The 61,127-nt window shown below is 38.6% G+C and overlaps 1 protein-coding gene across 12 annotated transcripts; it reads left to right on the forward strand.

Annotated features, from left to right (window-relative positions):
* The first annotated feature begins 6,814 nt into the window (after positions 1-6,814).
* On the forward strand, positions 6,815-49,325 carry LOC127660145 (inositol 1,4,5-triphosphate receptor associated 1-like). Of its 12 annotated transcripts, none has more exons than XM_052150290.1 (24): positions 6,815-6,885; positions 17,683-17,769; positions 19,107-19,260; positions 21,048-21,527; positions 23,510-23,730; positions 25,068-25,174; positions 25,453-25,517; positions 26,581-26,754; positions 27,437-27,511; positions 27,610-27,665; positions 27,954-28,010; positions 30,972-31,445; positions 31,641-31,719; positions 33,521-33,644; positions 33,779-33,809; positions 37,777-37,917; positions 39,584-39,715; positions 42,180-42,333; positions 42,441-42,490; positions 44,375-44,485; positions 44,650-44,717; positions 47,277-47,396; positions 48,237-48,356; positions 48,446-49,324. In XM_052150290.1, exons 5-24 carry the CDS (start codon positions 23,659-23,661, stop codon positions 48,684-48,686), a joined length of 2,451 nt encoding a protein of 816 aa, XP_052006250.1. In that variant the 5' UTR covers positions 6,815-6,885; positions 17,683-17,769; positions 19,107-19,260; positions 21,048-21,527; positions 23,510-23,658; the 3' UTR covers positions 48,687-49,324. The 12 variants fall into 12 exon arrangements, with proteins under 12 accessions (XP_052006250.1, XP_052006243.1, XP_052006228.1 ...); XM_052150283.1 differs by having other exon boundaries at positions 19,186-19,260; XM_052150268.1 differs by lacking the exon at positions 6,815-6,885 and adding an exon at positions 12,143-12,310.
* The last annotated feature ends 11,802 nt before the right edge of the window (positions 49,326-61,127 follow it).

Raw genomic sequence — 61,127 nt, forward strand, 5'->3', positions numbered from 1 at the left:
GTTTTTACATCCAATAACATGGCTCTGTGTGATTGTGCTGACATAAGTGGCTTTTCAGAGGAAGAACTCCTATATATAACTTTTGAAGAATGTGATACCACTGGCAAAGGTACAATTTTCTCTTTCTGTAGTTCTAAATATGCAAATGCAGATTGAATGCACATCATATACATCTCTTTTATGCCTACAGGAGAAGTGCAGGCATCCAGTATGGTGCAGTAGCTCCAGGCCATGACTCTCCAAAGTTCTGGCCAGGAAAAGCTGACGAATCTGTGTCACATGCTGTTGCCAGAGAACCGTTCCTCCCTGTCAGCAGAGATACGTTCCATGCCACCATGAGAGAGTGGATCGCACAGTGTTGCCAATATGGGTGAGAGAAACAAGGGCCCCTATATTTCAGATACTGTTCTTATACTTTAAAAATAATAACAATTATTTCAAATTTCAGAATCATTAAAAAAAAATTATTTCAACACTAGACATAAGGTCAGGCACTTCACTGAAGGTCATAGGTTTGATTCCCAGGGAACACACAGATACAGCTTGAATCCAGAGTTGCTGTAGATTAGAGTAAACGTGTCTGCTAAATGCATAAATGTTAATGTTATAAAACAATATATAGGGTTAGTTTACTTGTTAAAACCCTTGCTGTGTATTACTTTTTGAAAGGGGAGATTTTATAAAGTGCAATAAACATTGCCTTTCAGAGGTCCATCAGGATCCGCCTTAAAAAAACATATAACTGGTAAGTTGCATTAATATAAACCTGGTTTCCATATAACTATTTTAATGCAAATTTTACATTTGTTCTTAAAAACAAATTTCACCCAAAAATGAAAGTTCTCTCATTATTTATTCACTCCCATGCCATCCTAGATCTGTATGACTTCCTTTCTTCTGAAGAACATAAACAAAGATTTTTAAAAGAATATATCAGCTCTGTAGGTCCATACCATGCAAGTGAATGGTGACCAAAACTTTGAAGCTCCACAATACATATTATAGCCCTGATGCCTGATTACCCTCAATCTGGGTCAGTTCATGGACTATACTTGGGTGTGAGTAGTTCGTCGTTCGCTGTCTAAGTGGCGGATGAGGAACTCAGCAATTCCACACCACCCATCACGCCAGAACCCACAGTCATGACCACCATGTCAGAGTCCACCATCAAGGTTCCCAAGCCAGAGTTCCCCATCATGGTCGCCGAGCCAGCGCCACCTTCTCCCCAGGATCCCGAGTTTGCTCCATGCCATGTCACAGCCAAGATTCATTCTGATCCATGCCATGTCCCAGGCCTGCCACGGCCAACGCCCACGGCCAACGAGCCAGCGTTGCAAGTCTCGTCCATCCCAGTGCCAGCGTGGCAAGCTTTGTCCATCCCAGAGCCAGCTCTCACTGGGCTATTAGAGCTGGAGTTGGTTCCTGCCCTTGTGCCCATCCTAAGTTCTCCTGATCAGCCGGTTCCCCCCAAGTCACCAGCCCGACCATCACCCCCTGTGACATCCCAGATAAGGTGAACTTCCGACATTCCAACTCTGCCTAGACCCTCAAAGCCCTGGACTCCACTTTTCAATCCCTCGATTTCACCTCGGCTCTACATTCCCTCAGCTCCACCTCGGTCCTCCAGTCTATCAGCTTTAAATGGTAAATGGTACTTATATAGTGCTTTTTTAACCTTAGCAGTATTCAAAACACTTTACACTGCGTCTCATTCATCCATTCACACACATTCACACACCAATGACGGCAGAGCTGCCATGCAAGACGCTAGCCTGCCATTGGGAGCAACTTGGGGTTCAGTGTCTTGCCCAAGGACACTTCGGCATGTGGAGTCATGTGGGCTGTGAATCAAACCGCCAACCCTGCGATCAGTGGCCAACCTGCTCTACTACCAGAGCCACTGCCGCCCCTTTACCAGGATTCCTCATTCCTCCAGCTTGGTCTGTCGGTCACCTGGCTCCGCCTTGGCTGTCCAATCCTCCGGCTGTGTCTTGGCTCTCCGATCCTTCTGCTTCACCGGGAACCTCCATTCTTACAGCTCCACCTTGGTCCTCAGCCCCACCAGCTCCGCCTCAGTTTTGTGTTCATGTATTTTATTTTGGAAGTTTTGTTCCTGTTTTGTTGTGATGTAATTTCCTGTTCCCTCATGTGATCCTGTCATGTGTTTCCCCTGTTCGTGTGTCTTGTTTTCTTTGGTTCATTGTTGAATTATCTTGTTTCTTTAGTCTTGTTATCTCATTTACAGTTCAATCTGTTGATTGGTTGTCTTGTTACCCTCGTCCATGTATTTAAGCCCTCATGTTTGCCATTGTCTTTTGTCAGGAATTGTTTGGTATAATGTTGTTTAAGCTAAGTCAAGTCACGTCAAGTCGTTTATGTTTGTTTTGTTTGCACGTTTTTGGATTTCTCTCTTCATGTAATTAAACACTGCGCTTGGGTTCTTCACATCATCATCATCATCATCATCGTCTGCCTGTCATTGCAGCATAAGTTACAATAAGGCTGTTAATTGGTTCAGAAATTATTTTGTAGATTGAACTCAGTGTGTCTATGCAGAGGGCCATAAATCTGTTTTTCTTGAGATAACTAAAGGTATCCCTCAGGGTTCCATTTTGGGATCTATTTTGTTTCCCATTTATATAAATTAATTTTGGTAACGACATTCAAGCAAAATTACACCTGTATGCAGATGACACTGTAATTTATACATATGCTCCCTCCATGGTGCAGGCAGTGCAAGAGCTTCAGACTGCATTTCAGTCATTACAAACTTCTCTGCTGAGTTTAAAATTGGTTTTGATTGCAAACAGTTTTGGTTTTCTCAAAAGCTTGTTTAAAGCTGTTTGATGATGTTAGAATTCTAATGTCCGATGGTAAATCCATTGAAAGGGTGTGTTCGTACAAGTATTTGGGTATATGGATAGACGACAAGCTTTTATTTAATGTACATATTGCTAATCTAGTTAGGAAGCTCAAAGTAAAGATTGGCTTTTATTAAGTTACAACGCCTTGATTCAGTGTACCATGCATCTCTATGTTTCATTACAAATGCAAAGTCTCTTACTCACCATTGTATTCTTTATGATTTAGTGGGTTGGACAGCATTGGTATATCTTTATCTGTGAAGCTATACTAGGTAAACTTCCAGCCTACCTCTGTACCTGTCTTGTCTCAGCATTGGTAATTATCAACTGTGCTCTTCCAAGTGGTTGCTTTTAAATGTACCTCGGGTTGTGATAGATCTGGGAAAAACTGCATTTCCCTACTATGCTCCTTGGACATGTTTGGAAAGATCTAACATTAAACTTATTTATATCCACTGATGAATTTAAGGGCATCATAAAAATATGGTGAAGGAGGCATGTGACTGTTTTTCATGAGAGACCACTGTGTTTAAATAGCTGTACATGTTGATGTTTACAGGTTACATTTTAATATGTTGTGAGTTTGTATGGCTTATACCTTGGCCAGGTCTCTCTTTTTAAAGAGACTTCCTGGTAAAATAAAGGTAAAATAAAAAATAAATAAAATAATAGAAAGCAGTTTTGCTCCATTTTTATCAGTGAAAGGTATTGTTTGATTACCTCGTAATGCATGTCATCTTCATTTAACTTTTAACTTCACCTAAAAAGGAAAATTTGTTCATAATGTACTCACTCTTGTGTCATTCTGTCATTTTACTTGCCTTGCTATGTGGAACACAAAAGGAGATGTTTTAACAAATGACCTGGTCTATTTTTTCAATACAATGGCGGTGAATTTTGCCTCAATTTAACCTCATGCAACTCCGCGTACACATGCGTGGACATTGTGTTTTGGCTTTGCTATATGCAACGCATTATGTAAATGAATTTAAACCGACTGATCTCAGTTCAGCAGACTCTGTGCTGTCAGTAAATGATAAACTTTCGACGTTTCGAGTTATGTGACAAAAATCATGGCGCAGACCACAGCAGAGTTTTTCTTTGGGAGAAATGCCAACATAACTACATCTGGTAAGAAACCTAATTAAGTTTTTACATTGAAACCTGTTTGAAGATTAGAGTCTCTAGTTTAATCTGACATGCCATTTTTTAAATTTGAGCGATTTTAGTGAAATGCGACGCTGCTAAACACAATGTACACAAATGTGTACTTCAGTGCATTTTTTCCTTAGAAATCCTATATTAACTGTGCATTATTACATAGTGGATCAATGGGCTCATTCAAAAGATGAAAAAATGTATCTTTTAAAGGCTTTATATGGAGTTAGGATGAAAATAAGGTGCATTTCGAACTGTTCTGAGACCAGTGCAGGCAGACAGCACACTGGAGGTTAAATCATTCACTAAATAGGGAGCAAGGGAGCAACCTATAGCTCTCTATGCAGCATAGAGCATTCACTAAGTTCAGTTCAGTTTCAGGCTGCAGATGATGTTTGGTATAGTATTTCAATAGTAATAATTTTATACGTAAATTCAGAATTTATAATTTTATTTTAACATTGTTGGCATTGATTGGATGATGCTGGCCATTACTTTGAATCAGAATTATTTATGTACATTTCTGATGTAATGTCTGTAATGTCTCAAAAACATGAATAACCAACACTCCTGGAAATATAATAGGCCATTTGATTTAAAAAACATTCTATAGCTTGGTATTAAATATATATATACAGACCACATTGTTCATTAAAACATGCCCTTTTGTGTTTTGCATTAGAAGAAAAAAAAAGTCATACTAATTTTCAATGACATGAGGGTGAATAAATTATAACCACATTTTAATTTTTTGGAACTATTCCCTTAAATAGTAAAAATAGTTTTAAGGATTATTAAGATTATTAGTGTATTGTGTACACAATGGCATCTGCTCGTACTGTAACTGTGAATGAGTTCTTAATGTTTTAACATGTGCAGTGTTTGTGTATGGTTGTCCAATGGTGTAATGTTCTTCCTGCAGTGTCTATAGGGAGCTCTGTGGCTTTGGCCCAAGTGCAGCTGCTTCTTTTGCTGCTTGCAGTTTTAGGAAATAGAGATGCTCAGTTCACACGAAAGGAGCTTAAAAGGACACTTAATCCAAAAATGTAAATTCTGCATCATTTACTTGCAATTCATGGCATTCCAAAGCAGTATGACTTTCTTTCAATTGTATAACACAAAATAAGATATCTTGCAGAATGTCATAGCTGCTTTGTCTCTGATCATGGAATGACCATGGCAGTGAATGGTGACCTGGGGTAAAGCAGCCTGGACTGCCTAGAATTTGAGTTTGGAACATGAGTGTGAGTAAATGATGGGTAAACTTTGGGTAAACTATCCCTTAAATCATGATGAAGGAAATGCTGGAGTTAGTTTTTTTTTGTTTGTGTACGTGTGCATATTTGATACAAACAAAGTTTTTCCAGCTTATCTTATGCCCTTGTACTCTGTGCTAATTTCCCGATGCTAAATAGTGTTCATTTGTTTATCAAATAAGTAGTCCACAGTGAAGTGAAACAGACATGCAATAATATGACTGAACATGCTGGTCGCCTCTAATTTACTTTTTATGGCTTATCTTGATAACCATTTCATTGTGATAGCATCAGTAGGTATATAAGGTTTCTGAAACCTTATATCATTGATGATGAGAGATGGCTTTTTAAAATACATTTCATAGTGCACTACCAAACATGACATTAGTTAACAGATCATCACTGTATATAACAGATTTGCATTTGCACTACGTATATATATATATATATATTCATTTGTTTTTATCTTGTTGCTGTATTGTATTGTTGTGCACCGGAAGCCACTAATTCTGATTAGTTAACAGTAATGAAACTTTGATCTGTACATTTTTATATTTATATTCATATTTGTACCGCTGAAATGCCCATCAATCACATATAAATTAACATTATTGTAAAGTGTTTACAACATTTTACAATAAGGTTCTATTTGTTAACATTAGTTAACAACATGAGTTAACGTGCACTAACAATGAACAATACTTTTACATTTATTAATCTTGGTTCATGTTCATTTAAAGATACATTAATACCTTTTTAAAATTAAAAGTTTGATATGTTAATATTAGTCAATGCACTGAACTAGTATGAACTAATAATAAAAAAAATTTATAAACTAACATGAACAAAAATTAACATTCTGTAAAACATTGTTCATTGTAAGTTCATGATGACTAATGCATTAACTAATGTCAAAAAATTAAACCTTATTGTAAAGTGTTACCATTATTATTACTTTTCATGTTTCTCTCTCAATGGGTGTTTTGTGGATTTATAACTTGCAAATATTGCTGTATGTAGTGTGTGCACACAATTGAACAAGATCCTACAGAAGAAAACTTTTATGGGTTGAAAGGTTTATGCAAAGCATTTATTTGATTATTTCACCTTACAGAAAAGCCTGCTCCCATAAGAGCACATTTGCATTTGAGCAAGCATTTAGGTCTTGTGGTCTGTTTAAAACCATTTTGTAATCATTGATGAAAGTTTCTCTTTTTGAAAACAGGCAATGTAGTATTATGTTCGATTTCTTTATATTCAGCTTTGCCTCTCAAAATTACTTTGTCTAGGTCAGGTACCTTAGTTTGCCTCATGTAATGGTTGCCAGGTTTTTGTTGCCCTTAGATATGGAGGCAGAGTTGGAGAATGAGAGAGAAAGGGAGGAAGATCACAGTCTAAAGGAAGTATTGAAAACTCATTACTGTCAATCAAGTGCTACGCCTCCTACGGTGCATCATGCATTAGATGGCCAACAGTTTTATGTGCATTTAAAACTTGTGTATTTGCATGTCAGACCAGAGACTTGCAAATAAGCCTGGATGTCTATGTGATGCTTTCAAACAGGTAGCTCGCTTCTGTGCGCGAGAGCAGAGGACTACAGCAACAAGGTAAAAGGAAATATGCTACTTTATTAGTTGTAATGTTTTTTAATTATTATTATTATTGTCTATATCAACTGTCTATTTTGTATTTTTTTTACTATTAATATAAAAAGAATTTCACAGTACCTCAAAAACACATTACATGTCTCTTTGAGTATTGGTGCTTACTCCGTTACCTGCTACAGTGGTCCCAAAAGTATATACACTATGTTACACTTAAAAATATGTGAATATCATTGCAGTAGATTCCCTAGCGACCACTCATAGCAATGCACTAAAAACACTGCGAACACTTTAGCATCTGCATAGCAATGTCTTCAGAACATCCTAGCATCAAGTTTTGCATCGCTCAAATTTTCTTCAGAAAATGTCAAAATCTAGTAATGTTTATGTTTTGGTGACATTGTTAAACATGATTAAATGTACTTTATTGTGGCATAATTTATGCACGTTTTCGGTTGCTTAAAATGTGCTTCATGTTGTAACAGCTAAATTAAATGGCTTTAATCAAGGCAAAAATAGTATATAATCAAACTAACTATCTTAGGTTATGCTAATAAAAGTAATTTTTAAGGGTCAGATCAGGTAGAAATAGATCCTTAAAGTAATAGTTCACCCAAAAATGAAATGAAATTCGGCCATCATTTACTCACCATCATATTTTTCAAACCCACATCACTTTCTTTCTTCTGTGCAACACAAATGGGGATAGTTAGCCTAAGTAACCATTTAATTTCACTGTATGAAAAAAAGATGCTAAGAGAAGTAGATGGTAACTGATGCTATAGCGCCTCCCATTGTGCCTAACATCTCCTTTTGTGTTTACCTGAACAAAGTCAGATGTGTTTGGAACAATATGAGGGTGGCTGGATAATGACAGAATTGGGTAAACAACCCCTTTAAGGTAACAGCTGCATAGTTTTACTTTTTATACTGTAGTCAAAGCACTGAGCCTTAACATAGTGGTTGGTTTAACATGGCTAGTTGGATGCCAACCAGAATTTGCATATTTAGACAGCTATGAAAAACATCATCACTTCCTCTATATTGTCATGTTCCCTTTCGATTCAGTGCACTCGACATTGCTGTAAGCACTATGGAGAGTGTCCTTCTCCACGACCTTACTGAAACCCTTATATGATCACGCAAGTCCTCTGATTGGCAATGGTCTCTGAGCCCCACCCCTTCAGGCACGCAGTTAGCCTATATAAGCAGGCTTACTGAGAGACTTACCGCTCCCTTGTGTTCTGAAATATTTCATGTTATTACTGTCCTTACAGTTCCATAATAGCAAAATCTGAACATTATTCCAAACTTTTGTCCGCCAGTGTACATACAATATAGAGCCGCTTGCGTGATATGTGTCTTTTTAAAGATGTCGTTCCGCAAGTGTTCCCTATGGGAAAGCACATCCTGCCACCTGATGAGCATGAGAGATGTGTTCACTGCCTGGGCCCACTCACAAGTAGATCTCATGGAGGCAGACTGCCCTCACTGCAAGAGCATGAATCTCCGGACGTTGCGCTCTAGGATTGACCTCGTTCTGAGGGAAGATTCTGCCTCTCATGCCCTCCCACTGCCTCTTCTGTGTTAGGTCCAGAGGGACCACATGAGGAGGTCTGGCGGGGCAGTGAAGTTGAGCTGGAAGAATTAGAGGAGGACCTCATGCTGGCGCCCTGCGTGCCCCCCGCACTTCCAATCTAACGTCCTCATCTGTGCAATATCCACGTGATGAGCTCCAGCCCTCTATTGGAGTGCACGTAATGTTTGGTGGCTCTGATGATGGGAATGATGCTGTGTTACTCACAGCTTCAGGTGAGTGGCCATGGAGGATGTTGCCACCCCTTCCCCCAGCGAGGGTGAATAATGTGCACATGCCACAAACAAGGAGCTACTTTGCATCCTTGCGAGGGCCATGTCAACTGACATCTGCCTTGCCTGGAAGAGCAGTGGGCCAAGCTGCTTCAGCACTCCACAGCATGTGCTCCAGATTTTTCAAGCTAAGCTCCTCAAACATATGGATGAGCAAGGCCCCAATCCAGAAGAGTGCCACACTGCAATAGATTTGGCACTGTGATCCATGAAAGCTACCGCTCAGACCATCGGCAAAGCAATGAGCAACCTGGTGGATCTGGACCGGCATATTTGGCTAACTCTCACAGAGGTGCTTGATGCAGAGAAAGCCTCCCGCCTTGAGACCCAGGTGTGGCTTGATGGTCTCTTTGGCAACACTGTGAAAGGCTTTTCAGAACGCTTCATCGCACTGCAAAAGCAGCCTCAAGCGATGAAACACTTTCTGTCAAAGAGAAGTAGCGCTTCCCCTTTCCCGGCATGCTTCCAATCTAATTCCAGTCAGTACCTGGCAAATAATCCATCTCTCTCTGCCACAGCACAGCAAAAGCTACTTCTGAGCCATCTGTGAAGCCACGCAAACTGTGGCCCAAGTGTAAGCAACCGCTGTCTCAGGGCGAAAAATGTGCTGATGGAAAAACCTTGGCCAGACAGCAGAAATGTTCCTGACATGCCCAGCTCTGTGAAGAGGAGCCCAGAGCTTGCTGTCATTTACAGCCCAGTGCCGAAGAAGGCTTGATTCGAGGCACACAGTGTTTCTCCCCTCTTCCCCAATAATGTTAATCAGGAACCTGAATCTCAGAAAAAGGGCCATTTCCTCAACACGTATCATCCGCCCCACAATTTATGCTCAACCTCTTCCCTATGTGGCGCTCTATCTCCTATAGCGAGTGAATCAATAAGCCAGCTGTCCCGCTGCATGAACGCATGGTAAGCCCTCACTGGCTTATCAGACTGGGTGTTAAAAACGATCAAGCATGGTTATATGATTCAGTTTGTATGCCAGCCATCTCGCTTCACTGGTGTTGCAATCTGTGGTTGCCATCATACCGTTAGGTCTGTTACACGAGACCTCTCCACTGGCTAAAGCGACATGCTCCATATCACGGCTGGAGCCTTGGGTGCATGCGCATCACGTTGACTTTCTGCTGCCTGGCTGCTCTAGCATCATGGACAATACCGGCATTCTACCAACATGGTGTTATGCTGGGTCAAATTTCAGAAGAAAATTGGTGAACACAGATGCACCCAACACAGGTTGGGGCACGGTGTGCGATGGACACCCAACGTTTGGCACCTGGACAGGTCTTTCTAGCTTTGAGAGATTTTTATTCTGACATTTTGAATTACCACGTTATGATTCATTTTGACAACACAACAGTATCGGCATACATAAATCGCCAGGATCGCCACAATTAATGAGCATGACAGAATGCCTCCTCCATTGGATCAGGTTTTCAGAGATGATAGAAATATTAGACGGACCTCCATGGGAAACACCGCTGAGGAGAGACCTTCTCTCTGAAACACAAGGCACAATTTGGCATCCCCAGCCAGAGCTGTGGAACCTACATATGTGTCCCCTGAACGGAGCACATCGGACAAGCCAGAATTGGCTCAGTTGGTGATGAACACTATTTTACAGGCTAGAGCACCATTCACAAGACGCTTCTATGCACTTAAATGGGCGTGTTTTCAAATTGGTGCTCTTCATGTGGTAAAGACCCGGTGAACCATCACATTGCTGAGATTTTGACATTGCTTCAAGAGCGGCTGGACACTGGTCTTACACTGTCAACGCTCAAGGTTTATGTAGCGACTATTTCAGCATGCCATGCCCTGGTGTCCTTACAGGACATATGTTTGGCAGAAGGAAGGTCCTCACAAAACAAATTTGTGAGATTTTATTACCTGGACGTGGCATCCATCTCCTCACAAGTCCTCTCTGTATAGAGCGCTTCTTACATTCAATTGGGTGAGCCCAATTCCATATTGTGGGTGGGCTACCGACTGTAATCAACACAGCCACCTAATTGTATGCTGTTGAAATTGTGTCTGAGCACCCATTTATATAGGCCACCCCTGCATGCCTGAAGGGGTGGGGCTCAGACACCATTGCCAATCAGAGGATTGGCGTGATTGTGCAGTATAAAGGTTTCAGCAAGTTCGTGAAGAAGGACACTCTCCATAGTGCTCACAGCAATGTCTCGTTCCCTTCATCTCAGGGAACCAAGGTTACATGTGTAACTGGAGATGTTTTTCTGTGGAAGTGCACTTGTGGCATTTCATTTATATTACACATCAAAAAGTAATTTTCTTCATCAGTATTTGAAAGAACATTTTAGAAGCAAAACTGCATAAGACATTAAGACTTGTTTTCAGAGAATATATTTTGAATTAAATTAATATTCCAGGTTACAATATGTGTGTCAATGCCAATCACTACGAATATTAATTTTGACTTGTCCCTTGTTTTGTTTTTTTTTTTTTTTTATGGAAAAATCCAGGTTAAAGTTAAGTGAATGGAGCTAATCCATAAAATACTCACCGTTTAAAAAGTAAAGCCACAAGACGTAAACAATATGCATGTTAATATGATTTTAGTGTGATAAACTCACTAACATTTTCTGTGTTAAGTTAAATGCAATTTTAAAACTTAATTGACTTGACAACTGTATCCCCTAAAATGACTGTAAAAACGATGATGTAAACAACTTTACAGCTCAAATAATACACATGTTTGAACAGAAGAATTTATGTTAATGCTTTTATGACATTATAAGCTTCACATTTCTGCCTTTAAACCCTCCAAACATTTGCCCCATTCACCTCCATTGTAAGTACCTCACTGTAACCTTGATTTTTGCTAAATTTATATTTTGAAAAGTCAAAATACATTTTTGTGGTAATGAACATTATCCCACAAATGCTGTTGATTAAGCTGTATTGAACCCAGAACACAAAATGTTGTTTTAAGCATAAATCTAACAGCATTTTAGTGAGATTCATGCTTAACACAAGTAAAGAAATAAAACAATTTGCCAATAAAGGTAAGAAACAAACTTTTCAAAGTAAATTAATTTGTTTGCAGTGCAGAGGAAATAATGTTAATTAGCCTACTGTCATTAACCAGATACATGAATTTAAATCGGTTCACTGTTTGGCCATACAATTTTAGTACCCATCTAAATCAGAAAGAGGCAGAGGTCCAAACATGCAGGCTAAGCTGGACACATTCATGCCTGTGCTGCAGCTCACTGGAGCATCAGGCAAAAATAGCGCGCGCGCACACACACACACACACACACACACACACACACACACACACACACACACACACACACACACACAGCAATAGCAGCCGGAGAACCGCAAGAAGCCATCTCCTTAAATGGTCAAAGCTCCCAGAAGTCACAGAGAGGCTGGTGCGAGGGGAAAAAAAGACAGGGAGAGGAAAATAGAGAATGCTAAAGATTGTGGGTCTTTGACGAAACATAACAACAACAAAAATACAAAAGGGAGCTTTGATGGAAGTTGTGGGCTGTTGATTGAGCATCATTCATCCTTGTTGGCCAATCAGGTAGAGTTTGAGCAGGTTTTCTTCTTTGCATGGATTGAGATGTTCTCATGAGACCAAGAACTCGCAGCAGAGTCAAGTACTTTAAGGGATTTACACGAAATGGTGTCCAGGGAGGGGTGACGTAGGTTTCGAGTATGAAATGTGTTGACTTTTCGAAATCATGCAGTTTGAAAACTCACAGGAATGTATTCGAGTCAGGAATAAATCACAGTTAGATGTTGTTGTGAAGCGGTTTTCTCACAAACGATTGTGATAATGAAGTAGCCTTTAGTAGTCCATGCTTTTCTGTAAAGTATAAAAATAACCAGCTGCCTTGACCTAGTTGACCTTTATGGCTGGTGTGATTTTAATGATGCTCACCTGTTCCATAAATGTTCCCGCGAATTCCTGCTACAATTCCCCCCAAAGTATTTAGCCACACTTAATGTAGGAATGTCAAAGCACTAGATAGCAAATACTAAACTAGGTGGCATTTATTTTAAAGATAGTTAGCCCAGTTTAGCAGGGTGCGCAAGAGACAGACACAGTAGGTGTGGCGTCAAGCCTCGGAGAGGCATTTATTGGAAACAATAATAAATGTACACATTTCCAAAAGGGTAATAGTGTCCAAGGGGGAATTGTGTTCATAATACAGGGGGAATCTGGCATGCTCGCGTTGAACTGGCTCGAGGGAGTGTCCAAAGGATAGCCCAGACACGGGCTGGGTCAGTCAGCCGCTCACGCTCCCCTCGAAGGTCCAGAGCGCGAGGAGCGGCGGCATCACTGTCTTCACAGGCCCGCGGCAAGCGCGAGGGGAAGGCGGCCAGGCATCTAGCCCGTCTGCGGCGACTCATCAACGGGTCCGGCGACACACCATCCCGTCCTGCTCCGAACCCTCCCAGTCCTGGTCATGAGAGGACGCCGTGTGTGCCCATATGGAGATTTGAAGCCGACTCCCCGAGAAGAGGTGCGCTCTGCGTTTTAGTGATGAAGCATTATTCACATCAGGTGTGCTTCATTCACCGTTGACTTAACAAAGCTTATTAATTAGGCACCTCTTCTCCGCCCAACCTGGCTGAAGGGCGGCCCTAAGAGGCGGGGCCACGATGACGAGCCGGAGGGGCGGATCATTCCGCCAAACCCCAGCACACTTTGCAGGCAAAACATTTCACTAAAATAAGTTTTTAGGTTTTAAATGTTAATAAATATACTATTATACAAAATTAGGACAAAACAGGATTTGGATACGTTTTGTATATAAAATATTAACATTTCCATATTTTATGTGATTAACTGCATCTGTAGTTACTCTGTTAGGACACCTGTGTGAACTTGAAGAGAACTGACTTGCATCTACAAAAAAAAAAACAACAAAAAAAACTTTGAAACCAGTTGGTTGGAAGTAATTGCAAAAAAATGGCTCAGAAAAGGTTAGTTCTGAGAAAGATAACATTGTTTGTTTGCAGTTGCCAATTGGTTTGATATTGTGTCATCTAACGCAGTGACATTCATACGTTTTAAAGTGTGGTTTAAGGATTCAAATACAGTTTGGGGTTGTGACATCTTTTACAGTAAATAAATAACAACCACTTCCTTGGTGTGTCACACAACCTAACTTAAAAAAAAAATCTGGCACACTGTATCTGTCTTACATAACAAATAAAGGAAGGATGGGGGGTCGGGAGGCCCGAGCATTCACTTTCTCATGAAGCTGCGTCAGAGGTTTTGCCATGAGGTAACACTGTGAAATAATTGGAGACCCAGAGGGACCTTGCACCAATATGACATTCAGTCCTCTCCAGATTTATATAGACTTGAGCTCTTCTTAGTAATGGCAGCCAAAGGCCACCTAAAAATTGCTCTGGTCAATGAGATGACCATCCACATTGACCAGAAAGAGAGCAAGAAAGAGGGGGAGTATCGAACGAGAAAAATCACAAGCATAGACTCATTGCCAGCAAGAAATTATCAGGGTGATTGGATTGCACTGCAATATTCATTCATGTGTCATGCTCAGCGGGGGAACGTGCTGCAGAACTCCTGCTGTCTGGCCTCCCTGCTGCTGAAATCAAGTCATTTGCAGAGCATCTCATGAACATTATGTGACTTTGGTGACAATTTTGTAAAAGGATTATTACGTGGCTTACACTCCTTACACATGTAGCGGTAATTCTGAGGTGAAATGTCCAAAAAGTGGTGGTAAAATCGAGTAGCATTTTCTCCCAAACATTTGAGGTTTTAAGGCTAATGGTTTCGTTTAAATTAACAAAACATACCTCCCCTACCCTAAACCTAAACTTAACTGATAGTGCATAAAAAGCAAATGTGAGATGAAAAACACAAGTGCTGAAACGAACACATAATTCTTTGCTGCTTCTACGACACTTTCGACTCGCATGTCGACTTGCATGCACTTCAGGACTCGGATCTCGGTCCTTTATATCGCAAGTGCAACATTCTATCAGTTGAGCTGCTCGAACAAGCTTGTAAATGTAGTTAACTGAATGCAAATGTTAAAATGCATCACCTTACAAGTCATGCGCTATAGTAAATGTGTTTTGATGCCATTTGACTCGGGCCTGAGGTCCGAGTGTTTGCTGTGTGCATTTTCCATTTCCCTTTTTGATCTCTAACTAGTAGCACCTAATCAAAATTTCAATAATAATAATAATAAAAAGAATAATACTAAAGCAAATAGTTGTTCTAAAATTGATGTCCACATATATGTACAGCAGAACTAAGTTGTGAAATTTTAAATAACACCAAGCTATAAAAAGTCAGATTTTTTTAAATCAAATTGTTTATTATGTTTTCAGGATTGTTGGTTGTTCATGTTTTTCAGATGTAACCGATATTAAATCAGAAATTAGCATATTTCATTCGTATTTAAAGGAATGGCCAGCATCATCCAATCACTGCCAACCATGTTAAAATTAAATTATACATTATAAATTCTGAATCTATGTACTTATTACTATTTGTCCCATGTCTTTGGAGTGGTCCAAACATCATCTGCAGCCTGAAACTGAACTGAACTGAGTGAATGCTCTATGCTGCATAGAGAGCTATAGGATGTTCCCTTGCTCTCTGTTTAATGAACAAGTTAACCTCCAGTGTGGTGTCTGTCTGCACTAGTGCACTGGTCTCAGAACAGTTCAAAATGCACCTTATTTTCATCCTAACTCAATATAAAGCCTCTGAATGCAACATTTGTAGTCTTTTGGATGAGCCCTATTTTTTTCAACGTGATAACAATGCACAGTAAATATAGTATTTCTATGGGGAAAAAATGTCCTAAAGTACACATTAGTGTACATTGTGTTTAGCAGTGTGGCGGTTCGCGATAACTCGCTCAAATTTAAAAAATGGCATATCAGATGAAACAATAGACTCTGAACATGTACATTGAAATTTGAGTGAAAAGATGAATGTTTTCAATGTAAAAACTTCATTAGATTTCAAACCAGGTGTAGTTTTGTTGGCATTTCTCCCAAAGACAATCTCTGCTGTGATCAGCTTCATGTTGTTTGATCACATGACTCACAGCACACTTCACTGTGCATTGAAAGTTTAACCGTTTACTCACAGCCCATAGTCTTCTAAACTGAGATCGGTTGGTTTAAATTAATTTAAATTATGCATTGCATATAGCGAAGCCAAAATACAACATGCATCCATGTGTATCCACCCAAAGTTTGCTCAAAAATAGTATAGCACTGTGCAAGGAAAAGTGTAAAAATTAAGTGTTTATGAGCTGAAAATCTGCCCTTTTGCTTGTGATTTATGCAAGGAAATAAAAGTCCTTGTTGTTTTAGCCTTCTAGTGTTAATTTCAATGGGCCACATAGAAATCTTTTAGCAAAAATGTACGGATCGTAACGTGATTCTATGAGCCCGGGTAGCATCTGCAGGAAAAAAAGATCACAAATGAAATCTTGCAATTGGTTCTTCTACACAGTAATGAGGAAATGGGAGAGCAGTTGGAGACTTTTGCTGAAGTCTGATTCTATTTAGATTTGTCATATTCCCTGTTGTCTTTTGTTTTTGTACTTTTATGTTGAAATTCTTGTTTAGTTCCTGTTTCCTGTTAGTTTTGTAGTTTTATTCCTTGATTGGTTCTCCCTGATTATTTCTCATGCCCTGATTGTTTCCCCAGGTGTTCCTCGTTTCCTTGTTTGTTCCCTTGTGTATTTAAGCCCTTGGTTTCCCTGTTTCCTGTGTCAGTTCTTGCATGTATGAATGTGCTGTGCCGGGTTCCTTTTGCGGTTCCTTTTGCGGTTCCTTTTGCGGTTCCTTTTGCGGTTCCTTTTGCGGTTCCTTTTGCGGTTCCTTTTGCGGTTCCTTTTGCGGTTCCTTTTGCGGTTCCTTTTGCGGTTCCTTTTGCGGTTCCTTTTGCTCTGAGATAACTTGTTTGTTTTTCAGTTTAATAAAGCTGCGTTTAGATCCTCATTCCTTGCCTGCCTCGTCACAAGATTTTTCACCTGAGATCAAGAACCCCGTCATTTCAAATGTTTCATCTCCAGATTTTTAGGAGAGATCTCAACAATGTCTCAAGCTGTGCTCAAATTTGCTAATATACCTAAGTCTGCAATCAAACGTCAGCGATTTCAATATAAACATTTCTCATCAAATGTTATAGCTCTGTAGTCTTACTGTATGTACAGCAGTTGTCTCATTTGATTCTAGTTTATTTCTTCTCAGGAATTTTTGTGAGAAACATCTGAGACAATGTTGATGCTTAACTGACATATCAGAGATCTCCATGAGACATATGTAAGGTTACTAGTGTAATTAACGAACAGGAGACTTTAACCTCATGCTGTCTAGGAGAAACAATTAAGATATTAAAGAGACCTCATTTGTGATTTTCTTTTCTACTGCTGCACTATTGGCATTGTTTTTACAACATTGATGGGCTATGAAACTCAATTCATGTTAACACTTCCCATACGTGTCTTTTAACAGAATATGCTACTAATCCCATAACTTAAAAAGGAAATAATGTCTGGGTGTTTTTATATCATTGTCCCTAGTGATAGCCTCAGTGTGTTTCACAAAACATGACTCAAACAAGCCAATTAAATTCATGCAAATATAAAGAGCTGTTAGATGATGCACTGAGATTTGACAAGTCTTGTGTAGAAGGTCGAGGAGATTGTTTTGATACTGTGTCTTTAACATCATTATCTCTTCCGCTCAGCCAATAGGAACTCTTTCAGTCAAAGGGAAATCCTTTCGATATCATCACTTTTAAATGTCAGATTATTTGAGTGTTGACCTTTTCTGATGAGATATCAAACCTACAATAACACAAAGACATATTGGTCTTTCCAGGGCTTTATCTACTCTTAAAATCATCTTTAAAGATGTGTGTGTTGTGTATTTTTCTTTAAGGTCAGCAAAAACTCATTGATGAAACCTTCTTAGGTCCAGATTCTGGTTCACCATCATTGTTCAGCTGAATCGTGCTGGTATCTGCAGGTAATATCTAAATTATATCTTTAAATAATGTTCTCATCTTAAATCCATTTAAAGAAATTAAATACAAGTTAAATACAATTTCAAGTCAAAATAAAATGAAAGTTGATCCTATTTACTTTCATAACCCTCATTCCTGGTCTCATTGTGCATGATTTTATCAATGCATGTTATTTCAAAGATTTTGTTTTTTTATCTTTGAAATTTCTTGATCAAAATTGAACAAATTTCTCTGAAGTGCCTTTCCTTTTCAACTGATGTCACAGGCTGCATGAGGGTTAATCAACTGCCAAATAGATATTTGTTTGGCATTGTTTAACTTACTGTTGTAAGTCATGCAGTCTTTCATAAATCTTGCAAATTGTTAACGCAGTAATGTAATACTGGTTAATGTATGGCGAAGGTAATGGTAGTTCTATCAGGAAGACTCGCAGACTTGAGTAAAGTTTTAGATAACATTTATTTGATGAATATGAAATATGAAATGTCTCTCTTTGACGTAAGCCCCGTCTGGTGGTCCGAAGAAGTTGTACTTGGAACCGTCATATCCTGCCGGAGATAGGAGGCAGGGGTGAGGAGCCTACCCCGGTGCAGGACGGGACTCAACCTGTGGTGGTGGGGTGGTGGAGGTTGCCGTGTTAGCACACTGAAACAGCAATGTGATAGATTGTGAGCAGACTTATAAAGCAATTTATACATGTGATTGGCCAGGAGTTACCTAGCTAATGGTGCGATGATGTACAGCTGCTAGTCTTTCAGCTAGAACTACGCTGCGCTTACACTTATAGCAAATAATTATAGATTTAAAAAAGTGTTACCATTGGAATGAAAACTATGAGCCAGTGTCGTTTCGAGAGGGGCAAACTCACATTCAGGTTTGGGTCCATTGTGGTATTATTCAGTTTATCCATAATAACATGTAAGCATGAGACAGTTGGGATGGAATTGCTTATCAACTTTGTCTGTAAGCTATTTCCAATCTTTAAGCTCATGTCATGACAACTTTTACTGTTCAAAGTACAAAAAGTTTTAGCTGATGAATTAATGTAGCTATAGGCCTATGTGCTTTAACAAAAAAATCTAAACTGCATGTGTCCGCCTCTATACCTATTTGGAAAAGCTGAGTGCTAGGCCTGTTGTAAGTTTATTACGTAACCACATTTTTTGTTCTTTTGCACAATTTAAGGAACACTTCAACCTTTAGTTGCATTTAACCCAGAATATTCTTTTATTAAATACTTTCCTGATATCTATTTTTCATCCAAATAAGCGTCTTTTTGTGAGTTCAGTTGCAATGAGAGAGACATATCTTTTTTTTTTAATTGGTTCCTCTTCATTAGACCCTCCACCAGTTGGGCTGATTAGCCATCAGACTCTTGTTTTGAACTGTATTGAGAGTAAGTCTGCCACCCCTCACAGACCCGTACCGGAGCCTTTTCTCGGCCCAGCCTGTGAGCAGTTCACACCACATCACACATAGGAGAATGTAGAGGGGTAAGTGTTTACATTCTTTGCCTTCTTACAGGACAAGGCTTGTGTGTGTTTATGTTAAATCCTCACACAAAGACGATCCAGCATGAGGTGAGACTGTGCAGAATCTCCACAGTTTATATTGTCATCCAGCATGTCCCTTATAAATCACATTGACTCAGAAATGGTACATGTAAAAACCCTTTTAATGTGCACTGAAAGTCCCACCTGTCAAATTTGAACAAGGACACATTTTTCTTGGGTAATGCAATAGGAAATGTCTTTCCGCTATAACAGACTAATACTAATTGTATATATATATGCTACACATTCATAATTGGTGCTTGCAAAATACCCATAGGCTTATATTGAAGGAGGGACCCAAGCCATATCTAGGGACTTTATGGTGGGCTCTTTTGATTTGTCAGTAAGCAATAACCTAGCAACCTCCTAGCTACCACTCAGAACACCCTAGCATTGGGGCAGTTACTTTTGCATGTGCAAGTTCAACTCACATTTATTTGGAAAATGTACACACTGGCGGCCATAAGTTTGGAATTAGGTACAGATTTTGCTGTTTCAGAAGGAAATTGGTACTTTAATTCACCAAAGTGGCATTCAGCTGATCCCAAAATGTCAGACATTACTGATGTAAAGAAACAGCACCATCATTATTTGAAAAATAAAAGTCATTTTTGATCAAATCTACACATTCCTCATTTCCAGCAGCCATCACACCAACACCTTATCCTTGAGTAATCATGCTTAATTGCTAATTTATTACTAGAAAATCACTTGCCAAAATCAAACAGTGATGAAAGCTAGTTGGTTTGTTAAATGAAGCTTAACTTTTTGTTTAATGTCAATATTATGTCAAAAATGGCAAAAAGTACAGCTTTCTCTAGAAACTCGTCAGTCAATCATCGTTGTGAGGAATGAAGGCTATACAATACTTGAAATTGGCAAAAAACTGAAGATTTCAAACGTGTACACTACAGTCTTCAAAGACAAAGGACAACTGGCTCTAACAAGGACAGAAAGAGATGTGGAAGGCCAGATGTACAACTAAACAAGAGGATAAGTACATCAGAGTCTCTAGTTTGAGAAATAGACGCCTCACATGTCCTCAGCTGACAGCTTCATTGAATTCTACCCGCTCAACACCAGTTTCATGTACAACAGTAAAGAGAAGACTCAGGGGTGCCGGCCTTATGGGAAAAATTGCAAAGAAAAAGCCACTTTTGAAACAGAAAATAAGAAAAGAAAAGCCTCCTGCCCGAGAGTGGGCAAAGAAACATTGGACAACAGATAACTGGAAATGAGTGTTATGGATCTTAACCCTATTAAGGTTTTGTGGGATCAGCTAGACTGTACGGTGCGTGAGAAGTGCCCGACAAGACAGCCACATCTATGGCAAGTGCTACAGGACGCGTGGGGTGGGCACCTGAGTATCTGGCCAAACTGATAGCTAGAATGTCAAGGATCTGCAAAGCTGTCATTGTTGCACGTGGAGGATTTTTTTGATGAGAACTCTTTGAAGTAGTTTAAGAAGTTAGTAATTTTTCATGTTATTAATGTCCTGACTGTACATTGTGATCAGTTGAATGCCACTTTGGTGAATAAAAGTTCCAATTTCTTCCCATAAGATCAGAATCTGTACATTATTACAGAATTTTGGCTGCCAGTGTACATCTATTTGTATTGTATTGATATGCAGTATTTTAATTATTGTGTTGTATTGTTCTGTTTTACAGTATGGTAGATTCTCTCAAGTGACGCTTTGTGTAAACTTCCCATTTTTTTCCATTTAGGTCAGATCTGTCAACAAGCAATGAGAGCTTCTTATCAAAGTCAAATGGCAGTGGAAGGACCTTAGCTGCAAACGAGGAAACTTTTAGGAGAAGTCCAAATAAAGAGGACACCAGGCATCCAGAACCTGGGAAACAAAACACTATAGGACAAACAGAAAGTTCTGTAAAGAGCCAAAGCAGGAATTTGGAGTATATTGGAAGGACTGAGACCTTAAAACTTTTGTATGAAGAACGGCCCTTCACATCAGAGAGCGGTTGGGATAACCATGCATCCGATTAATCAGCGGGAAGCCAAGTAGAATCAGAGGATACTGGGAAAGTGTCAAGAGTCAGGTTGCAGTGGGAGGAGTCAAGAGGAATCTGAGCACAGTGGAAAGAGTCAAACAGGGACAGGGAACAGAGAGAATCCAGAGGAACCAAAAACAAGTAACTCAGATACACCAAAGTGTCCAAGCCTCTGATCTCTCCAACACTCCAAGGGTGAGTTATGTCCATGATCAAACAGTTTTTTGAACCATGTCATTGTGTATGATAGTGATTCCCTGTTCACAAAGATCTCATCTGGAATATATGGTATTTGTTGATGAAATAATAATTTACTCCTGATTAATGCTATTGAAAAACTCTAATAACTACTCAAATAAAAACAGACCTGAGACCAATGCCATCACGTGGTGTCCCTGTGTACATGCCTAAGCCACACCAAAAGGTCCACCAACTGCCATTCTCCATACGTTATGTGTTATTGATGGGCCGATAGCGGTCACAGAACACTCTCAACGGCAGACGATCGCCACTTCTGCACATGCCCCAACTGTACAACTTTATACAGTTGAAACAGCACCATTATGATTTGATTAATTAATGATGCACACATATTTTTAAATGCAGGTGAATGGCAGCGATTGCTCATTAGAGGTCTTTGAATGGTAACAAAGTCTTGTCTAAAAGTTTAAAAAGTTTGATGTTTATGTATTGGTGGAAGTTCCAGAACGGATAAAATCACTATGAGTGGTTGCTAGACAGTTGTTACAGTGTTTTAGATGATTCCTAGTTAGTTACTAAGCAGTTGCCAATATGTTCTGAGTGGTCACTAAGGGGTTAGAATTGGTTGCTAGGGTGTTTTGGGTGGCTGCTAGACAGATAGGATGGATATGGATGGATGTTTTACAGTTTTGATACTTTGTTGTTCACTATGGAAAAACCATATATCTGATCAGTTCAAAAAATAAATCATACTAAGTTTATGTATTGGTGGAAGTTCCAGAACGGATAAAATCGCTATGAGTGGTTGCTAGACAGTTGTTACAGTGTTTTAGATGATTCATAGTTAGTTACTAAGCAGTTGCCAATATGTTCTGAGTGATCACTAAGGGGTTAGAATTGGTTGCTATACAGTTGCTAGGGTGTTTTGGGTGGCTGCTAGACAGATAGGATGGATATGGATGGATGTTTTACAGTTTTGATACTTTGTTGTTCACTGAAAAAAAACATATGTCTGATCAGTTCAAAAAATAAATCATACTAAGTCAGAACAGCCTGAAAGACTTTTACCGAGGCCCAAAAATTTGTCAATATTTGGTATTTTTTGTATTTTTCTGTGAGGCTGATTTAGTTTCTTAAAGGAATAGTTTCATGCCAGATGTTCATGTCCTTCTTTCTTCTGCAGAACACAAAGATGTTTAGAAGAATATCTCAGCTATGTCGGTCCATACAATGCAAGTGAAAGGTGGGCAGAACTTTGAAGCTCCAAAAAGAATATAAAGCATGAAAGTAATCTCCAGTGGTTTAATCTATGTCTTCTTAATCAATGCAATCACTTTGGGTGAGAAACAGGTCAATATTTAAATCCTTATTTTACTATAAATCTACACTATCACTTCAGATCAATCAGAATGTGGAGAATTATAAGAAAGCATTACTTTATACTATTGCTCTATTTTTCACCCACACCTATCATATCGCTTCTGAAGATATGGATTTAACCACTGGTGTCTTATGGATTACCTTTATGCTGCCTTTATATACTTTTTGGACTTTCAAGGTTCTTGCTACCATTCACTTGACTTTTATGGACCTACAGAGCTGAGATATTCTTCTTAAAACCTTCATTTGTGTTCTGCACATATGGGATGGCATGAGGGTGAGTAAATGATGAGAGAATTAACATTTTTATGTGAACCATCCCTTTTTAGCAATGACAGGCTGAGAGTCACCTGCTTTCATGTTAGGGCCCATCTGAGAAATATAAATGACCAATCAAAGTTCGTTTTGTTTATACGTTCCATCTGTATTTTTACCATGTACCATTCAAAACCATGATATGAATATAGTATATCATTTAGCACCATGGTATTACCATCTGTGGACCATGGTACCACCACAGCATATTTGTAAGGGACTGCACAATTTCCATATACATGTACTAGACTGTATGTTATGTGTGTTTGTTCTCTATACAGGACCAAGAGGACACTTCTGATACATGCCAATCCATAGATTCACAGGGTGAACATACTTCTCTAAAGAAAGCTCATAGTGTTGCAACAACAATAGTCTGTCAGCCCTTTAATCTTCCCCCACACGCTCTCTGCCCCCTCTCACCCCTGCCATGCCCACCCTACCTGAGGAAGAGGAGGACTCTCCAGAAGAGCTCGAGAGTACGTCCAGCTCACCCTCCACTGTGAGTCAATCTATATCTTTTAGATTGGGCAAAGGTCCAGTTTTACTTTAAGAAATGTATAACAAGAGTAATTTGACACTCTAAAGCTGTGTGGTATAACATTTTTTGTCTTTATGTCTTGTCGTAGACTCACCCTGACTGATGCATGCATGTTCTCCAATACATTCTGAGGTGGAGTTTTGCGATAGGCAAACCAAATTCGAATTGGGGCTGTGTGTTGTTTACCAAACACCAATTTACCAATTAATTCACCAATTGTTTGATCTTTTTCCATTGGACAAAATTCCGATCTAGCTTTTTAGAAGTTTTTATAGGAATTTAAGATTCGGATATCATCCAAACCAATTTTTTATGGCAAATTTTAGAATATGAATACATATATGTATATATGTATATATATATATATATATATATATATATATATATATATATATACACACACTGATCAGCCACAACATTAAAACCACCTGCCTAATATTGTGTAGGTCCCCCTCATGCCACCAAAACTGCACCAACCCGCATCTCAGAGTAGCTTTCTGAGATATTATTCCTTCTCACCACAATTTTACGGAGCGGTTATCTGAGTTACCGTAGACTTTGTCAGTTCGAACCAGTCTGGCCATTCTCCGTTGACTTCTCTCATCTATTTCTGTCCACAGATCTGCCATTCTCTGGATGTTTTTTGTTTTTGTCACCATTCTGAGTAAATTCTAGAGAATGTTCTTTGTTGAAAATGCCAGGAGATCAACAGTTACAGAAATACTCAAACCAGCCCGTCTGGCACCAACAATCATCCATGCGATTATCTAATCAGCCAATCATGTGGCAGCAGTGCAGAGCATAAAATCACACAGATATGGGTCAGGAACTTCAGTTAGTGTTCACATCAACCATCAAAATGGGGGAAAAAATGTGATCTCAAACCACTCCATGATTGTTGGTGCCAGGTGGGCTGATTTGTGTATTTCTGTAACTGCTGATCTCCTGGGATTTTCAAGCACAACAATCTCTAGAATTTACTCAGAATGGTGCCAAAAACAAAAAAAAGTTCTGCTCTTAACTGCTTTTAAGTTTACTAATATGTGTTTCTTATGTACACTATACACTCATAGTTACAGAAAACATCTAAGTTTACAGTGAGTCCAAAAAAAGGGGTGGGGAAACAGATGAGCACATATTTCTGAATTAACTGAACATGGACATTTAGCAAAGTATTTGAGCTCTGCTGAATAAACAACATGTGATGCAAAATTAAAAGCCTAAGCCTCAGTACTCTCCAAGAATGTGGCCCAAATATTGCAGCTAACCAGTGAAGCAAACTTGTGTTTCTTTTACAGTATGCACCAGTTGAAAGCAAGGTGGTAACTGTAACCATGACTCCACCAGCCATTGTACTTCAAAGACAAGTCAGCAAGCAGGAGCCCTGTCCTCTAGATAAATCAAGGTGTCTGAGATCCATTGAAGTACATTCCAAACAAATAGCAAACTTTTAAATGAGTCCTTAAAATTAAATTGATTATAAATTCAAGATTTATACGATTTATAATAAAGTTAATTATTAAATGAACAGTTCACCCAAAAATAAGGATTCATTTACTCACCCTGATGTTGTTTAAAATCCGTATGACTGTGTTTCTTTTCACTTTCAGTTTAGCCGAATGTTAATCTGTTCAATTATGTTGAGAATGTTTCCTTATAATGTTTGTTTTTAATGTGTGTCAGACCACATAGCCCCAGACATCGCCTCTCCCGAAACTCTGCATCCTTGAATCCAATCACCACATTGGGTATGTTCAACTACATCCTTAAATGTTTCCACATACTGTTTTGAAATACAGTGGGTCCAGAAGTATGAGACCACTAGTGGAAATATGAGTAAATGTATTTGTGACAGGGCGGAGGGTGGGGCGGGGCCGGGCCGGGTCGTGATGCTACACACCCAGCCCCTAATCAGGCTAATTAGCCCTCGAGTGGGATAAAGGCCGACTGGAGACGGCAGTGCGACAGAGAGAGAGATTTACGGGCAGCTGCCCGACCCCTGTGTGTGTGTTTGTCTTTTGGTTTATTATTAAATATTATTTATATTATCAAGCCGGTTCTCACCTCCTCCTTCCCCTTTTATCCCTTTACAGTATTCCACTACGGTTACAATTTAAATAGTTTGTCATCAGAATACAGTTACTTTCAGAAAGTATTTTGATTACTGAAGATATTACTTTGCATTTTATTGTCATTTGTTTCATTTTATATTTGGTCTAATTAGTTGGAAAAGATTTATGCTTATAAATGAAGCGATCTGAGGAGAGTTTGAACAACAGGTATAGTGAAACACTTTCCTTATGATTCGTGACATTCATATGAGCAGACAGAGTGCCTTTTATATTGTTATGACTGAAAAGGAGGCGCCTTTGATGATCTATAGCAACAACAAAAAAATTATTCAGCTAGAAGAATAAAGGATGCTTATATGAGAAATACTAACCAATGTAGCCTGTAGCATCATATAGAAAGCTACAAATAATAGATTTGTATTATCAGAATCCACAAACGATCGAAGATGTTGTTGTGTAAACTATGTGGAAGTTTGGAACATCAGAAATAGTTGCCATGTGAAGATTAAGCATTATGTCAAGGTAAAATGAAATTTCCAGCCATTAGATGCATTTGTTACCAGTCGCAATTATATTTTATAAGGAATTCTGTCTTTTTTTCCCCTCTAGTGAGACTTTCTTCCAGCTAAAAAAAAACAAATAAATCCTTAAAATAAATGTACTTGAGAAGCTTAAGGGGGTTGTGGTGGGATTGCCGTATATTACAACCGTGCTTAGTTTGTGTGTGTTTGTGTTTAAGATAATGAGGGACACATGATCGATCTGGTCAAGGATCAACTTCCTGAGCTGCAGTTATCTGTAGAGGACCGTCAGATGAATCTAGAGCTTCTAGAGGAGGCCAAGAAAGTCAGCGATCGCTTCCTGCAACGTAGGGGCAGGCGATCCACCTGCAGTCTTACTGAGTCTCCTACAGGTACAACAGCAATCCTACTATCTGCTATCTATCTAAGACTAGTTCAACTAGACCTATCTTTAGCAAACATCACTGTTGCTATCACTTATTATTATTATGTATCTGCCCAAAACTTTGTCGCATAACTTAAGCACTTTGGAAGTTTGTACTATAAACATGAATGATACCTGAAATCATGTGGCTTTTTGAGTAGAGATGTGTTATTACTGTTCTAAGAAAACAGACTTCTCCCAGGGGACAGACAAAGAGGCCCATAAACTTGCATTAAAAGAGAAAACCAAGCTATCTAGGGAACAATATCATAGAAGGAAGGGCTCTTAAGCAACACTCTAGCAGACACCCAGAACAACCTAGAAATAACCTAGCAACGCTATACCAACCAAATTGTATTTATGTATTAACAACCAAGAAACATTTCTTGTAGCGATAAATGTTATTGTTTTTGGTGGGATCTTGAAATGTTTATTTCAGAAGCAGCTTGTTGTTTAAGCACTTGCAACTTCCTTGCTTATCAGACTGTAACATCGTGTCAATGTCTTCCTGTATACTACACGCACACTACAGCATACTGACCTGAGCGTATTCACAGCTTGTTGTTAGAGATAAAGAGAAGAGATATCCAACGTTCTAAACAGTGATGTTTTATACATGTCCAAAAATGGATAACAATGCATTTCGGTAGCAGCCCTCACGCCGAACCCAACGCCATGCTCCTCCCCCATCCCATCCAGAAGCAGTTCACTCTCTGCACTGCTAGGTACAGTACCATGCTGTCTGATTTCAGTCACAAGTTTGCCTGCAGAGTTTTTATTATTATTATTTTTACTGAATGGTTTTACTGTTTTGGTCCACCAGGTCCTGAGGTCACCACAACTCCTCCTGCAAGTCCCAAATTCCCCCACACAACTCAGGTGAGTGACATTAAATAATATATCTGGTTGGCTGGTCTTAGCTGGTCTCCCAGCTTGAACAGGCTGGTCAGGCCAGCTTGTTTTAGAGGGGTTTTGGGCACTTTTTAGCTGGTCTGGCTGGAGACCAACTAGACCAGCTTGCCAGAGTGGGAGACCATCTTAAACCAGCTAAGACCAGCAAACCATCTTAAGCGGGCAGTACAGTTTATACAAACTCTACAATATGCTGCATGAAAAATATGAAAAAGAGAATTAGTGGAAATAAATTTTGTTTGTGTATGTGGTTAGCGTTTGGAGGTGCCTTCAACCCATGACCATGGGGACACAAGTAAACTAGAACAGCAGGTTTGTATAACAGCCCTTAAAATACCTTTTTCCTTTGTTTCTCATTTCGATCCTTCCTCTTCCAAGCACTAAAGCCAAAAGCAATGAATGGCCATACATTGCAGTGATTTCACAGATGATTCTTGGGCACAATGTGTAGCAGAATGACTAAAACACCCTTAAATGTGGAAAGATAAATGTAACATATGGGCTTGAGTTGCTTATTGCTTTTATAAAGCAGCGATAACAGCAATATGATAAAAGACAACAATGAACAGTTACATTTATTCATCAACATAATCAAAATAGTAGCTAATAATAACCGAAGTTCAGCCATGCAACTCTATGTGGCGAAAGCTGACAGGTTCTTAGACTTGTTATCTGTTGCAGTCGACTCACATGTGACATGTTAAGCCAATCAGCTCGCATGGTGTAAGCTGATTGGTCCTCTGACTTGTTATCAGGTAGCCAATCAACTTGCGTCTCACTCTCTTTCTCTAACATTTTAATGGCTCAGTTTTGCACATAAGCTGGTTTCTCTGCAGTGCACTGCGATAGCTTTTTCTCTGAAACCCACTTCCACCCCAGCTTATGCATGCCTAGATCTTCTATCTGAACTGTTTGCAATGTTTATTTGTACAGCAGCATGTAAAACATTTTCGATGCAGCATGTCTTGTATTGTGTCTAATTGTGCAACAGCATGTCCACATGCTAACTCGGTATGCATGTGTAATTTCTAGCTGTAGCAAGTCTCTGTACTTGCTCTACAGCAGCAGCAGCAGCATAGCAGATCTAGTCCGCCAAGACCACTATCAATATGTCTTCCCCACATTCACATGCTAATTCTGTCTTGACTGAAATATAGTTCTTTAGTTTAACTAGGTTTTTTACAGTTGCCAAGCAACTTAGTAATGTGCTGCATTAATATGGAATTTAATTAATGTGCAATCACAGGCATGTGCGATCACAAGTGCGTGCGTCAGCTTTTATAATGCCTTCAAACAGATCTGTCTGTATTTAAGGGGCATTCTCTGCCATTAAAAACAGCTGAAAGAGTCTCTTTGTGTTGCTGGTTTGAAGTAGGTGATGTATCAGATCACAGATGCACAACTAATAAAAATGCACATTTTTGATATCTGGAATTTGGTTGGAAATTGCCTCTTGTGGCAGTGTTCATTTCAGAGATCTGTAATGTGGTTGTAACTAGTAAGAATGCCCTTAAGGAGAGGTCGACCGATAGTGGATTTTGCTGATGATTAGTCAAGTTTGTGAAAAAGGCTGATAACTGATTAATCAATAGACATATAGGCTACAAGAGTCCAAAATAAATAAGATAACAGTTGCAGTTAATTGTTAAAAGCAAAATCCCAATAGTAATCAGAACGAAAAGAAGCTTTGGTGCATAATGTGGGACTTTTAACTGTAAACAATTCCAAAACACAAGGGGCTCTTTTAAGGAGACTTGGCTTAATATTGTATTAATATTACCAGGGGTTATTTTTACAGGGCGTTTTAAAGTCGCCACGGAAAAGTGCAGTCCGGAATAGGTGTGGAAAAATTGCTGACATAACCAATTCGCACTGGATAAAAATGCCTGAGAATCTCTGGTAATTGTTACATTACCCCACGTACACATATAAAACTAATCCCGTCCAAATAGGGCATTAGATATAGATTTAAATATACTGTAGCAAATCCCCATGAGATGTCAATGATTACCTCTAGAGACTGCTGTTATACTGTTAAATGTAGAATACTCTTGGGCCGGCCACAGAAAAACATGGAAGAATAAAAAAAAAATTGATTTTTGCTGATAAGTGATATTTCCAAAATGCAACTATCGGCACCGATTAATCTGTAAAGCCGATATAACGGTCTACCTCTCCTTTTAAGATATCTTTAATTACACTTCAATTTAATTACATCTGCAATCCATTTTCAGATATCTAAAATTAACATTGCCACAAGTGAAAACCAAATTCCAGATATCAGAAATTAGCATTTTTACAAGTTCATTAGTAATTCAGTTGTTTATGTCAGGTATGGGCATTTGCACTACTAACAATGTTATTTATTTATTTAATTATTTTAATATTCTCCCCTTTGCTCCCCAATTTGGTATGCCGATTCCCAACGCGCTTTAAGCCCTCGTGGTGGCGTAGTGACTCGCCTCAATCTGGGTGGCGGAGGACGAATCTCAGTTGCCTCCGCGTCTGAGACCTTCAATCCGCGCATCTTATCATGTGGCTTGTTGAGCGCGTTACCATGGAGACATAGCGTGTGTGGAGGCTTCACACTGTTCTCTGCAGCATCCACACACAACATACCACACGCCCCACTGAGAGCGAGAACCACATTATAGCGACCACGAGGAGGTTACCCCATGTGACTCTACACTCCCTAGCAACCGGGCCAATTTGGTTGCTTAGGAGACCTGGCTGGAGTCACTCAACACGCCCTGGATTCGAACTTGCGACTCCAGGTGTGGTAGTCAGCGTCTTTACTCGCTGAGCTACCCAGGCCCCCAGTAACAATGTTATTGATGTCACAAATTATATTTTTTGACTAGTAAGGAGAACAAAGCTGATATGATTCTTCTGATATGATTCATATATTTGGGACTCCCAAATATAATTCAAATACAGATATCATTAACTGTAATTGTGTTTTGAACTGGACTGGATGACAGATCATTATTCAATTCTTCTAGTAAAAATACATTCACAGAAATCAGTCACAATTTATTTTCTATAGTTGAAATTCCATTTTTGATATCAAGAATGGGTATATCTGCGAGTATTAACGTCATATTGAAATGAAGAATTAACGTTTTTACTAGTGCAAATTTTAAACCTAATTACTGATGTTAAAAATGATAATTTTCTCTAGTAGTAATTCCATGGTTGACATCAAGAATTAGCATTTTAACTAGTGAAATTGAATTAGTTATCAACTGCTCTCTTGTTCCTGGACTTTCTCAGAGCTTTACGAGACTCGTAGAGTGGATGCCCAGTGACAAGCGAAAGGTGTCCTCTGGTACTTTAAGCCAGCGCTATGCCACCGCTGTACCAGCCAGAGAGCCCACTGTGGTTCAGAAGGAGAACCCAGTCCATCAGGGAAAGAACTCTGAACACGCAGCCCAGAAAAAAGAGGAGACTCCTGGCCGTGGCATCAATCAACCGCCAGCTACAGGGGTAGCCAAACCCGTCCCCCGGCCACCCACTCAGCAAGCCCCATGTACGGCCGAAATCAAAACAATAGGAGCTTTCCCACCTCTAATGAGAGCCGTTTCCTGGGACACAGTGGGCTCCATGAACATGAAGAATGCAGCTCCCAAAGAAGAGGAGTGTTTCTCATTCCCTGACAATTCAAGGGAGTCGATATTTAAGTCCCCCGGGTACAAGGACTTCCCTGTGCTACCCGGGAACGTTCAGAAACTGTCCAAATTGCGTGAGGTAATCCTTTGTTGCTTTTGGCCAACCTAATTACCATGCTGTTTCAGTAGTTTAATGTTTCTTTTATGGTTTCCTTGAAGATTTGAGCCGATTTGGGAGCATGTGTTGTGGGAATCTTCTGTCCTCTATTTAGTAAATGCAGTACTCGTGAAAATTGGTTCATGGTTTTCATTTGAACATTTTCTCCTCCTCCAGGAGCACAAACTGATACGCATCCAAAGTATCTCGAGTTCAAAGCTTCCTGACCTGAGTGAAGCAGCTGAGCAGGAGCGAGGTGATCCTTCATTGTCAAAATTTGCTGTTTGTGTTTCAATAAACTAAGGGTAGTATATAGATTACACCCATCTAATAGATTCAGTTTCACAAATGAATATCCATAGAAAACAGAGAGAAAAACACTGGCACACTGTTAACATTCCAGTTTAATGACAATGTTTTGACCCTGAATGGGTCTTCATCAGGTCAAACAAGCAAACACTTTTTGATTTGTTTGCTTGTTTGACCAGATGAAGACCCATCCAGTGTTGAAACTGGAACACTAGCAGTGTGCCAGCATTTTTCTCTCTTTACTTTTGAGTTTTACATATTTGCTGGTATAGCGAGCGTTAAAGTAAAGGAAAGAGGAGCTCTTTAGACAGTAATGTTGCCTTGTCTCTCAGTTTGTAATAACAAACAAAAAATGCTGTTTATAGTGATGCATTTACAATTGAAGAAAACCTGTATGTGGCAACACATTCTGGAGGGTTTAAAAGCAGAAATGTAGCTTGTATTTTTGTTAAAGCACTTATATTCATAATTCTGTATTGATGTGTGTGTTATTCAAGTTGTAAAGTTGATCTAAAACATATCTACTCCTATAGAAGTGGAAGTAATCCATGTGTGTGGATTTTTCTTTATGTAAACAGTCCCTTTCTAGTATCCTTGTGCAAATATGCAAAATGTACAGGGTTTTCTGGGTTTACATACTTTTGAAAAAATTTGTATTTTTAACATTTATTCTGGTGTATTGCCTTTCTCCATAGAATTAATTGTAAGCGCATTACTTTTTTAAATACTATTTTATAATTTTATATTAATATATTTATTTATATAGTAGGGGTTAAGTGGAAATAAAATTTTCTGCAGATAATTATTTTAATAGAGCTTAAAGGGATAGTTGACCCAAAAGTACAAATTTGTTCATCATTTACTCACCCTCATGACATCCCAGAAGTGTATGACCTTCTTTCTTCTGCTGGACACAAATTAAGATTTTTAGAACAATTTCTTGGCTCCGAATGGTTGGGTACCAAAACTATGAAGCTCTGAAATGTACATAAAAGCAGCATAAAAGACATCCATACAACTCGTGGATAAATCCATGTATTCAGAAGTGATATGATAGGTTTGGGTGAGAAACAGATCAATATTTAAGTTATTTTTTTACTATAAATCTCCAATTTCACATACTTATTATTTTCTTTTTGACGATTCACATTCTTTGTGCATATCGCCACCTACTGGGCAGGGAGGAGAATGTAAAAAAGGATTTAAAGATTGATCAGTTTCTCACCCACACCTATCATATTGCTTCTGAAATTATACATTTAACCACCAGAGTCTGATGGACTGCTTTTATGCTTATTTTGTGTTTTTAAAGCTTACATTTTTTGATACACATTCAATTGCCTTGTGAGGACCTACAGAGCTGAAATATTTTCAAAAAAATCTTCATTTGTGTTCAGCAGAAGAAAGAACGTAATCTAGGATGACATGAGGGTGAGTACAATTTTTGGGTGAACTATCCCTTTAACTTGTATTGAACCCTGAACATTCTTTTAATAATAACTGGGCAGATTTGATAAAATTCTACATTAATTCTGCCACCTTTTGGGAGATAATCATTTACCCATGATCCATGAGTTTTGCACTATTCATATAGTTTCTGTGGCATAAATTTGAAATGTTACTGCATGATTACACCACTTGATGGCACCATCTGTGTCACAATTAAAAAAACAAATAGTGCTTTTAATCATTACTTTAATAGTTATCTCGAATTTGCTGCTTTAAATGTTAATATGTTTATCTCTTAGGTCCACCCACTCTACTCACAAGTTCTCCTAGTGAAGAAGAGATGAAAGAAAAATATGACGCTATGCCCAACATTTCAGACATCATGCTTCACAAGCTTAATCTGCACAGAGGTTTATCTGGCTGGTGCGCATTGTCACAAACCATCAATCGATTGATCAGTTCTCAATAATAATACCTGTTATACCATAAAAACAGTCTTGCAACCATAATATGTTTGTTTCCGTTCTCCTGTCCCCCTCTTTTTTTTTTTTTTGCAGCGCACCTCCGCTCTCAGAGAAGGAAGCTGAGGTTTGTATTTTCTTGAGTTTCATTAAACATTGTGACACACTCCTTCAGAATCTGTGGTTTGTGCCAGCAAAAGGATAAATCGGCCCACCTACTTGTAAAAGTTGGATAAACAAATCCCCACAGAGGGGAAATCATAGCTATTTTAATCAGGTTAGCTTTTTAATATATAGTATTTAGCCAAAGAAAATACAATCAAGGGTGTTGAATTCAATATGTTGTCACAGAGCTCCACTAGAGCACAATAGTGTTTTCCAGAATGTGCCTGTTTTGTTATGTGTGTGAAGGCCATGCCACTGTCGGTTCTCCTAAGCCTGCTGTTGGACATGGCAATTTGATGGCCTTTAGTGAGTTCCTGTCCCCTGCGAGGAAACATAAACGTGCCTTTGTGGATACAATCTGCTCCCAGGATGATGCTAGTGAGGGTCAAGGGCTGGACGTATCTTCCTCTCTAATATTCATTCAATACTTGCTGTTTTGCCGCTGCACTCTTTGAGCCTAACTGTAAAGTTCTCATGCTATTACTGCTTTTTACTGCCCTTCTTCAGTTAGATCCAGCACTTAAAATGACAGATTGTCTTCTTTAGCTTAATAATATTGTATAGGGTTTGTATGTGTTTGAAAAGTGCCATTTGTACCTGAAAGTTTTAGCAAAGTGTTTATTTTGTTTTACTACTATCACCAATCCTACATAGCACAATAGTACCAATGTAGTTGCAAAGTACCAATAGTTTAGCATACATATAGCATTACTATATGCATTATTTCAACCCAGTCACAGTAAGCTTGAAATCCAAATAATTTAGGAAACGATTGTAGTTTGTAGCAGTTCTCAAACTTAAATGAAAGTTCTGAAAGATCAAACGATAATTTTTAAAGCGGGAAATGCGGAGGGTTGAACTGAAAATGCCTTAAGCATTTTAGGGAATAATACATAAACAGTGATGATATTATTACATGGTATATGCTATCATGATATTATTACATGGTATATGCTATCAACCATGGTAAACAACATTTTAATTTTAAAGGAACATTTTGGTCGATGTAATGTAAATGTAATGGGTATGAATGGGGACATGCAAATTGCAACCTAGTCTCATAGAAAAACTTCCTCACAAATCATGGGTACTGTGGCTGTTTATGACTTTATAAACACTTATTTGTCACTCTATCACTCACACATCCTGCTATGTAATGATATCGAAACACTTTTACTCTAAAGCATCATTTGAAAAACTATACATTTTAACGCTTGCATTACAGACCCACCTACATTTTCACACATATTCCAACATGATTAGCTTCCACGCAAGCTCACCTCATAGAGAGTTTGACTTTGGGCTCTGAGGCAGAGCCTCAAGCCCAGCCAAGGAAACGCTCAAAACTAAAGTGAAAGTGAAGCGAAAGTGCCATAAGAGTGACATGATATGACGTGGATGCTTCAGTAAATGTGCCATTCATGTCAAATTTGCTTTTAAAGCACTATTGGTCAGGTTTAGGTGTTGGTTTAGGGTAAGGATGTCTGTTTTGTTCACCTCTTATTTATCTTTTTGAACACTATTGGTTAGGTTTAGGTTAAAGTTTTAGGTTAGGGATGTACTTTTTACACATTAAAAGATGCATCTAATGGCACTTTTCCACTGCAAGTTACGGTTCGACTCGACTCTGCTCGCTTTTCTGAGCTTGCTTTTCCACTGCAGTTTAGTGCCGCCTCAACGTGGGTGGGATTATAGGCTGATCGTCATAGTTGTGCCGCCTCTACTGCCATTACATCATCTTAACAGTGACACAAATATTACTGACCATAAACAATAACACAACTGCTAGCTGTTAGCTACTAGTTCATTGTGCTGCATAAAGCAGTTGTTGCATGGTGATTTTACACATGTGTAACAGTTAAATTGGCCTGGTTGTTTTTGAAGCAAGCTTTCCAGTAGCTGGTCAACTAAAGAGTTAACGTATACAGTAAACGCAACAAAACGTACCATCCTCCACCGTGGACTCCAATAGTGCCGTGGCCGAGTCCAGGGCACTCTCCCACCCATTGCTCGCCGGTCTATTGCCATAGATAGTGTCCATTTGGTCGAACCACTTCCACTTTCTTCTGTTTGAACCACTCTGGCTCTTGTGGTCCTTGATGATTCTGTAGTCACTTTTACATTTTTTTAACTTTTCCTACACTGTTGGTAGGTCGGGTGATAGCCGTGTGCGGCCAACAGCTGAGACACTTCCTGAAAGACTTTTTTGTTTTGCATCGTTTCGTTTGTCGCCAATGTTAGGAACGTCTGCACCTCGTTTATTGACCATGGCGTGGTTTTGCGCACAGCCATTTCTTTTTACAATTCAAAAGTCAGGTGAACAAATGATACTACTATCACTGTTGCTAACTTTAAAACTAGCAGGTTGATGTCCCATGTCGCAAATCCAGTGACGCCGGTAGTGACGATTCTCCCTGACCAATCAGTGATCTGCAGGGTTTTGAAGTCACATTTTGTATTGGCTCGGCTCGCTTGCAACCTTGACTGAGGTGGTACTAAAAAAGTACCAGGTACTATCGAAGTGGAAAACCCCCAAAAAGCAAGCAGAGTTGAGTCGAGTCAAGCTGTACCATGCAGTGGAAAAGCCCCATAAACCACATCTGAATACAACATCATTTCACTCGCTTTTGGCGCCCCCCTCCCCCACCCACTGGATATTTCACTGGGGAACTGCAGATAAAGTATAATGAAGCATGTAATTTGGTTTGCAGAAATGTTGCCATTGTCATGTAGATTTCATGAGATCAGGCTGGCAAATAGGCTGATATGCTGATAAAAAAACGAAAATGTAAAAATAATTTTATTTTAAAATTTCCGTTATTTCTCAAATAATATGACTAATTTCATCAAGGAAAAAAAATGGGAAAACAGGTTGTCCGATTTACTAAATCTACAAAAATAATTATGTTTCTCTTCTAAACTTTCTTTGCTTTCGATTGATTTAATTTTCACTACTAGATTTAATTATTTAGGCGGATGTACGTATGTGAACCAAACAAGTATGTTTAAAAACAGCGTAAAATATTTATTTGCTGCTTGTTAAATTTACTTACTTCAAATGAACTAATGAAACAAGAATTTTTTCATTTTCATCAACTTAATTTCATTGCTTTCAATCTACTTGTATTTTTAAAATGGCAGTTAACTTATTCCATTTGTGTTGGGACTTCGTGAATACTTTTTGTTGACTACTGAAACTGGGCAGGGGATTTGTAGTTCCCATTTTTGAGCAAGGTGAGAATTGGGGGAGACATTATTGTGTTTAATGTTCAGTTATTTTGGGATTTAGAACCGATTCTGTTATGCAGAGTTACCACTGTGGTGAAGAGTGGAACTTGTGCTTGGGTGGAGTACAGCTACACAAAAAACATGCTGTATGTTGCTTTACTCAAAGAGCAATCATTACTTAGCATTTAGCATGCTTATGTATGTTGCTGATAATTAAAAGTTAGCTAACGAGTATAACCTTATAACATAAATCAGTAATGTGACAAAAATATTACAGTATGTATAACTGTTAAATGAATCACTTTGAGGCTACTTAATTGGATCATTTAAAAATTACTTTATTCCATTATGTTTTTTTGTTTTGTTTTTTTAATCCCATTTTCTGCCAATTTGGAATGCCCAATTCCCACTACTTAGTTGGTCTTCATGGTGGTGCGGTTACTCACCTCAATCGGGGTGGTGGAGAACGAGTCTCAGTTGCCTCCGCTTCTGAGACCGTCAATCCATGCATCTTATCACGTGGGTCGTTGTGCATGACACCACGGAGACTCACAACATGTGGAGGCTCATGCTACTCTCCGCGATCCACGCGCAACTTATCAAGAAATTTGGCAGTGAATTTCTGCATCTTGTCATTGAATGGCAGGTTGGTGTCTCTTAGCGTGGTTGATAAATGATGCGTTGCTGTCTTATTCCTGCAGAACACCTTTGTGCAGCTGTCACTGGCTTTTCGCAACGACAATTACACGTTGGAGTCGCGGCTGAAACAAGCAGAAAGAGAGCGCAACCTGACTGAGGAAAACACGGAGAAGGAACTGGAAGAGTTTAAATGCTCTCTAAAGGTTAGCAGGGAATGTAAACCATGCCAACAGTCCATAGAAACTCAGAATTGAATAAATTCAAGGCACACAGCAGAGAAATGTCACTAGTTCAAAATGGCTGTTCAGACAGTATGTGTTTTTTCTAATAGGAAAGCAAGATGCAGAATAATAAATGGGACAGAATGCAGTTGTCTCGAGGCATGTTTTTACTTGTCAAAAACAGTAACACATGGCACAGTGGGCAATTACATATGGACGCAAAAATATTAATTGAAATTATTTGATATCATGAGACACCGACAGCAGTAAGAGGCAAAAAAAAAAAAAAAAAAAGAGCATCAAAAACTTCAAGGGGTGAAATAACATGCAGGATTTTCACAAAGTTGAATTGCATAAGTTAAATGAAAATGTACAGTGTATATATATATATTTACGTTTAGCAGAGAAATACATTTACAGTTAAAATTATGGTTACTCCAGGGATGCTTGTGCATCAGATGCTGGAAATGTCCCACCCCTTACTGAAGCTGAACATATGATTAGTTAGCAAGTATCCAATCACATCTGAAATGAACGTTCTGATTGGTGGATCAGTTATGTTATCAGATTAGTCGGACTGTCTGTCTTGCCAGTGCCATCAGTTGTGCTCTCGCAGCTCCATGCTCCATATATATATATACACACACACACAATTCGTCCAATGGTGCTGCGGCATCAGCGTTAGTAGATTGAAAAAGTTCCGGGTCAAACGACTACTTGATGTTCTGACGGCCATACGTATCATCACTTATTTCAGGTGGGCATACGCAAAATCCTAAGAAAGATAGCGTATGCTAGACTACACTACTGCTGTTGGTGTTCTGTTTAAGGTTCCAATCTTGTCAGCTGCTTTATGTTGTTTGAACACTTTAGAATGGGAAATGAAGTGTTCTTCCACCATTGTCCATAAAATGAAAGTTAATTTATTAAAGGAATATTCTAGGTTCAGTACAAGTTAAGCTCAATCGACAGCATTTGTGGGATGATGTTGATTACCACAGAAAATTATTTTGTCTCGTCCCTCCTTTATTTCAAAAAGAGCAAAAGTTGAGGTTATAGTAAGACAATGGAAGTGAATGGAGGCAAAAGGGTTTAAAGGAGGAAATGTGAAGCTTCTGTTTTCTCATACTCATATTCTCATGTATTATTTGAGCTGTAAAGTTGTTTCAAATCATCTTTTTGGGTTTTTTGACATTACATCATCATTGGCAACAAAGGTGTAAAATTGGACTTTACACAGAAAAGGTTAGTTAACAATTTTATCACACTAAAATCATGTTAACATGCATATTGTTTACGGCTTGTAGCTATACATTGGAAACAGTATTTTACCCTTTACGAATTGGCCCCCTCCTTTGTAAGTGCCTCACTGTAACCCAGATTTTTGTTTATTTTTTTTGTATTAAAATCATAATTTTTTTGGTAATTAACATTGTTACAAATTCTGTTGCTTAAGCTTAACTTGCATTGAACCTGGAATATTCCATTAGCTTTCTATAGGTTCCATACATTTCTAGTGGTTGCATTTCAAACATTGACAATTAATATAATCTGATATTTCTGGAAATAACCCATATGTGTGTATAATAGCTTGTATTAATAGATGATATGGACTATAACTGTTATTGTTGTTGGTGTCCCATTCCAGAACACTTCGTCACAGTGGTTGAATGTCGAGCAGAGGGAGTTTTACCAGCAACTCATAGAGACCATCACTGTCCTGCATTGCCTGACCAACCGCCTCTCCAGCAGGGCTGAAATGGTGGGAGCTGTCCGACAGGTAAGATGGACATCATAGCTGAGATGCACTTCCTGTCAGCCACCGAGGGTCCCTTTCTGCCCCCCATTTCAACTTTGCAGCAGAAATGTATGATGAAAGTGCTCTTCATGTTGGTTTCATGAGAAAACTGGCCTTTGTCTTCATGGAATAGAGAGGGCTCGAGAATGTTTATTTTTCAACAGATAAGATATGTTTGTGATAGATTTAGTGAAGTGTTATGCATACCCTTAGGTTAATATTCAATTCAAAGTAAACAAAGGCAATGGAGAAGTACTCAGCAGCATGCCTGTTGCCAGTGGCGACACTATTAATATTAGGCCCTGCATGCTTTAGGAGATACTGCAAATATCGTAACCTCAACCTTGCTTTTGAAAACTTTAACTACGTATACTTTGCATTGGGGATAATCTTCTTACCCACATGTTGTTCCAAACCAAATTACTTCCTTTCTTCCGTTGAGCATTTTTTATGGGGGAAAAAATATGCAATGAATGGTGACTGAGGCAAAAATAACGAAAATGAGGTAGATCTGGTAAGGGTTAGGGTGATGACTTTAAGCAGCCTGATATCATGAAAGTGATGTGACTGTGGCAAAATTTGGGCAAAATGATAATACGTGGTTTCTTAAGGCCCGGGTATACTTTGTTTTTCTGCATTTTGGATTGGTCGGCCGAGTTGCTTATGAGCGCAGTCGTAGGCACAGTCAACAGCAATGCACACAGACGTGGCATGTCGAAAATATCTGGGTCGCACACGGACAGTTTGCACAGCAATGACCAATGCGGACAAAATATATTTTGGCCTTTATATGTATTGCGGCAGTACCAAGGTGAAATGTCCACTGTGTGGCGCTTAAAGCAAGTTGAGTTTTCTCCCAAACGGATGAGACTTTTAGGGTTTTAAATCAACAAAACTGATGTCCCAAGCATAGCTGCTGTGTGCATTTTCCATTTCCCTTTTTTATTTGTAACTAATAGCACCTAGTAAACATGCAAAAAAAGTTCTAGAGCAAATAGTTTTCCTAAAAATTTATGTCCACATATGTGGACAGTGGGACTAAGTTGTGAAATTGGCCAGCATCATCCAATCACTGCCAACCATGTTAAAATAAAATGTAGCATTATAAATTCTGAATCTATGTACTGATTACCATTGTCCCATGTCTGCCAAACATGTTGAGTGGTCCAAACATCATCTGTAACCTGAAACTGAACTTTTGGTCAAATTTTAGGAGTGAATGCTTTTAGCTGCATAGGAAAGCTATAGGATGCTCCCTTAATCCCTTGCTCCCTATTTAGTGAATTACTTAACCTCCTGTGTGCTGTCTGTCTGCACTGGTCTCAGAACAGTTTGAAATGCACCATATTTTCATCCTAACTCTATATAAAACCTCGGGAAGCAACATTTTTAATCTTTTGGATAAAACCCATTAATTCTCAATGTGAAGATGCACAGGAAATACAGGTATTCTAAGGAAAAACTGTGCTTAAATACACATCAGTGTACATTTTGTTTGGCATTGTGGCATTTCACAATCACTCTAATAAATAAAATGGCATATCGAATGAAACTAGAGAATGTAATCTTTCCACTCAAACAGTTTTCAAAGTAAAAACGTACTTAGGTTTCTTACCAGATGTAGTTTTGTTGGCGTTTCTCCCAAAGACAAACTCGGTGATCTGCGCCATGTTGTTTTGTCACATGACTCAAAAGTGTACCCCTTTACTGACAGCCCAGAGTCTTCTGAACTGAGATCAGTCTGTTTAAATGAATTTAAATGATGAGTATAGCAAAGCCAAAATACAATGTCCTCGAATGTTTACGCGGGTCGCATGAGTTTAAACCTAAACCTAACCGGCAGTGTCATAAAAAGCACATGCGACTTGAAAAATGCAATTGCTCAAGCAACCACGTCATTTTATGTTGCTTCTATGATACTTTTGTCACACATGTCAACTCACGTATACTCATGTATATACTCCTGTCCTTTGCATCGCAAGTAACGCTCTATTAGTTGAGCTACGACGCAGTTTGATCACATTCGAACAAGCTTGTACTAAGATGCAGTCTTTCTGATCTTTAGAGTTAAAAATGCCCTTAGACCAAGCCATGATGCAACATTTTTAAATGTAGTGCCTTACAGTTCATGCAATATAGTAAAAGTGTTTAGATGTCAAAAGAGAGCATTGTGTGAGAAACTGTGTTTACAAACTGATAATCTGCTGTTTTATAGAATACAAGACATTGTTGTTTTAGCACCTCTAGTGTTCATTTCACCAGGAAACTGCCACAATGCTACAATGAGCTATGTAAACATAACTGATAAATCCATGATATGGGGAATGTTAATATTCAGTGGAACCAAAAGACATTTGAGATACACAGTAAAATGTATTCTTATTGATACCTATGTTAACTAAATGTATACTTATAGAAAAATGTAACCACTGCTTTTTCAATGCAGGAGAAGAGAATGAACAAGGCCACTGAGGTGATGATGCAGTATGTTGAAAATCTGAAGAGGACGTATGAGAAGGACCACGCAGAGCTGATGGAGTTCAAGAAGCTTGCCAACCAAAACTCCAACCGCTGCTATGGGGGCTCAGTGGACAATGGAGGTAAATGCAAGCACACAGAATATAGTTCTGAAGTCACCCTGTGCTTCAGAACTTAAAATTTAACCAAGTTATGACCTGAGTGCCTGATTGTGTTTTATTTTATTCAGATGATGGCGTTCCACGTGCATCACGATCCATGTCTCTGCAAATGGGAAAGGTAGGCAACCTTGGCAGAAGCCTACACTTTTCCAAAAAGGAAACGTTTTACAGCCTGTTCCCCAGCCAGATCTGTAGACAAACTGGTGGCTAAATGAATCCAAGGCTTCCGAATCATTAACGTTTTGATTTCTAAAGAGCCATATACCCAATTCAAGAACCGTATAAGGCAAAAATGCTTTTTGACAAGAATAGGAATCTTCACTTAAAGGAAAATTCCAGGTTCAATACAAGTCAAGCTCAATCGACAGCATTTGTGGCATAATGTTGATTACCACAAAAATATTTTGTCTCGTCCGTCCTTTTCATTAAAAAAGAAAAACCTGGGATACAGTGAGGGACTTACTGTACAATGGAAGTGAATGGGGCCCAATATGTAAACAAACATTTTCTAAAAGTTTTAAGAGTTTGAGATGTTGTAAAGGTTTAATGGAAAGGAGGAGGCAAGAACCGGCTTGACAATATAAATAATAGTTTAATAAGCAACTTAAACAAAAAGACAAACACACAAAGGTGTCGGACAGCTGCCCGTAAATCTCTCTCTCTGTCCCACTGCAGTCTCCAGTCGGCCTTTATCCCTCTCTGAGGCTTGATTAGCCTGATTAGGGGCCGGGTGTGCAGCATCACGACCCGGCCCCGCCCTCCGCCCTGTCACAGATGTGGAGCCAGAAGATGTAAGCAATATGCATGTTAACATGATTTTAGTGTGATAAAAACTATTATTAACCTTGTCTGTGTAAAGTTAGCCCATTTTACAAATTCATTGCCATGACGTCATAACACCGTAAACCTAAAAACAACCATAAAAACTATGATTTAAACAACGTAAAAGGTAAAATCATAAATTAGTTTTAACAGAAGAATTAATGTAAATGCTTTAATGTAATTACAAGATTCACATTTCTGCCTTTAAATCCCCCAAAAAATTGGCCCATTCACTTCCATTATGCGTGCCGCACTGTAACCTTGATTTTTAGCCTTTTTTTTTTAAGAAAAGGAGGGGTGAGTCATGTGGTAATCAACATTATGCCACAAATGCCATCGATTGAGCTTACTTCAAACCCGGAATGTTCCAGAATATAACCTAAACTACGGAGCCCGGGAAGTCACCTGTTGGAAAAAAAAAAACAATCTGTGGCGACGGTTTTGCAATCCGTCCGCTCAGTTTATAAACTGTACTCACGAATTCCTAATCCGCGCTTTCAGATTTGTAAACCGTGCCTTCAGTTTTTGCAATCTGTACCCACAAATTCATAATCCGTGAGTACAGTTTACAAACCCGTGGGAACGGATTGCGAAAGCGTGGGCACGGTTTATGAATTTGTGGGTACAGATTGCAAAAACTGAAGGCACGGTTTACAAATCTGAGAGCGCGGATTAGGAATTCGTGAGTACAGTTTATAAACTGAGCGGACGGATTGCAAAACCGTCGCCACAGATTGTTTTTTTTTTTCCCAACAGATGACTTCCCGGGCTCCGTACTAAACTGCTACAAAGAACCACTGAAGAAATTATATTTCATGAGTGTACCATTAAAGTCAACATGAAATCAAAATTTTACCCTTTTACTTTCTTACATTTCTGCCTTTTACCAACCCCTCTTACTTTGTCAAGCCCTCCCCTCCAACTACACATCATATTGAGACAATTTTTCACATTTCAACCAGTCCTCCATAAATAAAATCAAGTTCTGTCATACTTCATTTTCTTGTTGAATATCCTGTTTCATGAATCACATTATGAAAGTAAAATTCGGTTGTGAATGTCATTTCATGTTGACTCAACATTTGTGATATAGACACTGAGGGTGTGTATATCTACTGACTGAATAGTGTTCATACGATTGAGTATTTAGTTTCAGAGAATGTGTCTTTGTCTGTTTAAGGCCTTGCCCAGACGAAGAGTCAGTGTGGCTGTTGTTCCCAAGTTTAATCTATTGAACATCCCCGGGCAGACTTCAGCCACCACTGGCCTAGTCGGTGCACTTCCTGTGGTGGTGAGTACAGCCTTATGTAATTAATTATGCGTTATCTTTATGTATGGCATATGGTCAATGTGACATTCCAAGACCCAGACCATCAAAATGAGACATCTTCAGTATATGTCAGAATTGTAATGAAAGGCTTTTGTGTTTTTATTTTTTTCCTCTGTATTTTTTAGTGTGAGGCTGGCACAATTAAGAATAGCAGTTCCACAGACCCCACTCAACAAGATATGCTTGAGAAACCGTAAGTTTACATTGTCTTTCACTAGTCTGCACCACAACATGTCATCTATACTGTTTCTAACAGTGTATGGGTGTTTCTTTAAAGGTACACTCAGTAACTTTTGTCTTTGTGTCATCTTGGACTTACACTGACACCTAGTGGCTTGGATGCAGCATCATTTAAAATCAATAGTTTTTAGTTTCATCAAACAGTCACAGTCAGACATGATTACTTTAATCAGTGAGTGAAAGTGTCAAATAACAGGACGGTTACTGAGATTAAGCGAGTAGTGTTCAGTTGGTCATGTGATTGTAACATGGCAGCCCCCATGTGCGGACCCTCTCCATGTAAAATAAAACAGCTTTTATAAGGTTACTGATATGACTGGAGTCTTCATTTTAATGTGAGTGCTCATGATTTCCTACATATATTGCACAAGTACAATTCATGTCTTTAGGAGTTCAACTTTATTAATGAGGGAAAAAATTACTGAGTGCACCTTTAACTTCAGGCATTTTTAGCAATGTAGAACTCTAGTAAAGTCAAGGTTTTTTTGTATATTCTGACAGTGAATGGACATGTATCACAGCAGATTAGTATGTAAATTACCGCCATTGTTTCATCACCACCACAACTCAAATTCTGTATTTTGTTTAATAGAATTCTGAAAATTAGTTTTTTTGGGGGGGGGGACATGGCCAACTCCTTTGTCTTGCTGGAGATAATTTCATAGCTAACATTTTCTTTATCCTAAATACACACAATTAAATAATATTTTCAAATTTCTTGCATAATTTGGCAAAATTACAGGTTGATTAAAAAAAGTGGCATTTTCCTTGACAGTCATCATTTTTAAAACATTTATAGAAATCTTTTTGACTCAATACATTTTGAAATGGTTTGTTTATTTCACTCATTGATTAGATTATCATAGTTTTAAACATGTTATACTTTGTATTTTTAGAATGACATTTTATGGTTTAATATTAGAAGACTGGGTCTCTCTGGGACAAGAAACATAGCTAAACATAACCTAACATCAAAATCTAAACATAAGTTGATGAAACACCTATGTGCATGTATTGTGCATGTATTGTAAAAAAAAAAAAAATCTATTTAAATCTCAAATTATGTTTGTGTTTAATAGCATTATGTGGCGCAAATGACTTTTTTAATATTACTGTGGAATGAAAAGAGAGACTGTTTTGGCTATAGTTAGCATATGTGTATCCTAAACACACTTTTAAGTACACAATAAAATATTTTGTTTGTAATCTGTGTTGGGTAAATTACTCAAAATAAGTAATCCACTACAAATGTATAATTACTTTTCTAAAAATGTAAACAGATTAATTTGCTGATTACTTCATCTAAAAATGTATCACACTACTAATTATTTTACTTTTAAGTTACTTTCTTAATCACTTTTCCTATAAAAGTTTTTGGTTTTCTGCTCTAATTCAAAATGTCTATATTTCCTCCTCATTCATTTTCGCACACTCTTCAGGTGTCACAGATACGCTAACAGACATTTTAAATGTATTGTGCATATTACGTTAGCGCAAGTAATGTACTTAAAAGTAATTACTTTCATTGAAAGTCAGTAACTGTAATCAGATTACAGAAATTTAAAATGTAATGTATTATATTACTTTGTTTGACTAAAAAGAAATTAGATTACAGTAACTAAATACCTTACCCGATACACCCAACACTGTTTGAAATTGACTGTTCAAATTCAGATAGTCCCGCCCCCAAATCACACCATTAGTTGAGGTCTAAGCAGGTCACTCAAAACAAACACTGGAATTTGTATAGTGCCACAGAGACACAGCGTTTACAGTTTTCAAGAAAATTGACCTATGAATAGCTTGCTTATAATTGTCTTTGTATATTAAGCTGCGATAGAGGAAAGTATTTTAACACCAAAAAAAGTTACATCAGCTTTAAGCTATATTAAGAATATATTCTTTGACAACCTAGGTCATCACAGTTTCCCCAAAACAATGGTTCGGAATGAGCATTATCAATGAGTTCCCTTATCAAAAAGAGAATTTGTGTAGACACGAAACCCATTTAAAAACAATTATTTACCTACAACAGAATATATGGGCTTTTTGGAAAACCATAATTTATGCAAGCCTAAAATAGCACATTTTGCAGATAAAAAGCATCCCACAACAATCTCATCTGCTGATATGTTTACATGCTATTTCGCAAGTAAATCTAACCATTTGGCCAGAATCGCTTGACAAAAACCAGGTACCAGTGTCTGAGCTTACTATTAAAATAATGCAGGCAATGAGTTTGTCACACCAAACTCTCATTTTCAAATATCAGTTTTGAACTCAAAGACGGACGATAACAATATCTTGCATGCTATTGTAAGCCCAGACCTCCCAACCAGCGTGTTGTCATGTTGCACCTTGCCTTGTTCACACACCTGCCTTGTTCCCTGTTCATTGGCATTTAAAGGGACAGGCCACCCCCCAATTAACAGTAAGAGCCAGCTCTGTAGTGAGTGAAGGAATTTGCTTTATTGCTCCAGCACTGACTCTTCTTTCCTATGTAAAAAAAAAGCAGTGAAAACCCTCTGACGGAGCAGGAAAGTGAAACCATGTCAACCAAACTTCTCTGCAGTCCAGAGAAGATCAGTGAAGAGATCAGAGCTAAGATTGATGAAGAAGCATATAACAGAGGGTAACACCCATGGCACTAAATGCTTATAGGAATCTTTGTACCACACAGAAAAAAAACAGCAAACAGATGTTTAAAGAGAATTGCAGAAATATGCACACTTTATGCAACTTAGATAAGACTAATATTTAAAGGGATAGTTCACCCAAAAATGAAAATTCTCTCATCAATTACTCACCCTCATGCCTTCCCAGAGGTGTATGTCTTTCATTCTTCTGCTGAACACAAAGAAAGATATTAAGAAGAATATTTCAGCTCTGTAGGTCCATACAGTGCAAGTGAATGGTGGCCAGAACTTGTAGCTCCAAAAATCACATAAAGGCAGCATTAAAGTAATCCATACAACTCCAGTGGTTAAACCCATGTCTTCAGAAGTGATATGATAGGTGTGGGTGAGAAGCAGATCAATATTTAAGTCTTTTATTTTACTTTAAATCTCCACTTTGGCTTTAACATTGTGAAAGTGTGAAGTGAAAGTGGAGATTTATTGTAAGAAAAGGATTGAAATATTCTCACCCAAAGTGATTACATTGCTTCAGGCGACATAGATTTAACCACTGGAGTTAACTTTTTTGATGGCTTTATGTGATTTTTGGAGCTTGAAAGGTCTGGTCACCATTCACTTAAATTGTGTGGACCTACAGAGCTGAGATATTCTTCTAAAAATCTTCATTTGATTTTTGCAGAAGAAAGAAAGTCATGCACATCTGGGAAGGCATGAGGGTGAGTAAATGATGAGAGAATTTCCATTTTTGGATGAATTATCCCATTAAGCTACAAAACATTTGAAAAAGAATATAGTTTTTATTACTGCATAATAATATAAAATGAACTTCACTGTAGGTACCAAGAAGGACTTAAAAGGAGTAAAGAACTTCAGGAACTTAAGGAGGAGGAAGAGAAAACAGAAGAGAAGCAGGAGGAAATACAAGGAATTGCTGATGAAGACAGGCAAACGAATAGGTAACTCTGATATTGAAAAGGATTTGCTGTCAATTCAATCTACAATCATCTGAAATCCTTAGTTATGTATCTTTTGTCCATTATTGTAGCAGGTTTGAGGAGGCACTGGAGATCCTTGATCGAATATTCCCAAAGTTCTTCAGACGAAACCGGATGCTTTGGATCATCCTCACTTTATTCTTTTTTTCATTCTTTTTCGTCGGCGTCATAAACTTCTTTAGTAACCGCTATAGTGACAGTGGCGACACATCTGCAGAGAAGTCTGCAATCACAGGCAAGAAAAAGTTTTTTGGACTGAATGTAGGGTCTAAGACCCCCGCCCCCGAATGACATGATTCATTCTCATAGTCACGGAGAGACAGAGAACTGAACAAGCACCTTGGTTTGGCTACGATGGCGTCCTTTTTCTTTATCATCAAACACAATGTTGTTTGTGTGAGTCTTTCACAATGCATTTAGGAAATAGCAGAATTGTATGTCATTGTTTGGGACCAAGTGTACTTATTATAAATGTAGTTTACAATGCAAATCATCTATTTAAGGGTAAGTTGGGATTTAGTTTTTGGGAAACAAACATTTTATAAAACAAATGTCACATTTAATAGAGGTATATAATTATACCACTCAAACCTTCTTATTAAACTTCTCAGGTTTTGTGAAATATATATTTGAAATATTACATACAATATTATAAAAAAAAAGTTTGGTAAAGGATGTTTTAAAGTTTTTGCAATTGTCTATGTTGTTTATTTAAATTGACATTCCAAGGTAGATCCTGAAGTGCAATATTAGTTGCAGCTGTTAGTTGAATGAGGTGTGTTGGGGTGTGCCTTTAGAGCACTGATTTTAAACGTACTGAATTTTTCACAATTTTAAAGAGCACTTTTAACTAGCATGACTAAATTCGTATTTGCACATGTGGGCTTGTGTTTAACGTTGTGCCACTTCACCTTTTAATAAAGGTGTTTAAAAAACAGACTGTCATGTTTATTCTGTTGGTTCCTGTTTTTCGTGTCTTTTGTTTTGAAAAGTTAGTCCTGTTCATGTCTTCAGGTCCTTTGTTTGAAACGTGTTCTCTTCCTTGTCTAGCCATGTCCTGTTCCCACCATGTGTCATGTGTCTTGTTCTCATTGGTTCCTTGTCTTGTCTTGTTATTGGTTCATGTTTCATTGTCTGTTGAATTGTCTGTTATATTGTTAACAGTCTTGTATTTTCATTGGTGGTCTTGTTAACTTGTTACCCATGTCAACCCATTATTTATAGCCCTTATGTTTGCCTTTGTCGAGTGTTGTTGGTGTAGTGTTGTGTAGTCATAGTCAAGTCCAGGTTAATCTATAGAGTCAAGTCCGTGTTTATCTATAGAGTCAAGTCCAGGTTAATCTATAGATTCAAGTCTGTGTTTATCTATAGAGTCAAGTCCGTGTTTATTTATAGAGTCAAGTCCATGTTAATCTATAGAGTCATATCCAGGTTAATCTATAGAGTCATGTCCAGGTTAATCTATAGAGTCAAGTCCATGTTAATCTATAGAGTCAAGTCCGTGTTTATCTATAGAGTCAAGTCCATGTTAATCTATAGAGTCATATCCAGGTTAATCTATAGAGTCATGTCCAGGTTAATCTATAGAGTCAAGTCCATGTTAATCTATAGAGTCAAGTCCATGTTTATCTATAGAGTCAAGTCCATGTTAATCTATAGAGTCAAGTCCATGTTAATCTATAGAGTCATATCCAGGTTAATCTATAGAGTCAAGTCCAGGTTAATCTATAGAGTCAAGTCCGTGTTTATCTATAGAGTCAAGTCCATGTTAATCTATAGAGTCAAATCCAGGTTAATCTATAGAGTCAAGTCCATGTTAATCTATAGATTCAAGTCCATGTTTATCTAAAGAGTCAAGTCCAGGTTAATCTATAGATTCAAGTCCATGTTTATCTATAGAGTCAAATCCAGGTTAATCTATAGATTCAAGTCCAGGTTAATCTATAGAGTCAAGTCCATGTTAATCTATAGAGTCAAGTCCATGTTAATCTATAGATTCAAGTCCATGTTTATCTATAGAGTTCAAGTCCAGGTTTATCTATAGATTCAAGTCCATGTTTATCTATAGAGTCAAATCCAGGTTAATCTATAGAGTCAAGTCCGTGGTTATCTATAGAGTCATGTCCAGGTCAATCTATAGAGTCTAGTTACAGGAAGTACCCCCTATTTTAATTATTTTTGTTTTCCTCCCCCTATCCCCTCCCAGATTCAGGAAGGCGGGGATGACATGCCAAGAGATGGGGCTTTTTTCCCCCCAGGGAAAGAGGGGGTCATGCCGGGGGCTCCCAGGCCTGAGTGAACGAGGGAGGACTGTCACAGGGTGGAGGGCAGGGCCGGCTTGTTATTTTACACACCCTGTCCCTTATCAGGCTAATCAAGCCTCCAAGTGGGATAAAGGCCGACTGCGGACGGTGGTGCGACAGAGAGAGAATGTTTACAGGCAGCTGTCCGCTGGTTCTCGCCTCCTCCTTTCCATTTATCGCTTTACACATACACTTGAATCCTGAGAATAGTGGTGTCAGGTTTGGTTTAACATTCAAACATCACTATCTTCCTTTCGAAACTTTCTCAACCAATATTGGCTAATTCTTTCCATGTCACTTCCTGGCAGTGAGATGATGATGATGATGTTGTATGAGTGTGTGTATGTGTGTTCAAGAGATATTTTACCGGAAGTGGGACTGAGCTGTGTCTGCGTTATTTTACAGGAAGTTAGATTAACATCACTCTGTTAATAAGCAAGCACAAGGGAATAGGAGGATCTTTCCATTTGTGAGACCAAAGCAGAAAAAACAGCCCTTAACCGGGGATATAAGCACAACAACTATCAACCAGCCTTCTTCTTAAACCCTGGAGAATGAATTTAAAGTTGACAATGTTATGTTGTTCTCGACCCTGTTTTCCACAAACTCCCCTTCTATTGTTCAGAGATGCGAATACCACATATCTAAAGAGTTATTGAAAACATTAAACACTCTATAAATCCTTTTACAGTGTGGTTTAAAGACTGGCGTTCAAAACTAGAGTGTGGCAAGAATACATTTAAAGAGTTTATACAGATATTTGAATTGATCAATCATTTTCATACTTAACAAAATAGGATATTTTCTAATTTGTTAGTGTATATTAACTATTCATTTATGTTCAAGATAATGTTGTCACCCTATTTCTTTGACTTTTACGGAAAATTAACCAAGATTTTATTATAGTAAAATATAAGTAACCACATTCTTGTTCTTATATTTTTTTTAGACAGAAACTTATATTTGATTAACCATGGTATTACTACAGTAAGTAGTATCTATAAAGTAACCATGGTTTAACATTAGTTAATATTGTGTTTAGTATGGTTTCACAAAAAAACACCATGGTTTATTGAACTGGTTAAACCAATTTTCATAAGGGAATGTCACCCTAATTAAAATACCTTTATAACTGTCAGGTGATATTGAATTGTGCCCTGATTACAGAATTAATTAACATCCGATTGTTATATATCTACAATATTTTCTTCTTTAACCCTTGTGCTTTGTTCGTTTTGTGCTAACATATTTTGTGTTCCCAGTCAAGAAGGGCCAGCCCTCTAAGATTGTTTATAAATCTCACATTAAACTGAGCTCATACCGGGCTAGTGTGGGGCACTCCCTGCGGAAAAAAAAGGATAATAATTACATACAAAATTATAATAATCACTTGCTAGATCTGAACAAACCAGGTGTAATTTTAAAGATTAGAATCTGGACCTTACAATGCATATAGATGATCCTACCAATTTTTAAATAATGCTTTTTAATTTGCTAACAAATATGAACTGTTTCAAATTTGCTATTACAACAATTATATTCAGAGTTCGTAAAGCCATAAAAAAGATGATAGTCATGTGTTATAAATCGTTGGAAAGGTCTCAATTTGTTGAATGTAATGAGCTCATTTGTTTCACTCAGAGTCCAAATTGCAGTGAGTTTTAGTCTATGAAATTCCCACAGACTGATATAAACATAATAATCAGGAGAGAATTTTTGTCATGTTTTTTATTACTTCCTGAAACATACATATAACATAGACTATGACATGTAACTTACAGCAGACTATTCTGATTCAAACGAGCCAAAACACAACATAATATAAGTATATCTCGAAATATTCCTCATAGAGTGTACATGGAAAGACGATGCACAAACGTGCGCTCAACACAAATGTGTTTACAGATACCATATGTGAACAAATTCATGAAATGTTATTCCAATTGGATTAAGTAAAAAAAAAAAAAAAAAAAAAGTAGTCTGGGTCAAAATGGCAGGAACACAATATAAGGGTTAAGTAGCTTTAGTGCAGTTAACTTGTCACGACTGTGGAGGTGCGGATCCAAATGCAGCTTTATTGGGCAAGCATACAAACATAAACAAACTCAGGAACAAATAAACTAAATGAGGGAAAACATAAAGGGGCTAAACAGGTTGGGGAAACATCCATAAAAGACAGGGAAACCTCGAACGAACACAGAGAATATGAAGAACATGCAACGAATCATCAACATTCAACAACGATCGACAATGACTGAACAAAGAACCAGGTTTAAATACAGGAAGGAACAAACAAGGGAATGAGGGACACCTGGAGGAAACAATCAGGGAAGGAGCACCAATCAGGGGAACACCAATAATAAAAAGAAACTACAGAGGACTACAACAACCAAACAGGAAACAGGAACTAAACTAAAAACTTCAAAATAACAGCACAAAAACAAAAGACAACAGTGAACATGACATAACTACTTTTAGTATGTTGTAGTGTTGCTAACTACTTTTTTAACCCTTCCGTGCAGTTCAAGAAACACTGTAGCTGTAGCGGAGAACCTCACCTGGTCCCTCAACACCAGCTCTATTACCAAGAAAGCCCAGCAGCGTCTCTACTTTCTTCGAAGGCTGAGAAAAGCACATCTCCCACCCAACATCCTCACTACATTCTATAGAGGGACTATTGAGAGCATCCTGAGCAGCTGCATCACTGCCTGGTTTGCGACTTGCACCATTTCGGACCGCAAAGCCCTGCAGAGGATAGTGAGGACAGCTGAGAAGATCATTGGGGTCTCTCTTCCCTCCATCAAAGACATTTACAAAAAACACTGCATCCGCAAAGCAACCAGCATTGTGGACGACCCCACACACCCCTCACACAAACTCTTCACCCTCCCCCGTCCGGCAGGAGGTACAGAAGCACTCGGGCACTCACGGCCAGACTGTGTAACAGCTGCTTCCCCCAAGCTATCAGACTTCTCAATACTCAGAGACTGGTTTGACACACACGTGTCCTGAGTTGCACTTTAATAACTGTCACTTTATAACTGTCTGCTACCTCAATAACTGCAATGTGTATAGAACACTATCTCATAGTATGTTATGTTTACATTTAGTCATCTTTTTGCACTACTGTGTCCTGTCCTTATTGTCCTGTTCAGTAATTTATTGTACTGTCCCGCACTTTTTGCACACATTTGCACATGCACTTTATGTAGGTATGTTATTTAGTGTGTGTAGTCTCATGTGGTCCTGTGTTGGTCCTTTGTTGTTTTTATGTAGCACCATGGTCCTGGAGGAACGTTGTCTCGTTTCACTGTGTACTGTACTAACTGTATATGGTTGAACGACAATAAAAACCACTTGACTTGACTTCACTTAAAGTGTTTTTTATTGAACCCACTAGTTTTTCATTTTTTACTGAAAGTAGCTCTAACCCACACCTCCAATCTCATTTCATAAATTGGATTCCAGGTTTGCCAACTCCTGACTCGAATAAGCTTTTGCTGACGTCATTAGCCTAGGGGTTCACATACTATTTTCCACCCTACACTTTGAATGTTTGAATGATGTATTCAATATGTACAAGACCAATACAATCATTTGTATGTTATTAGTTCAAACAGATTGTGTTTGTTAATTTTTGTTACTTAGATAAATATAAAAAAATTTTTTTAGACAAATTTATACGTAAATGTAGGTAATTCCAAAGGGTTCGCAATCACATGCCTTTTATTGCCACTGCATGTATGTTGCTCTACTGATATTGGTTTGTATTGTTTTCAAACAGTTCCAGTCTCTGTTGTCATTTTGAGACTGCACAACTATTTTAAAATACAAGTTCTCTGGCATATTACAGCTTTCTCGTAAGTCTTTATATGACCCAAATCCAAATCACCTGCATGAAGGATGTTTCAGACCAAATAGGAAAAGTTGTAAGATGTAAACTGGTGTTAAACGTTTAAACAGGTCAAACTGACCTGGAACTGCATTCAAGGGACAAGTTATGAGTGGCTTGTAGCTTGGGATGCAACAGTTTCAAAGTATCTTTCCCAACACTGGTTTCTTCCTTATATGCTTAAACATTTTATGCAGCATCTACAATAAATGACATAAGTTGCACCTTGCAGAATGAACTTAATGCCATTATAATTTGGGTTAAACTTAATAAATTAGTTCTCAACATATCTAAAACTAAATGTATAGTCTTTGGTACTAAACGTATGCTTGGCAAGCCTTGCAACTTAAATCTAATTGTTGATACATCTGTGGTAGAGCAGGTGAGTCAGACTAAACTATTGGGTGTTTAGCTGGATAGTCAGCTCTCCTGGGCTGATCAGATTGATCATATTGTGTCAAAAATGGCTTAAGGCATTGCTTTTTCCAGGAGATGTTCAGTATATTGTCCACCAGTAGTTATGAAAATAGTTGTCCAGTCTTTAGTTCTGTCACATCTGGGGTACTGCCCAGTAATCTGGTCCAGTGCTGCACAGAGACATCTGAAAAAATTATAAATCGTTCAGAATAGAGCCGCAAGAGTAGCCCTTGGTTGCTCTTTTCGCTCTAGTGTGGATAAAATGCACACCTGTTTGGGCTGGCTAAAGGTGGAGGACAAACTTAATGTAAGTCTTAGGTCAAGGTCCAATTGTATGGCAAGAACAGTATTAGTTAGATCGTCATCTGCTTGGAATATATTGGATTTAAAAACAAGGCATATATCCAACATATGTAATTTTAAAAAGACTCTAAAACAGATTACAATTAATAGTATTACATCAGTTAATTTGTGACTGTTTATAGGTACTGATATTGTCAAATGCTGTATGAGTGTGAATGTGTATATGTGGATAAATGTATACATACGGTAATGTTATATGAATGTTATATTTATGTATGTTATATTTGTGTATTTTAACTGTACATATGTTTCAGTACTTTTATGGGCCCCAGGAAGACTAGCAACCACATTGTGGAAGCTAATGGGGACCCAAATAAATAAATAAATAAATAGATTTTAAGGTGTTTTTCATTGCCACTATGGCCTTTGGCTTGCTTACTGGGATTTGTAAGGTATTATTCTTTATAAAGCTACTTCAAAACAATATGTATTCTAAGAAGCACTGTACAAATAAAATTAATTGAACTGAATCCTCCAGAGTTGTCAAAATCGGTGCTCAAATTGATCAAGATACCCAAGTCTGCAATCAAAAGTCAGAGTTTAAATGATCCAGACTATTCTTCTATCCTCGGTAATTTAATAGCTCTATACTTTTACTTTATGTCAAAAATTGACTGCAATTTTAGAAGAAACATCTAAGACAAAGCTGATACTTAAAGGGTAACTAAACCCTAAACCAACTTTTTTTAGTTAATGATCTGTAAGAATGGGGCTTTATTAGTACTGGTCATTGATTCAAGTAATTTTTTTGACATTTGTGTATAAAGTGTTTTAATTCTACAATATATGGTGTAAAAACGTCTGAGTGCTGCCCTCTTCAGGTTGAACGGTGGCTACTGCAGTTGAATTTTCCTATTGGCTGTTTGCGGTACTTCGTGACATAAGCGGTGACAGCTGACGTAAGCAGGTTCCAGCTCACCACGCCAGATTCATGTACATGTCGTCTTGCGACCGTGTGAGGAATAATAATAACATAGAGTCTGACAGCAGCTGTCAATTAATCCGTCACTACGAGTCTCAGGTGCCCCCCCCCCCACCGCACTCGGTTCGTTCCCTCTATCCCCGCCGGGGTCTGCCCACTTTTCCAGCATTTTCAAATATTTCTAGTGGGTGGAGTCAGACTCTGAGCAGGTGTTTAGTTACCCTTTAAATTAAGCACAACTGATAACTTCATCGTTTCCGGAGCCATTCAAGAGAAACCTCTAAACAAGGGCATTTTCCTCTTGGTTATGGATTTGGCTTCTGAATTGGTTATCCATTCAGTTTCTCCTGTGCTCACTATGACATCAAAACATGGAAACATTCTACTATGTGGCATACAGTCTTCAGACATGTGCTATCATGATGAAAACATTCTCACCTTGGCCTGAGCCAGGCTCCAGCAGAGCACGGTCCCTCATCAGAGATGCCAGCGCACCTCCTTTTTCCTCTTCCCTGGCCGTGACACTTTGTACAGGTTATTTATGCAATAACCGCCCCTCCACGTACTGGCCGCACCCATGGGGAGTTTAGCCTCCATATAACCTCTCTACTTAGCACACAGATCACTCAGATCACTGACCAAACTTGCTCAGAGATCTGTGAGGGAAGATTTCACCAACATGGCAAGAGTCTGGATGCTGCTGCTGCTGCTTTTGAATAGTCTGTTCATGTGTTATCTATCTGTTGATATCAAGTTGATCAAAGGTAAGGTTTTTATACTCATGTTGTTTCATAATGGTTAATAATATGTTTTATGAAATTATTGAAATATCTTGTTTATCCCTGTTTTCTCTCTCTCTCTCTGATGAACAGTGTACCCCAAGCGAGCCATCTCTGGTGTATTTGAAGTATCCCTCAGAAATGAATATGCCATGACTGCATCAGAAGCCAGAGATATTTGCGAGCAACAAGGTGTGACTATTGCAAGCAAAGCACAGGTAGTGGAGGCCTGGAAACATGGACTGGAAACATGCAGGTAAAAACTTAAACTTCGGGCAATTTCATGTCCATGGGGTTGATTTTTATTAAAATTGACAGATTTAAAAGTTCTTTTTGTGTGTATGAAGGTCACATTAAATCTGACTTGGAAACTTTATACCATGCTCATCAGTTATTTTTGGTACTTTTCAAATGCCAGCTACTGTATGTATACTACATTTGATTCCTTTTTTTAGCCTTGTCCCAGACCCAGATTTTCCATATTAAATTACAAAAATCCACTATACAAATCCAAATCATTATGTGTTTAAAACTATGATAATCTAAACTAAGAGTGAAATAAATATAAACCATTTAAATTTCTATTGTGTGAAAATGATTTCTATCAGTCTTTCCAAAATTAGTATTGTCTCTCAGTTGTGGGATAAGTTTCACCACACCAAACAGTTTTGCCCCTAATAAAGGTTTTTCAAAAGTTAGTGAACTTGTTAACCAAGTCGACAAAAGTGTAAGTTACATTTAAGAAAACAAAAGGAAAATCAAGGTAAATTTCACTAGTATTTTCATAAGGCGTCACTTCCAATCAACGTGTAATTTTGCTGAATTGCACCAAAAGAATTTGAAAAAGTTATTTACTTGTGAGGAATCAACCATAACACACACATATATATATATATATATATATATATATATATATATATATATATACTCCCTCCCATTGCTCGCCAATCTATTGCCATAGATAGCATCCATTTGATCGAACCACTTCCACTTTCTTCTGTTGTGGTCCTTGATGGTTCTGTAGTCACTTTGAATCTTTTCCCTACACTGTTGTTGATCTGGTGGTAGCATGTGTGGCCAACAGCAGAGACACTTCCTGAAAGTCTTTTTCATTTCATTCGTCGCTAACGAGAGGAACGTCTTCACCTCGTTTATTGACCATGGCGTGGTTTTGCGCACAGCCATTTCTTTTTATAATTCAAAAGTCGTGTGAACAAATGATACTGTTATCGCTGTTGCTAACTTTAAAACTAGCAGATTGATGTCCTGTGTCGCAAATCCAGTGACGCTGGTAGTGAAGATTCTCTCAGGATCTGCAGGATTTTAACGGGCTCGGCTCGCTTGGAACCTCGACCGAGGTGGTACTAAAAAAGTACCAGGTACTATCCACAGTGGAAAACCCCCAAAAAGCGAGCAGAGTTGAGTTGAGTCGAGCTGTTCCGTGCAGTGGAAAAGCCCCATAAGACTCCCAAACATTACTTTGCTAATAGAATAGAATAGAAGAACAAGGAGCCCTGCAACAGATGTCATGGCCCGCATAGAGCCCCCCACTGAACATCAGGTCAGTCTGGGATTACACGAAAAGACAGAAGTAATTGAGACAGCATGTGAAGAAATGTGGAGAATTCTCCAAGAAGCTTGAAACATCCTACCTGCCAAGAATTTGAAGGTGAGGCATGTAAAAAATAAAGTAGAGCCTTGGATCAATGACACTACGCATATACTTAGACAAATCTGCAGAAGAGTAGAGGGTAAATGGCGGAATGACAGGCTGCAAGTGTCCTATGATATTTAAATTTACTCTTTGCAAACATATCAAAGTGTGGTTAAAGCAACGAAGGCACAGTATTTCTCCGATATAATTGAGAGAAACTGTCACAGACCTAGAGTACTATTTAGTATATAAATCCACCTAATGTAATTGGGCCAGATATTTCAGTGGACACTTGCTAAATATATTTGAATAAAAAATCCCCTTTTTGAAGTATTTCAGTCTGGATTTAGGGAACATCACAATAGAGAATCTGCACTTTTAAAGGTTCTCAACAATGTTTTATTAACTGTGGATTCTGGAAATGCTGCAGTTTTGATGAAACTTGATCTAAGTGTGGCATTTGACACCATAGATCACAAAATTCTTATTGCACAGCTTGAGCGGTTGGTACCTCACTAACAGAAGTTTTTCAGTTGTCATTGGTGAATTTACATCATCGTCTGTACCACATACATGTGGGATTCCTCAAGGATCCGTTTTGGGACCCATCCTGTTCTCGTTCACACAAATATATATGCCAGTAAAAAAGGGGGATAATTTGTTAGGGCCTCTTCTAGCATGTCTGAATAATTTAAAAACTTGGTTGGCTGTCAATTTCCTGCATTTAAATGAATGCAAAACAGAGATTATTGTGTTTGCACCCCCTAATGTATCTGGGTCCCCCTGTATTGATTTAGGCCCTTTATCTATATATGGAAAACACATGGTAAAAAACATAAGGGTAATTTTTGATGACTCACTAAAATTTGACAAACAAATTAATGCAGTTGTCTGAACAAGCTTTTTCCAATTAAGAACTTTGGAAAACGTCAAGTCACTTTTATCATTTTATGATTTAGAGAGAGTGATGCATGCATTTATGTCATCATGTTTGGACTACTGTAATTCTTTGTATGTAGGGATTAGTCAGTCAATGTTGACACGATTGCAAATTGTTCAGAATGCTGCAGCAAGATTGTTGATAGGTTCTCAAAAGCGGGACCACAGTACTTTACATTGGTTGCCAATCCGATTTTGTTGTTTGTTTTTAAATCTTTAAATGGTATGGCACCACCCTATCTCTCAGATTTGTTACAGTTATACTTAACGTTAAGATCCCTTAGGTCCTCTGACCAGAAATTGCTAATTGTCCCGAGGTAGACAAAAACTTTGGGGTTATTGTTCTTTTTCATTGTTGGCTCTGAATCTCTGGAATAGTCTGTCTTTGTGTTAGGGTTACCTCGTCATGTTTCACTGTTGCCCCTTTGTTTACCATTTTTGTCACTTTTGTTATTCCGTAGTTTTCACTTTTGTCCCTTGTGTAGCTCCACAGTCTCCCTGTTAGCGTTCGTGTTCTCAGTTCATTGTTTTCACCTGCCCTCGTTTATTTGCCATTGGTTTCTGTTTATCCCCTTGTTATCTTGTTTGAGTTCTGTTTCTTCATTGGCCCCTTTGTCCTCTGTCTACGTATTTAAACCCTGTCTGTTTGTTCAGTCGCTGTCAATCGTTGAATGTTGTCATGCCTGGTTGGTGTTCCCTGCCCGAGTTCTCAGCTTTGTTTTCATCGTGTGTTCAGTGTGATGTTCTTTTCCCCATTGAGGGTTTTCCTTTGTGTTTATTGATTGTCTAAGTTAATAAAGTAAGTTTGCATTTAGATCCGCTCTCCTCGTCTGCCTCCATTCGTAACAGAACGATCGACCATCTAAATATGGATCTAGCAGCTTTCTTTATAGAACTGGCCCAGGCGGATCTGACCTACCGCGAGTACTCCCACTTTTTTTCCACTGTTGCCATCCACACCGGCTTTGACGACACATCCCTCAAGACCATCTACCAGATCGGGCTACCAAGGCACCGGCAGAGGGAATTGCCGGACCCCGGAGACCTCACGTGGAAGGAGTATGTGAGTCTAGTCTTGAAAGAACTCGCTGCCGGGGAACCACCTCTCTCGATCCCGGTTTCCGCTTCTGGGCTTCCCGTGCCTGCCACGGCCAACGAGCCAGCCTTGCCAGCCTCGTCATTCCCAGAGCCAGTGTTGCCAGCTTCGTCCGCCCGGAGGTGGAGGAGGAGGAGAAGAGGAAAGGCTTCTGCTCCCCAGTCTCCGCCTGCCACGGCCAGCGAGCCAGAGCCCACGCCTGCCACGGCCAGCGAGCCAGAGCCCACGCCTGCCACGGCCAGCGAGCCAGAGCCCACGCCTGCCACGGCCAGCAAGCCAGAGCCCACGCCTGCCACAGCCAGCGAGCCAGAGCCCACGCCTGCCTCGGCCAGCGAGCCAGCGCCTGTAGCCTGCCTCGGCCAGCGAG

This window comes from Xyrauchen texanus, chromosome 2, assembly GCF_025860055.1.
Source record: "Xyrauchen texanus isolate HMW12.3.18 chromosome 2, RBS_HiC_50CHRs, whole genome shotgun sequence".
NCBI lineage: Eukaryota > Metazoa > Chordata > Actinopteri > Cypriniformes > Catostomidae > Xyrauchen > Xyrauchen texanus.

Excerpts from the sequence above, each read along its gene's own strand:
- LOC127660145 (XM_052150290.1), top strand. The coding sequence starts at position 23,659 with ATGCCCACCCTACCTGAGGAAGAGGAGGACTCTCCAGAAGAGCTCGAG. Across the intron at positions 25,518-26,580 it reads GAATCCAATCACCACATTGG|ATAATGAGGGACACATGATC; the intron begins GTATGTTCAACT and ends TTTGTGTTTAAG. Across the intron at positions 44,718-47,276 it reads CAAGATATGCTTGAGAAACC|CAGTGAAAACCCTCTGACGG; the intron begins GTAAGTTTACAT and ends GTAAAAAAAAAG.